General features: G+C 50.0%; 2 protein-coding genes across 2 annotated transcripts in view; one reads left to right on the top strand and one right to left on the bottom strand.

The window, feature by feature from the left end:
• GDI2 (GDP dissociation inhibitor 2) overlaps positions 1-8,873 on the top strand; it is a 17,295-nt gene extending 8,422 nt beyond the window's left edge. The window contains exons 2-11 of the mRNA XM_054293667.1: positions 665-772; positions 1,305-1,404; positions 2,521-2,655; positions 4,406-4,604; positions 4,867-4,998; positions 5,406-5,505; positions 6,073-6,244; positions 7,163-7,307; positions 7,723-7,777; positions 7,870-8,873. Coding sequence (XP_054149642.1) covers positions 665-772; positions 1,305-1,404; positions 2,521-2,655; positions 4,406-4,604; positions 4,867-4,998; positions 5,406-5,505; positions 6,073-6,244; positions 7,163-7,307; positions 7,723-7,777; positions 7,870-8,025 — 1,302 coding nt within the window. The 3' untranslated portion in view covers positions 8,026-8,873. The remainder of the gene's footprint in view (positions 1-664; positions 773-1,304; positions 1,405-2,520; positions 2,656-4,405; positions 4,605-4,866; positions 4,999-5,405; positions 5,506-6,072; positions 6,245-7,162; positions 7,308-7,722; positions 7,778-7,869) is intronic.
• Positions 8,874-12,025: 3,152 nt separating this feature from the next.
• On the bottom strand, positions 12,026-52,247 carry TASOR2 (transcription activation suppressor family member 2). Its single transcript, XM_054293653.1, has 21 exons — positions 52,201-52,247; positions 50,096-50,188; positions 48,644-48,768; positions 47,099-47,118; positions 45,778-45,895; positions 43,686-43,786; positions 42,135-42,238; positions 38,327-38,399; positions 35,691-35,765; positions 32,737-32,824; positions 32,007-32,659; positions 30,788-31,033; positions 28,095-28,920; positions 23,934-24,471; positions 19,734-21,574; positions 17,936-19,238; positions 16,624-16,749; positions 14,888-15,041; positions 14,076-14,181; positions 12,413-12,588; positions 12,026-12,147 (listed from the first exon to the last, which is right to left on the bottom strand). The coding sequence occupies exons 3-21, from the start codon at positions 48,667-48,669 to the stop codon at positions 12,026-12,028; spliced, it is 6,696 nt and encodes a 2,231-aa protein (XP_054149628.1). The 5' UTR covers positions 48,670-48,768; positions 50,096-50,188; positions 52,201-52,247.
• Between the last annotated feature and the right edge of the window lie 5,253 nt (positions 52,248-57,500).

Here is a 57,500-nt window from a genome sequence, read left to right as displayed (position 1 = left end):
GGCCGGGGAGTGCCAGCGCCGGTGCAGAGCCGTGTTTTAATGGGGATTTAGCTGTGCAAGGGCTGAGCTGGTCCTGCAGCCTGTGTGTGCTCTGTGTGCTCTGCAGTCACACACAGCAGCTGATCTGCTGCTCCTCGGGGGGCACAGAGCCAGGAGAGCAAAGCTGAGCTGGTAAAGCACCCAGATGCCTTCATTTATTCTTTATGCTGCTCTCTGAGAGAAGCTGGTGATTATCCTGAGTGTCCCAGTGTGGCAAATATTAATAATTGAAGTTCTGAGGAGAGTGATTGAAGTCCAGGTAAGATTTCATTCTCCTGCTGCCTCTCTGTGCACACCCTTAAACTGACACCTGGTGCCTTAGAGGACAGATTATCCTTTGGCTCCAGTGCATGGAATTCCCAAAAATTCCTCAGGGAAGCCCTGATAGGTGGTGGTTGTGCAGGGACCCAGCCTACACACAGTCTCTGACCCCTTGCTTGGCTTGCCCAGAGCAGACAATAACTTTACTAAGAGGTTAATCTGCCTCCAGGAGGTGCCTGAGTTCTGGAATGAGGCGGCTGCTGTGCAGCTGCAATGGAGCTGTCTGAACGTGCTCTCAGGGAAAATGGGAAGGAGGAGGCTCCATTGCAGCTGACCTGTCCCTTGCATCCTTTCCTTCCTGCAGGAATGCATCCTCTCCGGGATTATGTCAGTGAATGGAAAGAAAGTCCTTCACATGGATCGGAACTCGTACTATGGAGGGGAAAGTGCTTCCATTACACCCCTGGAAGATGTAAGTGTGACAGACCCATCCTTGTGTCCTTCCTGGCACACAAAGGGATTTCATCCCAGTTACCCTTGGGGTGGCTGCAGATTAATGACGCTGAGGGTGTCCTTTGGGTAAGGAAGGTTTATGGCTCTTCCTCTGGGGGAGATGCCAGTGTGGGGTGTTTGGAGTTGGAGGGTTGTGCTTGTTTCCTGTAATTCCCACTTGGAATCCCAGCAAATCCGAGCACAGAGCATTCCAGAGCTGTTACAGCTGGCTGTTAAAACCCTTCAGCTAAATTGTAAATTGGAATAAGAAATGCCATTAAACAGTCCATCATAAATCCCCAAAGCCTGGATGAGCAGAATTACACTGCCTGCTTCTTACTGTGACAACTCACTGGATGTGTTTGTGTGCTCCAAACTCAGATTGGAGCTCAAACTGAAGAGCTTGTGTTCAGCCTGGAGCTGTGGGCGTGGAAAGTGTGTCCATGTGTGGGAGAAACGACACCCAGACAGATTTCCTGGGCTATAATAAGTTCTGTATTCTCTCTCCAAAGCTCTACAAAAGGTTTAATCTCCCGGGAACTCCACCAGAATCTATGGGGCGGGGAAGAGACTGGAACGTGGACCTCATTCCTAAATTCCTTATGGCTAATGGTGAGTGACCCTGAGCTCCCCGATACTCCTGGTGCTGGAATGGGACAGAGCTGCCAATCCTGAAATCCTTATCCTTGGATCTGTGTGCTCCAGTGCTGGACTGGGCTACAGCAAACCCCTTATTGGTGAAGGGTCCCCAGTGCAGCGCCTAAAACCAGCCCTGGCTGCTGGAATCCCATCCTGGAGCACCAGGGATGGAGGGATGAGGGATGGATGGATGAGCGATGGATGATGGATGGATGGATGATGGATGGATGGATGAGCGATGGATGGATGGATGATGGATGGATGGATGGATGGATGGATGGATGGAGGGATGGATGATGGATGGATGGATGGATGATGGATGGATGGATGATGGATGGATGGATGAGCGATGGATGATGGATGGATGGATGATGGATGGATGATGGATGGATGGATGGATGGATGGATGGATGATGGATGGATGATGGATGGATGGATGATGGATGGATGGATGATGGATGGATGGATGATGGATGGATGATGGATGGATGGATGGATGGATGGATGGATGGATGGATGGATGATGGATGGATGATGGATGGATGGATGATGGATGGATGATGGATGGATGATGGATGGATGGATGGATGGACGGATGGATGGATGGATGGATGGATGGATGGATGATGGATGGACGGATGGATGATGGATGGATGATGGATGATGGATGGATGGATGATGGATGGACGGATGGATGATGGATGGATGGATGGATGATGGACGGATGGATGATGGATGGACGGATGGATGATGGATGGATGATGGATGGACGGACGGATGGATGGATGATGGATGGATGGATGGATGGATGATGGATGGACGGATGGATGATGGATGGATGGATGGATGATGGACGGATGGATGATGGATGGATGGATGGATGATGGATGGATGGACGGACGGATGGACAGACAGGGCAGTGCCTGGCTCAGGGCTGCTGCAGTGGAAGAACTGATCGATCCCAGCCAAGGCCTGGGTGCTTTAGTCCCAGCCTGTGCAGCCTGCAGAGGGAATTGAGCACGGGGAGGGGTTGTTGCCGTGGGAGCTGCTGTGTCTGTGTCTGACTGTGCCAAACCCCTTCCCCTGCAGGTCAGTTGGTAAAGATGCTGCTCTACACAGAAGTCACTCGTTACTTGGACTTCAAGGTGATCGAGGGCAGCTTCGTCTACAAGGGAGGAAAGATCTACAAAGTTCCTTCCACTGAGGCAGAAGCTTTGGCCTCCAGTGAGTAGCTGCACCTTTTCTGTTCCCTCTGAATCCCCTAAACAGAGGCAAACCCATCCCTTGGGATATCCTTGATGCTCCTCATGCTTTAAGGAGCATCCTCAGGGCTCTCCTGCACCTCTTTGCCTTCAGACCCCCCTTGCTGTGAGCCTTGGGTTTGCTGAGCGCTGTTTTCTTGGAGCTCCCGAGCTGCCTGTGCAGTGAGATTCTGCTGAGAGCCTGGCAGTGTTTTCCTTCCCCAGGAGTTCCATCTGGGGCTCATCTCCCACCTCTGCCATAAATATTTGCTGTCATGTCCTCGTTGGAATTGTGTGTGTGAAAAACATTGCAGGCAAATTGGAATGACTAATTCTGACCTGTGGCACCTCAAACCTTAATTGGTGCCTACTCAGATTTCACTGCTCACATAAAGCAAATAACAGTGTGGTGGAATCCATTAGGCTCTAGAGGGCATTCCATGAGCTCCAGGCATGGGATGTGTTCAGCAGCACCTCTGAAACATCTTCTGATGAAGTGACCCCTGCAGTTAGGGCCCCAGATCTGCAGGGCTGAGCCTTCCTCGTGGCAGATGTTCCTGAAGGGATCAGGAATTCCTTCTTTTGGCCACGTCTCCTGTGTGGTCTCCAGGACACTCATCCTGGCAGGAGTGGAGGTGCTGCCTCTGCCCTCACGTTTCCAGTCTTGCTTCTGCAGTTTGTGGAGAGCTCAAGTGCAGGAATGGAGCCTTGTCCAGCCTCATGTTTGGGGTTTGAGGGACAGGACAAAGGGAATGGCCTCGGGCTGAAGGAGGGCAGGGTTAGACAGGATCTGGGGAAGGAATTCCTGGCTGGGAGGGTGGGGAGGGGCTGGGCTGGAATTGCCAGAGCAGCTGGGGCTGCCCTGGATGGATCCCAGGCAGTGTCCAAGGCCAGGCTGGACATTGGAGCAGCCTGGGACAGGGGGAGGTGTCCCTGCCATAGGGGTGGAACTGAGGCCCTTTAAGGTCCCTTCCAACCCAAACCATTCCGTGTTTGAACACTCAGGGGTTGCTCCCCACTGCTGTAATGGGAAAGGCACAAAGTGACTGAGGGATCTGAATTCTGCCAAAGCCCTGGTTCTGAATTCTCCCAACCCCTGGTTCTGAATTTTCACAATCCCTGGTTCTGAATTCTACCAAACCCCGATTCTGAATTCTCACAAACCCCGATTCTGAATTCTCACAATCCCTGGTTCTGAATTCTCACAACCCTTGGTTCTGAATTCTCACAATCCCTGGTTCTGAATTCTCACAATCCCTGGTTCTGAATTCTCACAAAGCCCTGGTTCTGAATTCTCACAAAGCACTGGTTCTGAACTCTCACAACCCCCGATTCTGAACTCTCCCAACCCCTGGTTCTGAATTCTCATAAACCCTGGTTCTGAGTTTTCACAAACCTCTGGTTCTGAATTTTCACAAACCCAGGTTCTGAATTCTCACAGCCCCTTGTTCTGAATTCTCACAATCCCTGGTTCTGAATTCTCACAACCCTTGGTTCTGCTGAATTCTCACAAACCCCGATTCTGAATGCTGCCAAACCCCTGGTTCTGAATTCTCACAAACCCTGGTTCTGCTGAATTCTCACAACCCCTGTTTCTGAACGCTCACAATCCTGGTTCTGAATTCTCACAACCCCTGGTTCTGAGCTCTCCCAGCCCCTGGTTCTGAGCTCTCCAAGCCCCTGGTTCTGAGCTCTCCCAGCCCCTGGTTCTGAGCTCTCCCAGCCTGTTTCAGGTTTGATGGGTCTGTTTGAGAAGCGCCGCTTCAGGAAGTTCCTGGTGTACGTGGCCAACTTTGATGAGAACGACCCGCGGACCTTCGAGGGCGTGGACCCCAAGAAAACCACCATGAGGGATGTGTACAAGAAGTTTGACCTGGGCCAGGATGTCATTGACTTCACAGGCCATGCCCTCGCTCTCTACAGGACTGATGAGTAAGTGGGGGGGTCAGCTGCTCCCCACATCCCAGGGTTTGGGGTTATGATGGGATTGATTGGTTATTTTAAACTTGGAGGGTTCCTGGGTAAAACTTGTGCCACCAAGTGCTCCTTAAAGGAACTGCCAGGGAAGCAGTGCCAGGAGCAGCTGCAGGGTGGGGAAGGAAGCGTCATGGGAAGGCAGAGTTTGCTCTCTGGGTGTGTTCTGCTGGAAGTGCTGCTTTGGGAACGTCCCAAACGGTGTCACTGTCCTTGCCAGCTATCTAGATCAACCCTGCCAAGAAACAATCAACAGGATCAAGCTGTACAGCGAGTCCCTGGCTCGGTATGGGAAGAGCCCCTACCTGTACCCCCTGTATGGCCTTGGAGAGCTGCCCCAGGGATTTGCAAGGTGAGCTTCACTAGGCTTGCACTTGGGTTTCACTTGGCTTGCACTTGGCTTGCACTTGGCTTGCACTCTGGGTTTCACTCTGGGTTTCCTCCAGTGGGCTGTGCAGTGGAGTTGGATGTGTGGAGTCACTGAGCTTGCAGAATGTGCTGCTGCACAAAATGCTGCGCTCCTTAATGGTTCCTTCACTTAATTAAGAGATGGTTCCTCCACGTGAGATCCTTTCTTTGGGGGCTTGTTCACCTCTGGATTTGCTGAGGGATGCTGTTGGCAGAGTGTTTATCCCTTGTGTTTGTTTAAGCAGAGGGTTTTGAGGAGGTTTAAGTCTGAGGAGGGGTTTGTCCAAGAGGAGCAGCCCCTGGGGGTTCAGGTGCAGCCCTGGAGGTGCTGAAGGGATTTTCCTGTTGCAGGCTCAGTGCAATCTATGGAGGCACCTACATGCTCAACAAGCCCATCGAGGAGATCGTCATCGAGAACGGCAAAGTGGTCGGGGTCAAGTCTGAGGGGGAGGTACGGACCCTTCCCTGCTCCCCTTGTGCCCCTCAAACTCACATCTTCTGGGTTTGATCACAGAGACAAAACCCTTTCTAAGGCCAAGGGCCAAACGTTGGGCTGGGGCTGTTGTCCCTGTGCCAGCTCGCTGAGCACACAATGTCCTGATGGGCAGAGCCCTCGGCATCTCTGCTCCGGGAGTTGGGGTGAAGTCTCCATGGGCTGGCAGGGAATAACTGAGGGAGGGAGCTGCTCCTCGTGTCCAGCTCTGCCCTTGGCACTCTCAGCTGCTCTGACAGCTGGCACGTGGCCTTCCTGCAGCTTCTGCACCACCTGGCTGGATGGAGCTGGGAATGCTGCCAGCTTGGGAGCTGAGTGGGCACTGCTGGGACAGCTGAGCACTTGCTGCTGGGATAACGTGTCCCTTGGGGTGGGAATGACCTGTCCTGGCCGGGAACAGAGGTGACAATCCATGCCAGAGACCAGAGTGTGCGCAGCCTGGAGGGTTCAGATGGGTAAATGGTAAATTATTATGGAGGAACCATTTCTGGTGTGAGCTGGGTGATTCTCCCCGTTGGCTCTCAGGTGGCTCGCTGCAAACAGCTCATCTGCGACCCCAGCTACGTGTCGGACCGCGTGACCAAGGTGGGCCAGGTGATCCGGGTCATCTGCATCCTCAGCCACCCCATCAAGAACACAAACGATGCCAACTCGTGCCAGATCATCATTCCACAGAACCAGGTCAACCGGAAATCAGGTGTGTGCAGGGGGGTGAGGGGACAGGGACAGGGACAGCTCCTGCCAGCCCCAGGGGCTGCTGGGGCCCAGCAGGGCTGAGCTGCACTTAGGGGACGTGGGAGGAGCTGTGGTTGGAAAACCTCGTGAGGAACCTGCGGCAGGAAATGGCCCAGACTGGGAGAGGTGGGGGAGGGGCTGCTGGCCTGGAACAGGGCACTGGGGATCCCACCAGATTTTGGGAGCCATCATGGGAAACTGAGTTTTGGACATCTCCCATGTCCAGGCTGCTCAGGCAGAAGATGAGAGCATGTAGGGCGAGGATGGGACTCACTGCAGGTTCTCCAAATGATCCAGGGGGTGCCAAGTGTCAGGGCAGTGTTTTGGGATGGGGCTGGAGGTTTTGGGATGAGGCTGAGGGTGTTTTGGGATGAGGCTGAGGGTGTTTTGGGATGGGGCTGGAGGAGGTTTTGGGATGAGGCTGAGGGTGTTTTGGGATGAGGCTGAGGGTGTTTTGGGATGGGGCTGGAGGAGGTTTTGGGATGAGGCTGAGGGTGTTTTGGGATGAGGCTGAGGGTGTTTTGGGATGGGGCTGGAGGAGGTTTTGGGATGAGGCTGAGGGTGTTTTGGGATGGGGCTGGAGGAGGTTTTGGGATGGGGCTGGAGGAGGTTTTGGGATGAGGCTGAGGGTGTTTTGGGATGAAGCTGGAGGAGGTTTTGGGATGGGGCTGGAGAAGGTTTTGGGATGAGGCTGGAGAAGGTTTTGGGCTGTAGCTGGAGGAGCTGGAGGAGGTTTTGGGATGGGGCTGGAGGAGGTTTTGGGACGGGGCTGGAGGAGGTTTTGGGATGAAGCTGGAGAAGGTTTTTGGGATGGGGCTGAGGAGGTTTTGGGATAAAGCTGGAGGAGGTTTTGGGCTGCAGCTGTGCCCTGTCCCCCCAGATATCTACGTGTGCATGATCTCCTCTGCCCACAACGTGGCGGCGCAGGGCAAGTACATCGCCATCGCCAGCACCACCGTGGAGACCGCGGACCCCGAGAAGGAGATCAAGCCAGCCCTGGACCTCCTGGAGCCCATTGAGCAGAAGTGAGTCCTCAGCCTGCCCCTGTCCCCATTCTGGGGGACACTGAGCCCTCAGCCAGCCCCTGTCCCCATGCTGGGGGACACTGAGTCCTCAGCCAGCCCCTGTCCCTCTGTTGGGGGACACTGAGTCCCCAGCCAGCCCCTGTCCCCATTCTGGGGGACACTGAGTCCCCAGCCAGCCCCTGTCCCCCTGCTGGGACATCTGGAGCCTGCCCAGAGCTGGTTGAGCTGAGTGTGCTCAGCACCTTGAGCGCTGCCCTTGCACTGAACCGCTCCTGCTCTGAACCCATCCTTCCAAACCAAACCAAACCAAACCAAACCCAACCAAACCAAACTAAACTAAACCAAACCAAACCAAACCAAACCAAACCAAACCAAACCAAACCAACTAAACCAAGGCTGTTTCTCCCTTGTCCAGGTTTGTGAGCATCAGTGACCTGTTTGCACCGACCGACCCGGGAACCGAGAGCCAGGTGAGTGAGGGCCGGGCTGGGCAGGGATGGGCTCCGGCTCCAGCTCCAGCTCGGGGCTCCAACGCCGCCTCTGCCTCTGCCTCTGCTTGCAGATCTTCATCTCGCGCACCTACGACGCCACCACCCACTTCGAGACGACGTGTGATGACATCAAAGATATTTATAAGAGGATGATGGGATCAGAGTTCGACTTCGAGGAGATGAAACGCAAGAAGAACGACATCTACGGGGAGGAGGAGCAGCAGTAATGAGAGTCTCTAATTAGGAGAAGTTTAAATCGGCTAATATGAATATATAAGGAACTTAATGAACACTGTACGAAATTCAATATTGTAAGGCCTGCTTTTGTAATCCCATCTCTGAGAGATTGAAGAGTACTGCACTGGTAATGTTCCCTTTTTGGATATCATGTGTTAATTATTTCATTCTAGTAGGGCTGCTGTCCAGAATCTGGCAAATTCCTGACTGATATTCCTGACTAACCTCGTAAGCAGAAAGGCAGACTGAACTTACTCTTATTATTATTATTTTTGCAGACGTAGACGTGGGTGCAGATTTGAAATAACTCATTGACAGCTGTGTCTTACCTTGTCTTTTTAATCATTTGTAAAACATCCTTCACAATCCTGTGCTTCTGGTGAGCTCGTAGATGTGACGCTGATGTCACTCAAACCTGATATCAAGGAAAATAGAAACTGAGCACTCCATTATTGTGGACAGCATCCCTAAAAGTCTTTCCCATCAATCTTAACTCTGTGGCAAAGTTGTATCATGGACAAAGCCCACACCTATTGTAGCAGCAAATGTTGGCTTCGTTCTGGGCACAGAACTTAACCTCCACTTAAGCTTCTAAACCCGTTTACATCGGTTGGGACACAGCTGTGCCTCAGGCTCCTTTGTGTTTTAATCTTAATAAAATTGAGAGAACAAATTACAGAGCAGGCAAGATGTGGAAGTATTTTCTGTCCCCCGGTGGCTTCTCGGATGGACCAAACGGCGCTGCGGTATCGGCATGACAGAGCCTGTGCTTCTCGTGTCTCCTGAAGGCTCCAAATGATTTCTGTACTGCGAAGTAAAGCCAAATTCTGGAAACCAGTCCTGGCCTCTGGTCTGATTCACTTCAGTTCCGGGAGCAGCAGCTCCAGGCTGAGACCCTGCAGCATCTCTGCCTGCCAGGGCTGAGACGGGAGCGTTTCCTGCAGGAAGGCATTCCCTGGTTCTGTGGGAGCATTTCCTGCAGGAAGGCATTCCCTCCTGGTTCTGTGGGAGCATTTCCTGCAGGAAGGCATTCCCTGGTTCATTGGAGCATTTCCTGGTTCCACAGGAGTGTTTCCTGCAGGAAGGCATTCCCTCCTGGTTCTGTGGGAGTGTTTCCTGCAGGAAGGCATTCCCTGGTTCATGGGAGCATTGCCTAGTTCATGGGAGCATTTCCTGCAGGAAGGCATTCCCTGGTTCATGGGAGCATTGCCTAGTTCATGGGAGCATTTCCTGCAGGAAGGCATTCCCTGGTTCTGTGGGAGCATTTCCTGCAGGAAGGCATTCCCTGGTTCATTGGAACATTTCCTGCAGGAAGGCATTCCCTGGTTCTGTGGGAGCATTTCCTGCAGGAAGGCATTGCCTGGTTCATGGGAGCATTCCGTGGTTCTGTGGGAGCGTTTCCTGCAGGAAGGCATTCCCTGGTTCTGTGGGAGCATTTCCTGCAGGAAGGCATTGCCTGGTTCATGGGAGCATTCCCTGGTTCTGTGGGAGCGTTTCCTGCAGGAAGGCATTGCCTGGTTCATGGGAGCATTCCCTGGTTCTGTGGGAGCGTTTCCTGCAGGAAGGCATTCCCTGGGTCCGTGGTTCTTTCCAGCCTGTGCTGCTCTGGCTGTGTTTGGCGGGGCAGGGGTGGCTCAGGCTGTGCTGGCACAGTCCCTGTTCCTGCAGCCACCCAGTGCCACAGCTGGAAATGGCAGCAATAAATAATCCCTGTTGGGCTGCTCTCCATCCCCAACAGGAGCTGTTCAATCCCGAGCCATCCTTCCCCATTCCCTGGCTGGCACAGCCGTGCCAAGTGCCAGGAGAACCGAGGGAAAGCCTCGGGGCAGCTCCCCAGGGTGGCACGGGCTTCCCCTGGCACTGCTCCCACACCAGAACTGGGGTTTGATCCTATCGCGGTCCCAAAGCTGAGCCGAGCCCGCCTGGGGCTTCCCCTCCCCTTCCTCCCAGACCGGGCTTCTGGCACTTCCTCCTCCCCAGGTGCCACTGGCAGGAACAATTCCTGAGGTGCCCCTGGCAGGAACAATTCCCCAGGTGCCACTGGCAGGAACAATCCCCAGGTGCCACTGGCAGGAACAATTCCCCAGGTGCCACTGGCAGGAACAATCCCCAGGTGCCACTGGCAGGAACAATTCCCCAGGTGCCACTGGCAGGAACAATCCCCAGGTGCCACTGGCAGGAACAATCCTAAGGTGCCACTGGCAGAACAATCCCCAGGTGCCAATGGTAGGAACAATCCTGAGGTGCCACTTCCAGCACCACCTCCTGAGGTGCCACTTGCAGGAACCCTTCCCACCCTCGTTGCTGGGAGTGGGGCTGGGAAGCTCCCTCTGTGCCATGCCCATAAACCAGGTGGAAAAGAAATAATCCCATTATCCCTACCTGCTGTAACCTGCTCATTCCTCTGGTCATTCATCCTTCCTGCAGGGAAGCGCGATGGGATCCATCATCCAGGAGCCCACCGTGGTCTTGCTCACTCCTGGCTGCTTCCCCACCTCTGTCCCAGCTGGAAAACCCCCTGTCCTCCCTGTCCCTGCTGGAAAAGGCTGGATGCTGAGCAGGATCCCCTCTCCAGAAAGCAGAGCTTTGTGCCATTCGTGATTTTGGAGGTTTTATTAATCAAACTCTTTACAAAGTCATCCTGTACAGAGTGACCTCGCAGTCCTGGTTTAAAAACGAGCTGAGGGACGCCCCTGCCCCGTGGAGCCGGGTGGGAACGGGGCTGGGCTGCTCCTTTCCCCCATAAATAAAAGAGCTTATTCTGTTCCTGCTTCCCGCTATTTACAGGGGTTCCTGTGCTGGGATTCCACGAGTCCCAGCAGGGAACCGGTACCAGGAGGCAGCAGGGCTGAGCTGAAATGTAGTGTGTGCCTGAACAGCAACGACCGCGTGGAAAAGAGATTTGTTCTCCTTCCTCATCTTCAAGTAGACTTCGGGAAATTCATTTGCCTGCTCCAACGGCAGCTGCACGAAAAGACTTCAAACCACTCCAATAATTTACCTGTACCGTTTGAAAAGAACTTTCCTATGTGAGACTGGATGGCAGGGAATGAATCCCCTGAGGGTTTGCATTTCCCACCTTTAAATAAGATTTATGTACAGAGCTAAACCCAACTTTCCCCCACCCCCAGCAGTGACTGGGATGGATGGTGGGGATCCACTGGGATTCATGGGATGAGTGGTGGGGATCCACTGGGATCACTGAGCTCCACTGGGATTGATGGGATTGACAGGGATGGGTGGGGATACAGTGGGATCACTGGGATTGATGGTGGGGATCTACTGAGATCCACTGGGATTGACTGGGATGGATGGTGGAGATCCAGTGGGATCATTGGGATCCACTGGGTTGGATCCTGGGGATCCACTGGGATCATTGAGATGCACCGGGATGGACTGGGTTGGATGGTGGGGATCCACTGGGATGGTTGGGATCCACTGGGATGGTTGGGATCCATTGGGATGGTGGGGATCCATTGGGATGGTGGGGATCCACTGGGATGGTTGGGATCCACTGGGATGGTTGGGATCCATTGGGATGGTGGGGATCCACTGGGTTGGTTGGGATCCATTGGGATGGCTGGGAACGACTGGGATGGTGGGGATCCACTGGGTTGGATGGTGGGGATGTCCCCCACAGGACCGGGGTGCCCAAACTGGTGCCACAGGGCCTGGGGAGGAGCCGTGTCCTGGTGGCTTCACTTTGTCACCTGCAACACAGAGACGTGGCCCAGGTCAGTGCCTGGCACCCTCTGGGCAGTGCCAGCCTCCTGCAGAGCCTCCCCAGGGCCAGGCCTGGAGCTTTTCCCGTTTTCCAGGCGTGGCTCTCCTGGATCCAGCTGCAGGAATCGGTGCTGACCGGCAGATCCCACACCCAGCACTCTGGGATGGTCCCTGCCCTGCTGTGGGATCCCAGCTCCCTGCTGGCCACCCCACAGCCAGCCCTGAGCTGCTCCCAGCTTTTTGGGATCAATCCCAAGCTTTCCCCTCTTACCAGTAGCTTCTTCTGAAGGGAGCAGCCACTTTCTGCACCGTCCCGAGGAAGGTGGAGATGTCAGCCACCAGAATTCCTTTGCTTTCCAGCATCTCCCTGCAGCTGCTGCTGGGATTTTCTGCAAGGGGAGGAGCAGCAGCTCCGTCAATTCCAACAGAGGAGGCTGTTGCTAAACCTGTGGGAAATATCCCTACACCCCACCGTGGCTGCTCTGCTGCTCTGCCAGCACCCTCAGCCACCCACGGCTCCAAAAACCGCCACAAAACCCCAAATTCCCTTTCAGCACCCACACCTGCAAGAAGCCATTCCCACAGCAGCAGAACAGGGGATTTTTATCCCTCCCACCCCTCTCCAGGCCCTTTCAGAGGGCTGGGCTGCCTCACCTGTGAGGAACACGGCGAAGCGGGCGCGGATGTGCTGCGCCTGCAGCCCCAGCAGGCACTGGGCGCGCCGGGGCTCGGCCGCTGAGTCGCAGCCGTGGAAGGGCAGCAGCTCCAGCAGCTCTGCCCCCTGGCACCACCTCAGCAGCTGCTGCTTCCTCCGGGCACTGCCATCGACCCTGCTGAGAGAGGGGCACGGGCACGGCTCAGGGACTGAGCAGGCAGGGTGGGATTCGCCTTTCCAGGAGGATTTTCCAGCCCTACGGGTGATTTCTGGATCCAAAGTGGAAAAGTTCCCCCCTGCCCCAGGGCTGCCTGTGCTGGTTTGGCCTGGGGTTGGTTCATTTTCGTCTCAGGGGCTGCTCTGGGGGTTGTGCTGGAAGCTGTGGTGGGTCAGGGGGGTTTTGCTGCTGCTGGAGCAGGGTTTGGAAAGCCGAGGCTGCTCTCACTCACCCACAGGCCTGGGGGCACAAGGGCAGGACAGGTGGGTGCCACCGTGAGTGCCACTGTCCCAGGGGCGTTCCAGAGCCTGGAACCAGGCTCAGGATATAAAACTGGGAGGAGAAGGAAGAGGGGATGTGGGAGAGGTGGTGATGATGGAGCCTGGCTCTCCTGGGGCTGAATTCCTTGGTTTTCCCAGCTTTCCCTTTCCCTGCTGAACTGGCTTCATCCCAACCCAGGAGTTTCCTCACTTCACCCATCCATGGATGAACCCAGGCCAGAGCAGCTCCATCTTCAGCCATTCCTGGTGGGACCTGGAGTGGAAATTCCTTCTCTGCACCCCCATCCCTCCCCAGATCCCAGCTGTGACTGATGGGGCAGGGAAAGGAGCAGAGGGGGCAGAGCCCAGGAAGGTGCCCTGACCCCAGGGGGGTGCCAGGAGCTGGGATGGGCTGGGGAAAGGGAGGGAGGGAGGTTTGCTGGGGGAGATTTGGGGATGTGAATGTGCTGTGGGAGATTTGGGGATGTGCTGGGGGAGTTTCGGGGATGTGCTGTGGGAGATTTGGGGATGTGCTGTGGGAGTTTTGGGGATGTGAATGTGCTGTGGGAGTTTCGGGGATGTGCTGTGGGAGATTTGGGGATGTGAATGTGCTGTGGGAGTTTTGGGGATGTGCTGTGGGAGATTTGGGGATGTGCTGTGGCAGTTTTGGGGACGTGCTGTGGGAGTTTTGGGGATGTGCTGTGGGAGATTTGGGGATGTGCTGTGGGAGTTTTGGGGATGTGCTGTGGCAGTTTCGGGGATGTGCTGTGGGAGTTTCGGGGATGTGCTGTGGGAGATTTGGGGATGTGCTGTGGGAGATTTGGGGATGTGCTGTGGGAGTTTCGGGGATGTGCTGTGGGAGATTTGGGGATGTGTTGTGGCAGTTTTGGGGATGTGCTGTGGGAGTTTCGGGGATGTGCTGTGGGAGATTTGGGGATGTGCTGTGGCAGTTTCGGGGATGTGCAGCCCCTCAAGGGACTCTGTGCCTCCCTGCAGCACCCCCTGAGGGCGCCTCTGCCAGGGAGGAGCCTTATGGAAGCCCAGCAGGGAGCCAGGAGAGCAGCCAGAGCTCTGCCTCCTCCAGGATCACATCCAGGAGAACGTTCCAGGCCATCTGACGCTCTCCAGGCCCCAGGCCCTGCTGCTCCACCCCAGAAATCCCCATTTTCCAGGCAGAGCCGTTACCTGAGGTCTCCTCTGAGCTGCTTGCTCTCCCTGTGGTGCAGGAGCCACCTCCACCTCCCGCTCCTGTTGAGCTTCTCCAGCAGCTTCACCACCTCCTTCAGCTGGCCTGAGGGGACACCAGAGCTCAGCGTGGCCGGGATAAAGGGGGGCCTGGGGGTCTCTGGGCCCAGCCCTGCTCCACTGGGGCCACCTGGGGCTGCTCAGGGCTTTGTCCAGGGGAGCTGTGAGTCCCTGCAAGGATGGAGACCCAAACTGCACAGGAGGGGAACTGGGATCATGCCCTGGGGTGAATTTTTCCCTGATATCCTGAAGGACACGTGCAGCTTGTCCCTGTCACCTCACAGAGCCTCTCCCAGAGGAGGTGGCTCTGTTTCCTCTGCCCCTTCCCACTACGGAGCTGAAGGCAGCAGCAAATTCTCCTCCTTTTCCCACTGGATACTGGGAAGGAATTCCTGCCTGGGCAGGGATTCCCAGAGCAGCTGGGGCTGCCCCTGATCCCTGCAATGCCCAAGGCCAGGCTGGAGCAGCCTGGGACAGTGGGAGTGTCCCTGTCACGGAATTGGATGATCCTTAAGGTCTCTTCCAACCTAAAGCATTCCATGAGTGTCCAGACCAAACAAACACCCTGGGACAGCCAGGGACCTGTCCTGGGACCAGAAACCCACGGGACAGCCCTGGCCTGGCCTGGGATGTCCTGGGGACCCTGAGCTGGGCACTCCATCCCAGAGAGAGGGAGGAGTCAGAGGGAGGGCGGGAATCCCCCCTGGAGCCAGAGACAAGGGGAAGGTTTGGGATGTGTCCGTGGGACTCACCCAGGGTCACCCTTTCCAGCAGCTCCTCGTCGGACACCACGAACCCTCCGGCCTGGAAGAGCTCCTGGAATGTGTCCCCTGTCACCTCCTCGGGCTCGTCCACGCCGGCAAACACCACGCTGGGACAGCGCTTCAGCTCCAGCAGGCACGGCACCTGCTCCAGGGACGGGGATTTGGGAACAGGCCCAGCCCAGGGAGCCTGGAGAACCCAGTGCAGCCCAGCCCAGCCCAGCCCAGCTCAGGGAGCCCATCCCATCCCATCCCATCCCATTCCAACCCATCCCATCCCATCCCATCCCATCCCATCCCATCCCATCCCATGGATCCCATCCCATCCCATCCCATCCCATCCCAACCCATCCCATCCCATCCCAACCCATCCCATCCCATCCCATCCCATCCCATCCCATGGATCCCATCCCATCCCATCCCATCCCATCCCATCCCAACCCATCCCATCCCATCCCATCCCATCCCATTCCAACCCATCCCATCCCAACCCATCCCATCCCATCCCATCCCATCCCATTCCAACCCATCCCATCCCATCCCATCCCATCCCATCCCAACCCATCCCATCCCATCCCATCCCATCCCATCCCATCCCATCCCATCCCATGGATCCCATCCCATCCCATCCCATCCCATCCCATCCCATCCCATCCCATGGATCCCATCCCATCCCATCCCATCCCATCCCATCCCATCCCATCCCATCCCATCCCATCCCATGGATCCCATCCCATCCCATGGATCCCATCCCATCCCATCCCAACCCATCCCATCCCATCCCATCCCATCCCATCCCATCCCACCATTCCTGTCCCCACACCCCAACCCAGCTGGATGCAGATCAAACATTCCCTGAGCCAGGGTGAGGCTGGACCAGGGAAGCCCAGCTCCACTGCCCTGAGCTGGGCTGCTCCCAGTTTTCACTGGATGCTGGGATGGAATCCAGTGCTGAGGAGGGGCAGGGCTCCAGGAGGGGCAGAGCCCCAGGAGGGGCAGGGCCCCAGGCGGGGCAGGGCTCCAGGAGGGGCAGGGCTCCAGGAGGGGCAGAGCCCCAGGAGGGGCAGAGCCCCAGGAGGGGCAGAGCCCCAGGCGGGGCAGGGCCCCAGGCGGGGCAGGGCCCCAGGCGGGGCAGGGCCCCAGGAGGGGCAGGGCTCCAGGAGGGGCAGGGCTCCAGGAGGGGCAGGGCTCCAGGAGGGGCAGAGCTCCAGGCGGGGCAGGGCCCCAGGCGGGGCAGGGCTCCAGGAGGGGCAGGGCCCCAGGCGGGGCAGGGCCCCAGGAGGGGCAGGGCTCCAGGAGGGGCAGGGCTCCAGGCGGGGCAGGGCTCCAGGCAGGGCAGGGCCCCAGGAGGGGCAGGGCTCCAGGAGGGGCAGGGCCCCAGGAGGGGCAGGGCCCCAGGCGGGGCAGGGCTCCAGGCGGGGCAGGGCCCCAGGCGGGGCAGGGCTCCAGGAGGGGCAGGGCCCCAGGCGGGGCAGGGCCCCAGGAGGGGCAGGGCCCCAGGAGGGGCAGGGCTCCAGGCGGGGCAGGGCCCCAGGAGGGGCAGGGCCCCAGGAGGGGCAGGGCCCCAGGCGGGGCAGGGCCCCAGGAGGGGCAGGGCCCCAGGAGGGGCAGAGCTCCAGGAGGGGCAGGGCCCCAGGAGGGGCAGGGCCCCAGGAGGGGCAGGGCTCCAGGAGGGGCAGGGCCCCAGGAGGGGCAGGGCCCCAGGAGGGGCAGGGCTCCAGGCTCACCGTGTGGATGTGCGAGGCGATGTCCTGGTTCCTGACGATGACCAGCAGCCGCTCGCCGTGCCCGCGCCGGGCGCTGCAGAAGCTCAGGGGCTCCGTGCCCACAAAGCCCTGGGCCTCCAGCAGGGCCTGCAACACACACAGGGCAGCTCGGATGGGGAGCGTTCCCCTGGGGACACGGGGCAATGGGAGCCCCCAGCCCTGCAGGGATGGGGCACTCGGGGGCCTTGGCAGTGCTGGGGGGTGGTGGGACTTCAAATTAACCAGAGATTTAGGTGCGATACTGGGAAGGAATTCCTGCCTGGGCTGGCATTGCCAGAGCAGCTGGGGCTGCCCCTGGTCCCTGCAATGGCCAAGGACAGGCAGAGCACCCCGGGACAGTGGGAGGTGTCCCTGCCATGGGGTTGGAACTGGATGATCTTTAAGGTCCCTCCCACCCAAAGCATTCCATGATTCTGCAGTGACTCAATCCCAAGGCTCCTGTGCCTGTGATTCCAACTCCTGGCACTGGGAGCCAAGGTGGCTCCTGGCTCCCAAACCATCCCTGTCAGGCTGCCCAGGCTTCCCTGCTCCTGCCACCCTCAGCTCTGCCCTGGAGCTGTCCATCCCGATCCATCCCCATCCATCCTGATCCATCCCAGCCATCCTGATCCATCCCAATCCATTCCATTCATCCCCATCCATCCTGATCCATTCCAGTCCATCCCAACCCGCCCCAATCCACCTTGATCCATTCTGATCCATCTCCATCCATCCCAGTCCATCCCCATCCATCCTGATTGATTCCAATCCATCCCAACCCACCCCAATCCATCCCCATCCATCTTGATCCATCTCCATCCATCCTGATCCACCCCAATCCATCTCCATCCATTCATCCATCCCCATCCATCCTGATCCATTCCATCCATCCCCATCCACCCCAATCCATCCTGATCCACCCCAATCCATCCTGATCCATCACCATCCATCCTGATCCATTCCCATCCATCCTGATCCATCTCAATCCATCCCACTCCAACCCATCCATCCCAACCCACCTGATCCATCCCCATCCACCCTGATCCATCCCAATCCATTCCATCCATCCCAATCCATCCAGATCCATCACCATCCACCCCAGTCCATCCCGATCCACCCCAATCCCTCCTCATTCATCCCAATCCATCCAGATCCATCCCCATCTACCCCAACCCATCCGCATCCATCCCAATCCATTCAATTCATCCCAATCCACCCAGATCCATCACCATCCTCCCCACTGCACCCCCATCCATCCCCTGCACCCCCAGCCCGCTCCCGGAGCAGCTCCCACCTTGGCCCTGGTGAAGAAGGGCTCCTGGCCGGTCTCCAGCAGGTAGAACATGCCGGGCTGCCGGCCGGCGGCCACGCGGCGCAGGTGGCAGCGCAGGGCCCCGCACAGCTCCGCCACCATTGCCCGCAGCTCCGCCGGCCCGCGGGGCCGGGCCGGCCCCGGCCGGGCGCCCCCGGGCTCCCCCTGCCCCGGGGCGGCGCTCCCGGCCAGCAGCAGCCTCTGGAACTCGGAGAACTCGCGCAGGACGCCGGCCACGTCCCCGGCCCCGTCCCCGCGGGGCTCCGGCTCCGGGCCGCGCCGGTGCCGCAGCCGGGCCAGGCGCAGCGCGGCCCCGCGCTCCCGGCTCCGCGCCCGGGCCCTCCTGGCGGCCCCAGGGTCCCTGCGGGAGCGCGGCCGCCCGTCCGAGGGCGGGATCGTCACCCGCAGGGGGCTCCTGCTGCGCGGGGACAGCGGCGCGCGGGGAGGGAAGGCCGTCGGGAAGAGGCTCCTGGAGGTAGAAAAGGGCGGTTTGCCGTTCCTTAGGATTTCCCTTAGCTTATAGTGGAAGCGGAGGCACTCCATGTCCAAGGTGTGCTGGGTGATTTCCTGCAGGCCCCGCCACGTCCCCAGCAGGGACCGGGCCAGGTGGGACTCGCGGGCGCGGCGGCTGCGCCTCCGGGGCAGCTGGAAATGTGCCACCCTCTCCTGGCGCTGCCTGGTCACCACGAGGCCCCCGGAATCCCTGGGAATGCCCCAGTGCCAGCGCTCCCCGGGCTCCTCCGCCTGCTCGGAGCTCCTGGAGGAGCTGTCCCAGGTAGTCCTCGCTCCTGCAGCATCCACGGGTCTCACGATGCAGGAGCTCCTGCTTGGAAGAGGGGAGCGAGAATTCCCCTCCAAATATTCCTGGTCTGAGTCACCAAAGGAATTCTCCAATGGATCCTCGAAGGCCAAGCCCTCGTGGGTGTCTTGGCTTGGCAGCTGCTCTTCCCCTGGGAGCACATCCAAAATATCCTCGGCGTCACTGAACTCTGGGGGTTCTCCAAAGGGATCCCTGGGCTCGTCCCACGGGATGGGAGAAGCGGGAATTTCCCCCTGTCCCACCTCAGTGCCAGCACAGTCGGGATCAGGGAACCCCTGGGATCCCTCGGGGTGGTGCTCACACTCATCCCAGGGCTGGCACAGGGGACACTCCCGGGCTGGGAAAGGGGCAGGGCTGGCAACGCTGCCCCCTTCCAGCTCCTCGGGCACGAAGGGCTCCTCCTCCCCGGGGCTCCCTCCGGCATCCCCTGCCGGGCTCCGGGGGCCACCAGGGCTGCCACAGCTCCTGGGGCTGCCACGGCTCCTGGGGCTGCCACAACTTCTGGGGCTCCCAGGGCTGCCACAGCTCCTGGGGCTGCCAGGGCTCCTGGGGCTGCCACAACTTCTGGGGCTCCCAGGGCTCCTGGGGCTGACACAGCTCCTGGGGCTACCAAAGCTGCCGGGGCTACCATGGCCTCTGGGGCTACCAGGGCTACGACAGCTTCTGGGGCTGCCACCGCTCATGGGGCTCCCAATGCTCCTGGGGCTACCATGGTTCCTGGGGCTACCAGGGCTGCCACAGCTCCCGGGGCTCCCACAGCTCCTGGGGCTACTATGGCTTCTGGGGATACCGTAGCTCCTGGGGCTGCCATGGTTCCCAAGGCTGCCACAGCTCCTGGGGCTCCTCCTGGGGCTGCTCCCGGGGCTGCCATGGATGCTGGGGCTGCTCCTGGGGCTGCCATAGTTCCTGGGACTCCCATGGCTCCTGGGGCTTCCATGGCTGCCGTGTCTCCCAGCCCACCGTGCACTGTCTGGAGTGGGAGGGAGCATCCCAGGCAGCGCCTCAGGCAGGGGTGAGCCCGGCTCCGGATCATCCCATGGGTCACAGGGAGAAGGAGGAGCAGATCCTGGTTCTGCTGACGCTGCCACAGGTGAGCAGGGAGCTGGGGACTCCAGCAGCTCTTGGGAACAGCTGGGATGGAAGGAGCCGTGCAGGCTCCAGGCAGCCACGCTCACCTGCACGGCTCCTCCCTCCCGGCCCGGCTTCCAGAGGCGGCACAGCACCGACTCCCGCCGGCTCGGCACCGCGGGAACGCCGGCGGCAGGAGCAGCGGGAGCTGAGTCCCCCTGGATGTTTGGGAAGCTCTGCTGCTGCCTGGGGAGCTCCTGAATGGCTGAGACGCCCTCCCTGATGGAGGAGGAGGGCTCTGGTTCCAGCAGGTGATGGTGGGGAGGGATCTCCTCCATCTCCGTGTTCGTGGTGTCGTTCCCAGGGGAATTCTCCGTGCCAGGGAACACATCCCCGCTCTCCTCAGCTCTGCACTCATCTCCTATGTCTGTGCACCCAAAGGGGGAGTCCCGGCCATCTCCCGCTCCCACGGGATCATCCAGCTCATCCATGCCATTGCCAGAGGGGCTCCCCAGCTGTTCCTCCTCCAAAACCCCGTTCCCGCCCTGGTTTGACTCCTCAGCACCCAGGGAATCGGGGCTGGGATCGGGGTCACCCCCGCCCCGCGGTCCGAGGTCGCTCTGGGACGGTGACTGGAGGCTCCCCACGGGCTGATCCTCTGGGGCACCCCACGGATCCATGGACGCACTGGGAGAGGCCGGGCACACGGAGCTGGTGTCGGGGGACAGGGCCAGGCTCACTCCGGGCCTGCAGGGGGATCCCGGGCTCCGGGCCGGCTCCCAGGGCTCCCCAGAGGGCGCCGGATCCCGGTCTGAGCGCTCGGAGCCGTTCCCAGGCGTGGCTCCGGCAGGCCCCGGGCTGTCCGTGACGCTGTCGGGCTGTGCCCCACGCACGGGGCTGGGCTCGGGGGGCACTGCCAGCTCCCTGCTGCTCTCGCTGGGCGGTGACCCCACCTCGGCCACTCCAGCCCCGTCTGGCTCCGACCCCGGCGTGCCCGGAGCGCCCCAAGGATCCGGGAGCTGCTCCTGGTTTGGTGGCACCTCCTCAGGAAATCCTGCAGGGACAGCCCCGGCCCCACCTGAGGGCGCTGGGGAGGATCTGCCGGGGCAGGGGGGTGCCAGGGAGGTGGGGCTGGGCACGGGGTCCTGCTCAGGAACACCAAACTGCTCCGGAGACGCCGAATTCCCTGGATTGTGCTCACATTCCATCTCGGCATCGCTGCTCTCCGACAGCACCAAACCCACGGGGTCCGTGAAGGAGCCTTCATCCTCCAACTCCTCATTCTCCTTCATCTCCTCCTCCTCCTCCTTCCTCTCCTCCTTTTCTGAGTGCTCCGAGGGCTCCTGGCATTCCTCCCCTTCCTCAGGGGCTCCCCCGGGCTCTGCACTTCCAGGAGCTGCCTCCAAGGGCAGGGAATCACGGGCAGGCTGCGGATCGGCGCCATCCCCACCTTCCAGGGAAGGCCCGGAGCCTCCCGCTCCCTCCTCATCCTCGGGAGGGCCGGGGCCACTCCCCGGGGCTGCCTCCTGCTGCTTCTCCTGCTGCTTCTCCTGCTCCCCGTTCTCCTGAGGGGCACTGGGGGGCTCTGTCCACGGAGCTGTGCTGGAGTTCGGGGTTTGGCTCCCGGGGTTTTCCGTGCCCGGAGCATCCGGGGATCTGCTGGGACAGCCGAGCTCCTCGGGAGGGCTGGGGGAGATCCTGGCACCCGGCAGCTCCTCCTTGGCTGGCTCCTCCTGGAACACAAGCCACAGGGTAACAAGAAATAAACATTCCTCACAGGAAAAAAAAAAACCACTGGAATATTTTTTCCTTCATGCAAAACAGTTCCAGCCCTATGGAAGCTGCTCCCCTGTTCAAATTTCAAAGTTCGAGAATTGAGGCCTGGAAATACCTCAGCAGATCCCCACATTTAATGTTTGCCCCAAGAACCTCCACTCCTGACCACGTGCAGGCTGGAGAAAGTGTAAAAATGAATTTCAAGCTTTATCCAGAATGGAATTTTCATGGGTCTCACCGGAGGGATGAGGGAAGTGATGCAAAGCTCTGCACTGGCACCTGCGTGGGGGAAAAACCCCTGAGCCAACAAATCCCAGCTTTCCAAATCCACGCGGGAATGGCTGTGCTGGATCTGGAATTCTGCTCTGGGATGCTGGGGCTGCCCTGATCCCTCAGCTGAGGACACAAACTCGGAATTTAAATCAGGAACAGGTGCTGAGCTCGACACTTTAATTACTTTAATCTGGGATTCCTCCCCTTTGGAGGGCACCCCTGCTTCCCTGGGTACCCCACAAGCACAGCTGCTCCACTCCTCTGGAAAATCCTAATCCTCTAAGAGGAAAATCCTGCTCCTTGAAGAGGAAACTTCTGCTCCTCTAGGAAGAAATTGCTGCTCTTAAAGAGGAAACTCCTGCTCTTTTAAGAGATGGAAATCCTCCTCCCCTAAGAAGAAAATCCTTCTCACCGAAGAGGAAAATTCTGCTTCCCTAAGAGGAAACTCCTGCTCTTCTAAGAGGAAAAGCCCACTCCTTTAAGGGGAAAATCCTGCTCATCTAAGAGGAAACTCCTGCTCTTTTAAGAGATGGAAATCCTCCTTCCCTGAGAGGAAAATCCTTCTCACCTAAGAGGAAAATTCTCCTTCAAAAGAGGAAACTCCTGCTCCTTTAAGGGGAAAATCCTGCTCCTCTAAAAGGAATATCTTGCTATTTTGGGAGGAAAATCCTGTTCTTTTTAAAGAGGAAATTCTGCTCCTTTAAGGAAAAAATCCTGCTCTTCTGAGAGGAAAATCCTGCTCCTCTAAAAGGAACATCCGGTCTTTTAGGAGGAATATCCTGTTCTTTTAGGAGAAGAATCCTGCTCTTTCAGGAGAAACATTCTGTTCTTTTAGGAGGAAAATCCTGCTCTTCTAAAGAGGAAAATCTGCTCCTCTAAGAGGAAAATCCTGCTCTTTTAGGAAGAACATTCTGTTCTTTTAAAGAGGAAATTCTGCTCCTTTAAGAGGAAAATCCTGCTCTTCTAAGAGCAAAATCCTGCTACTCTAAGAGGAATATCCTGCTCTTTTAAAGAGGAAATTCTGCTCCTTTAAAGGGAAAATCCTGCTCTTCTAAGAGGAACATCCTGCTCTTTTAAGAGGAAACTCCTGCTCTTTAAAAGAGGACATTCTGCTCCTTTAAGAGGAAACTCCTGCTCCTCTAAAAGGAACATCCTGTTCTTTTAGGAGGAAACTCCTGCTCCTCTAAAAGGAACATCTTGCTCTTTTAGGTGGAATACCCTGTTCTTTTAGGAGGAAAATCCTGCTCTTTTAAGAGGAAACTCCTGCTCTTCAGGAGGAAAATCTGCTCCTCTAAGAGGAACATCCTGCTCTTTTAAAGAGGAAATTCTGCTCCTTTAATAGGAAACTCCTGCTCTTCCAAGAGGCAAATCCTGTTCTTTTAGGATGAAAATCCTGCTCTTTTAAAGAGGAAATTCTGCTCCTTTAAGGAGAAAATCCTGCTCTTCTAAAAGGAACATCCTGCTCCTTTAAGAGGAAACTCCTGCTCCTCTAAGAGGAACATCCTGTTCTTTCAGGAGGAAAATCCTGCTCCTCTAAAAGGAACATCTTGCTCTTCTAAGAGGAAACTCCTGCTCTTTTAAAGAGGAAATTCTGCTCCTTTAAGAGGAAAATCCTGCTTTTCTAAGAGAAAACTCCTGCTCCTCTAAAAGGAACATCCTGACTTTTAGGAAGAGAATCCTGCTGTTTTAGGAGAAACATTCTGTTCTTTTAGGAGGAAAATTCTGCTCTTTTAAAGAGGAAATTCTGCTCCTTTAAGAGGAAAATTCTGCTCTTTTGAAGAGGAAACTCTGCTCCTTTAAAGGGAAAATCCTGCTCTTCTAAGAGGAACATCCTGCTCTTTTAAGAGGAAACTCCTGCTCTTCCAAGAGGCAAATCCTGTTCTTTTAGGATGAAAATCCTGCTCTTTTAAAGAGGAAATTCTGCTCCTTTAAGGAGAAAATCCTGCTCTTCTAAAAGGACAATCCTGCTGTTAACATCTTCCAAGAGGAAACTCCTGCTCTTTTAAGAGCCAACACTCCCTGGAGCCCGCAGGCCGCACTCACCGCGCTGGTGACACTCGCGGTGACACCGGAGACATCCCGCGTGCCCTCCCCGGGCTCCACACCCAGCGTTTCCCCGGAATGCTCCTCCTGCAGGGAAAGGCTCTCGGGGCAGCTGGTGGAGGAAGGCTCCTGCTCCTCCTCCTCCTCGTCCCCGCAGGGCAGCTCCCCCGAGGAGGAGGACACGGTGCTGTCCACGGCTCCGGCCGCGTCCGGCCGCGAGCCCGCGGGGCTGCGCTGGGGCTGGGGGGCGCCCTGGCAAGGGGGGCTGGGGTCCAGGGAGCTGCTGGGGGTCTGGTCGGGGTCCCAGCCCGAGTCTGCGGGGCACGTCTCGAAGCCAAAGCAGTCCTGGCTGTCGTCGCTGAGCTCCAGGAAGCCGCCGGAGCTGCTGATGGAGACGAATTTGCTGGGGTTGCTGTGCTCCACCACCTTCCTGGAGCTGCTCAGGAGCTTGCTGGGCTTCCTGTAGAACAGGGCCACCCACATGTGCAGGATCAGCTTCATCCCCTCCACGTCGTCGGGGAGATCGGGATCCCAGGGCCTGGCGAGGGAAGCAGAGAGAGTCTGAACCATCCTCATCCTCCTCGGTTCTGCTCTGCTCCAGGGGATTCATCCACGGAGCTCATCCCTGGAGCTCAGCCCTGGGAATGCATCCCTGAGAATCCATCCCTGAGATTTCATCCCTGAGAATCCATCCCTGAAATTCATCCCTAAAATTCATCCCTGGAGTTCATCCCTGAAATTCATCCCTGGAGTTCATCCTTGGGAATCCATCCCTGAGAATTCATCCCTGAGAATCCATCCCTGAGAATTCATCCCTGAAATTCATCCCTGGAGTTCATCCTTGGGAATCCATCCCTGAGAATTCATCCCTGAGATTTCATCCCTGAAATTCATCCCTGGAGTTCATCCTTGGGAATTTATCCCTGAGAATCCATCCCTGAAATTTATCCCTAAAATTCATCCCTGAAGTTCATCCCTGGGAATTCATCCCTGAAATTTATCCCTGGAAATCCATCCCTGAGAATTCATCCCTAAAATTAATTTCTGGAGTTTATCCCTGAAATTTATCCCTGGAGTTCATCCTTGGGAATCCATCCCTGAGAATCCATCCCTGAGAATCCATCCCTGAGAATTCATCCCTGGAGTTCATCCTGGGAAATTCATCCCTGAAATTCATCCCTAAAATTCATTCCTGGAGTTCATCCCTGAGAATTCATCCCTGGGAATTCATCCCTGGGAATTCATCCCTGAAATTTATCCCTGGGAATTCATCCCTAAAATTCATCCCTGGAGTTCATCCCTGAGAATCCATCCCTGAAAGTCAGCCCTGGGAACTCATCCCTGAGAATTCACCCCTAAAATTCATTCTTGGAGTTCATCCCTGAAATTCATCCCTGGAGTTCATCCCTCAAATTCATCCCTGAAATTCATCCCTAAAATTCATCCCTGACAATTCATCCCTGGAGTTCATCCCTGAGAATCCATCCCTGAAAATTCATCCCTAAAATTCATTCCTGGAGTTTATCCCTGAAATTTATCCCTGGAGTTCATCCTTGGGAATCCATCCCTGAGAGTCCATCCCTGAAAATTCATCCCAGACAATTCATCCCTGGAGTTCATCCTTGGGAATCCATCCCTGAGAATTCATCCCTGAGATTTCATCCCTGAAATTCATCCCTGGAGTTCATCCCTGGGAATTCATCCCTGAAATTTATCCCTGGAAATCCATCCCTGAGAATTCATCCCTAAAATTAATTTCTGGAGTTTATCCCTGAAATTTATCCCTGGAGTTCATCCTTGGGAATCCATCCCTGAGAATCCATCCCTGAGAATCCATCCCTGAGAATTCATCCCTGGAGTTCATCCTGGGAAATTCATCCCTGAAATTCATCCCTAAAATTCATTCCTGGAGTTCATCCCTGAGAATTCATCCCTGGGAATTCATCCCTGAGAATTCATCCCTGGGAATTCATCCCTGAAATTTATCCCTGGGAATTCATCCCTAAAATTCATCCCTGGAGTTCATCCCTGAGAATCCATCCCTGAAAGTCAGCCCTGGGAACTCATCCCTGAGAATTCACCCCTAAAATTCATTCTTGGAGTTCATCCCTGAAATTCATCCCTGGAGTTCATCCCTCAAATTCATCCCTGAAATTCATCCCTAAAATTCATCCCTGACAATTCATCCCTGGAGTTCATCCCTGAGAATCCATCCCTGAAAATTCATCCCTAAAATTCATTCCTGGAGTTTATCCCTGAAATTTATCCCTGGAGTTCATCCTTGGGAATCCATCCCTGAGAGTCCATCCCTGAAAATTCATCCCTGACAATTCATCCCTAAAATTCATTCCTGGAGTTCGTCCTTGGGAATTCATCCCTGAGGATCCATCCCTAAAATTCATCCCGAAAATTCATCCGTGGAGTTCATCCCTGGGAATCCATCCCTGGGAATCCATCCCTAAAATTCATCCCTGAAATTCATCCATGGAGTCCATCCCTGAAATTCACCCCTGGAGTTCATCCCTGGGAATCCATCCCTCGAATTCATCCCTGGAGTTCACCCTGAGAATCTGTCCCTGAGATTTCATCCCTGAAATTCATCCCTAAAATTAATTCCTGGAGTTCACCCCTGGGAACTCATCCCTGAAATTCATCCCTAAAATCCATCCCGGAAATTCACCCCTGGAGTCCATCCCTGGCTCCCTGCAGGGCTCACCCCAAGGCAGGGGGGCACACACTGCTTGAAGCAGATTCCAGCTTTTTGTAGGAAAAAATAAAAAGAGAGGAAATCTGAGCTCCAAAGGAGGGATGGGCTCGTGGCTTTAGGGACGGATTCCGGCTGCAGAGCCACGGGAATTGCAGAATCCCAGAATGGTTTGGGTGGGAAGGGACCTCAAAGCCCACCCAGTGCCACCCCATCCATGGCAGGGACAGCTCCCCCTGTCCCAGGCTGCTCCAGCCCCAGTGCCCAACCTTGGCCATTGCAGGGGTCAGGGGCAGCCCCAGCTGCTCTGGGAATCCCTTCCCAAAATCCCACCCCAGGCTCCCTCTCCAGGGAATTCCCTCCATTCCCAGCTCTCCCAGCCTGCCATTGGATCCATCCCCACCCCGACTCCTCTCCAGGAAGGAATTTTGGGATCTGGGGGCTTCACTGGGAACCTCAGCACTCCAGGAAGGGTCTCCCTTCCCTTTGCCATCCCCAGCTTCCATAAAAATCCCTGGGGATGGATTCTGAGTGTCCCAAATCCCAGAATGGTTTGGGTGGGAAGGGCCCTTCAAGCCCATCCCATTCCAGTCCCACCATCCCAGGCTGCTCCAGCCTGGCCTTGGGCACTGCAGGGATCAGGGGCAGCCCCAGCTGCTCTGGCAATGCCAGCCCAGGCAGGAATTGCTCATTGCCAAGATGCCACCCATGGCTGCCCTCTGGCAGTGGGAGCCATTCCCTGGGTGCTGTCCCTGCAGGCCTTGTCCCCAGTCCCTCTGCAGCTCTGCTGGAGCCCCTGCAGGCCCTGCCATGTGCTGGGAGCTCTCCCTGGATCCCTCCCTGCTCCAGGGGAACATTCCCAGCTCTGCCTGGATCCCTCCCTGCTCCAGGGAACATTCCCAGCTCTGCCTGGATCCCTCCCTGCTCCAGGGAACATTCCCAGCTCTGCCTGGATCCCTCCCTGCTCCAGGGAACATTCCCAGCTCTCCCTGGATCCCTCCCTGCTCCAGGGGAACATTCCCAGCTCTCCCTGGATCCCTCCCTGCTCCAGGGAACATTCCCAGCTCTCCCAGCCTGGCTCCAGCCCTGCAGCAGCTCCATGGGTTCCTCTGGGTTCTCTCCAGGTGCTGCTGCTGTGTCCCCAGGGCTGGGGCTGCTCTGCAGATGGGGTCCCACCTGAGAGGGCCAGAATTCCCCAATTCCCCCTTTTCCTGCTGCCCACACCATGGGATCACCCCAGGACAGGGAGGAATTCTGGGTCCAGCACACCAGGCTGGGTCACACCCACTTTCCCCCTCACCACCATCCCCAAACCCTCTTTCCCAAGAAAACCACGGCAACACAGGGAACAAACCCCTCAAATATGGCACACAGAGGGCTGAAAGCACAGAAACCCCATCCCCAAACTCCCCCACCCCATCCCCAAACTCCCCCACCCCATTCCCAAGCTGACTTACCCATGCAGGGCCCGGATGACAGTTTTCTCCAGGGAATCGTTGGTGTACCTGCTGTCCAGGTGGAACAGATATTCCTGCTCCCAGCGGCAGGTGACCTTCATGGAGCTCCCACAGAGGGTCACCGTGTGGCTCCTGGAGAACTCCTCCTTCCTCCTGGGACAGCTCTGGCCGCGGGCGGGCTCGGCGGCGCCGCTCTGCTGGTGCCGGAACGGCAGCACCTTCCCGACCAGGGGAGCGGCCGGAGAACTCCTGGGGTGATTCCCTTTGGGATCCGGGGGTGCTCTGGGGTCCTCGGGCATGGGGGAGGCGTAGGAGTGCTCGGCGGAGATGATGGAGTGCGAGTTCGGCTCGCAGGCCGGCGGGGCCGGCCGGGGAGGGAGCGCCTGGAACCCGGCGCTGCTCCTGCCGACAATCCCAGAGGGTTTCTCCCCGGGAGGAGAGGCCAGCGGGCCGGGATCTGCTGGCTCGGGGAGAGCCTGGCTCTGGCACACCCTGCTGCAGGCGGGCTTCCTGCCCTGCCTGTCTGCCCTGTGGTATTTGTGGTCGGAGGCCGCGCGCAGGGATTTGGGGTCGGGCGGGCTCTGCCGCTCCGAGGAATCCCCGCGTTCCGCCGGGGCCCCCCCGGAATCCTTGGGAATCAAGGCGGGAATGCAGGAGCCCAGGGCCAGGTCAGCCAGCAGGTTCAGGGCGTGGGAGTCGCTGCTGTCCCCTGGCAGGGCAAAGGCAGCGCTGGGAATCGCCATGGGATGGACATTCCCTGGGATTTCTGCTCCGGGCGCTTGGGATGCGGCTTCGCCGGGGAGCTCCGAGGGCTGCTCCTTCCGCTCTGGGGGGAACAGGGAAAAAAATCCATTTAAAAAGAGGAAAAAATCAATTTTAAAAGGGAAATGATCCATTTTTGGATTGGGTGTTTTGCACAGACAAATTGGCTTTTTTTGGGATTTTTTGGGGTTTTTCAGGAGCCATTCCATGGCAGAGATGCTGGATGCGCTCTGGGACGGAATGTTGGGTCATGGAATGCTGGAAGGGAATTTAAGGATGATCCCATTCCAATCCCATGGCTCATCTCATTATTGAGACACAAAATTGGGGTTTTTTACAGCCAAATTGGCTTTTTTGGGGATTTTTTTGGGTTTAGCAGGAGCCATGCCATGGAGAGATGCTGGATGCGGTCTGGGAGCTCCAAAGGCAATGAGGGAATGTTGGATCATGGAATGCTGGAAGGGAATTTAAGGATCATCCCATTCCAACCCCATGCTCATCTCATTATTGAGTGAGACACAAAACTGGGTTTTTTACAGCCAAATTGGCTGTTTTTGGGGTTTTTTTGGGTTTCTCAGGAGCCACCCATGGCAGAGATGCTGGAGGCACTCTGGGTGCTCCAAAGGAAATGGGGGAATGCTGGCTCATGGAATGCTGGAAGGGAATTGAAGGGTCATCCCATCCCAACCTCATGGCTTGTCCCATTATCGAGTGAGACACAAAACTGGGTTTTTTTTACAGCCAAACTCGGAGGATTTGGGGATATTTTTTTGGAATTTAGAAGGATTCATCCCATGGGAGAGATGTTGGATGCACTCTGGGATGGCTCCAAAGGAGGGAATGTTGGATCATGGAATGCTAGAAGGGAATTTAAGAATCATCCCATTTCAACCCCATGGCTCATCCCATTATCAAGTGAGACACAAAATTGGGGTTTTTTACAGCCAAACTGGCTTTTTTTGGGGATTTTTTTGGGTTTAGCAGGAGCCATCCCATGGAGAGATGCTGGATGCACCCTAAAGGCAACGAGCAATGTTGGATCATGGAATGTTGGATCATGGAATGCTGGAAGGGAATTTAAGGATCATCCTATTCCAACACTATGGCTCATCTCATTACTGAGTGAGACAAAAAATTGGGTTTTTTTACAGCCAAATTGGCTGTTTTTGGGGTTTTTTTGGGTTTCTCAGGAGCCACCCATGGCAGAGATGCTGGAGGCACTCTGGGTGCTCCAAAGGAAATGGGGGAATGCTGGCTCATGGAATGCTGGAAGGGAATTGAAGGGTCATCCCATCCCAACCTCATGGCTTGTCCCATTATCGAGTGAGACACAAAACTGGGTTTTTTTTACAGCCAAACTCAGAGGATTTGGGGATTTTTTTGGAATTTAGCAGGATTCATCCCATGGGAAAGATGTTGGATGCACTCTGGGATGGCTCCAAAGGAGGGAATGTTGGATCATGGAATGCTGGATCATGGAATATTGGAAGGGAATTTAAGGATCATCCCATTCCAATCCCATGGCTCATCTCATTATTGAGACACAAAATTAGAGGTTTTTTAACAGCCAAACTGGCTTTTTTGGGGATTTTTGGGATTTTTTTGGGGTTTGGCAGCCATCCCATGGGAGAGCCATCCCATGGGAGAGATGCTGGCTGCACCCTAAAAGGCAACAACCAATATTGGATCATGGAATATTGGATCATGGAATGCTGGAAGGGAATTTAAGGATCATCCCATTCCAGCCCCACTCTCCCAGTGGCCTTGGACACTCCCAGGGATCCAGGAGGATTCTCTGGGAATTCCACCCCAGAATTTCTCCCCAGTATTTGACATTTTCCCAGTTTCAATCCAAAGCCATTTGTTTCCTCCCTGCCACTGGACAGCTCATCTTTTAAAGGAATTTTTTTCCCAAGGGGATTTTTTCTCACCACTCCCTTCCTGCTGCTTCTCCTGAGGTTTTGCTGCTCTGTTTTCCACGTTTTTCTGCGTTTTGCTTTTCCCTGGCTTTGTGGTGCCGCTCTCAGTGCCAGGAACCTTCTTTGTGTCCAGGTTTTCCAGGGTTTTGGGCCTCTTTGCCTCCACGGCAGGACCATTGGGAGCTGAGCTTTCCTTCTCCTCCTCAGCACTTTCACACTGGGGTTTGTGGACAATTTCTGCAGCCAGGACCTCTGCACCTGGGACAGGGAGAAGGAGGGGTTGGTTTTAATTTGGGAATTAAAAATTCATTGGGCAGAGGGAGGGATGGGGGGGAAGGGGTTTTGGTGATTTTACTTCTCATGATCCTGATTTAATTGGGGATATAATGAATTTATTCTCAATCAAATCAGGATAATGAGAAGTAGGATCTGACCTGGAAGGACCCAATCTCAGGTGGGTTCCCTGGGATAATTCCTGAGATTGATTTGGATGCTCCAGGCAAAGCTCCTGGATGGTTCCCAGTGAACCCTGAGCATCCCAGCTGGATGGAAGGAGGAAACCAATCCCATTTTTCCATTGTTCCGTTTTCCCATTTGAGAAACCAGGTTTAGTTTGAGAAACCAGGCTTAGACTGAGAAACCAGATTTGGGTTAAGAAAGCAAGTTTCAAATAAGAAACCAGGATTTGGTTAAGAAACCACGTTCAGTCTGAGAAACCAGGATTTGGTTAAGGAACCAGGTTTAGTTTGAAAAATCAGGTTTAGGTTAAAAAACCAGGTTTGGGTTAAGAAATCAAGTTTAGTTTGAGAAACCACATTTAGCTTAAAAAAACAGGTTTAGTCTGAGAAACCAGGTTTGGGTCCAGAAACCAGGTTTAGTCTGAGAAACCAGGTTTAGTTTAAGAAACCAGGTTTAGCTTGAGAAACCAGGTTTGGATTCAGAAACCAGGTTTAGTGTGAGAAACCAGGTTTAGTTTAAGAAACCAGGTTTAGCTTGAGAAATCAGGTTTGGGTTAAGAAAGCAGGTTTTAAATAAGAAATCAGGATTTGGTTAAGAAACCACGTTCAGTTTGAGAAACCAAGTACTGGTTAAGGAACCAGGTTTAGTTTGAAAAATCAGGTTTGGGTTAAGAAACCAGGTTTGGGTTCAGAAATCAAGTTCAGTTTGAGAAACCAGGTCTGGGTTAAAAAAACAGGTTTAATTCAAGAAACCAAGTTTTCCCAGCACCCACCTCTTTTCCTTCCATGTGGCAACTGCAGGTTGGCCAATTTCAGCATGGGCTCCTTGGGATTTCCCGGGGATCCCGATTTTTTGGGACCAGGGGAAGCGCCGCTGGGTTTTTTCTTGGCTGCCTCCCTAGGAGGTGTCTGTGCCTCGGGGGCCGGAATGTTCTTCCCCAGGATCCTGCTGGATTTCCTCCTGAGCTCCCGGCCCCAGGGCTTGGTGGGAGAGGTGACGCTTTTAGGGGATCTCTCCGGGGCGGGAGTGGGAAGCTCTCTCTGATCCCGCGTGGCTCCCGCTGATCTGGTGCAAGGAGCAGCACCTGGGGGCTCCGAGGAAGAGGAGGAGGAGGAATTGCCAGGATCATCTCCCACGTTCCTGGCAGCCCCACGCAGGCACTGCAGGGCTGCCGAGATCCCCAGGGTGAAGCTGCCGGGGTCGGACAGGTAACGGCGCAGCTGGGCCAGGGACCGCTCCGAAAATTCCTGGGAAGGGCCGGCGTCCCCATCCTGGCACGGAGAGGGGACAGGGACACCGGGAATGTCCTGGGAGCTCTCCTGGAGCTCTGCATACTCCTGGAGGTGCTCCTGGAGGCGGGCGCTGCAGGAGGAGCCGGCGGCCTTGCGCAGGGCGTAGCGCAGCCCCGGCAGCACCGAGGCGATCCTGAGCGAGAGGGAGCTCCTGGGAGCGCCCTCCCTCCTGGGCCTGGCGTCCTGCTGCTCCCCTGCAAGGGAAATAACATGGATTTAATCCTGTTAGCAAAGATCCTGAGCGAGAGGGAGCTCCTGGAGCTGCCCTCCCTCCTGGGCCTGGCGTCCTGCTGCTCCACTGGGAGGGAAACAAAAGGGATTTAATCCAGGTAGAAAGGGAGGGGATTCACTGGATCATTGCCTGGGGCAGGGAAACACTGGGGGGAAGGGGGAGAAGGGAAAGGGAAGGGGGAAGAGGAAGGGGAAGGGAGAAAGGAAAGGGAGAAAAGGAAAAGGAAAAGGAAAAGGAAAAGGAAAAGGAGAAAGGAGAAAGGAAAGGGAGAAAGGAAAAGGAAAGGGGAGGGGAGGCAAAAGGAGGGGAGGGGAGGAGAGGAAAGGAAAAGGAAAGGGAAAAGGAAAAGGAGAAAGGGGAAAAGGGAAAAGGGAAAGGGAAGGAGAAGGAGAAGGAGAAGGAGAAGGAGAAGGAGAAGGAGAAGGAGAAGGGGAGGGGAGGGAAGGGAATGGGAAAAGGGAATAAAGGCAACATTGAAGCAAAAAGCTCCAAAAATCAGCAAGCAAAAAGCTCAGCCCTGGAGAAATGTCCAAATTCTTTGAATGGATCCCACCAAACATCCCAAACCTGCTCCACATGGATCCCACCAAACATCCCAAACCTGCTCCAGGTGGATCCCACCAAACATCCCAAACCTGCTCCACATGGATCCCACCAAACATCCCAAACCTGCTCCACATGGATCCCACCAAACATCCCAAACCTGCTCCAGGTGGATCCCACCAAACATCCCAAACCTGCTCCTGATGGATCCCACCAAACATCCCAAACCTGCTCCTGAGGGATCCCACCAAACATCCCAAACCTGCTCCAGGTGGATCCCACCAAACATCCCAAACCTGCTCCACATGGATCCCACCAAACATCCCAAACCTGCTCCTGAGGGATCCCACCAAACACCCCAAACCTGCTCCACATGGATCCCACCAAACATCCCAAACCTGCTCCTGAGGGATCCCACCAAACATCCCAAACCTGCTCCACATGGATCCCACCAAACATCCCAAACCTGCTCCTGAGGGATCCCACCAAACATCCCAAACCTGCTCCAGGTGGATCCCACCAAACATCCCAAACCTGCTCCAGGTGGATCCCACCAAACATCCCAAACCTGCTCCACATGGATCCCACCAAACATCCCAAACCTGCTCCACATGGATCCCACCAAACATCCCAAACCTGCTCCACGTGGATCCCACCAAACATCCCAAACCTGCTCCTGAGGGATCCCACCAAACATCCCAAACCTGCTCCTGAGGGATCCCACCAAACATCCCAAACCTGCTCCACATGGATCCCACCAAACATCCCAAACCTGCTCCACATGGATCCCACCAAACATCCCAAACCTGCTCCACGTGGATCCCACCAAACATCCCAAACCTGCTCCTGAGGGATCCCACCAAACACCCCAAACCTGCTCCACATGGATCCCACCAAACATCCCAAACCTGCTCCTGAGGGATCCCACCAAACATCCCAAACCTGCTCCACATGGATCCCACCAAACATCCCAAACCTGCTCCTGAGGGATCCCACCAAACATCCCAAACCTGCTCCAGGTGGATCCCACCAAACATCCCAAACCTGCTCCACATGGATCCCACCAAACATCCCAAACCTGCTCCAGGTGGATCCCACCAAACATCCCAAACCTGCTCCACATGGATCCCACCAAACATCCCAAACCTGCTCCAGGTGGATCCCACCAAACATCCCAAACCTGCTCCACATGGATCCCACCAAACATCCCAAACCTGCTCCTGATGGATCCCACCAAACATCCCAAACCTGCTCCTGAGGGATCCCACCAAACATCCCAAACCTGCTCCTGAGGAATCCCACCAAACATCCCAAACCTGCTCCAGGTGGATCCCACCAAACATCCCAAACCTGCTCCAGGTGGATCCCACCAAACATCCCAAACCTGCTCCTGAGGGATCCCACCAAACATCCCAAACCTGCTCCACATGGATCCCACCAAACATCCCAAACCTGCTCCAGGTGGATCCCACCAAACATCCCAAACCTGCTCCAGGTGGATCCCACCAAACATCCCAAACCTGCTCCACATGGATCCCACCAAACATCCCAAACCTGCTCCACATGGATCCCACCAAACATCCCAAACCTGCTCCAGGTGGATCCCACCAAACATCCCAAACCTGCTCCTGAGGGATCCCACCAAACATCCCAAACCTGCTCCACATGGATCCCACCAAACATCCCAAACCTGCTCCACATGGATCCCACCAAACACCCCAAACCTGCTCCTGAGGGATCCCACCAAACATCCCAAACCTGCTCCACATGGATCCCACCAAACATCCCAAACCTGCTCCTGAGGGATCCCACCAAACACCCCAAACCTGCTCCACATGGATCCCACCAAACATCCCAAACCTGCTCCAGGTGGATCCCACCAAACATCCCAAACCTGCTCCAGGTGGATCCCACCAAACATCCCAAACCTGCTCCACATGGATCCCACCAAACATCCCAAACCTGCTCCTGAGGGATCCCACCAAACATCCCAAACCTGCTCCACATGGATCCCACCAAACATCCCAAACCTGCTCCTGAGGGATCCCACCAAACATCCCAAACCTGCTCCACATGGATCCCACCAAACATCCCAAACCTGCTCCAGGTGGATCCCACCAAACATCCCAAACCTGCTCTGGATGGATCCCACCAAACATCCCAAACCTGCTCCTGAGGGATCCCACCAAACATCCCAAACCTGCTCCTGAGGGATCCCACCAAACATCCCAAACCTGCTCCAGGTGGATCCCACCAAACATCCCAAACCTGCTCCAGGTGGATCCCACCCAACCTTGGACAGAAAATTCCGCTTTTGAAGAGCATTGGGCCCTTCAGGCCAGGCCTGCAGCCTAAAGCTGAGCTTAGGGGGGCTCAGGGGATGCTTTACCTCGGGGGCTCAGCGCCCGGGGGGAGCTGAACAGGAACAGGGCCAGCAGGCTGACGGGCTCCTTGGGCTCCAGGCCTGCAAAACACAGCTGGGGTCACACGCCTGGCTCAGGCTGAGAAACCAGGATTAGGCTGAGAAAATAAGGTTTAGTTTAAAAGAACAGGTTTAGTTTGAGAAACCAGATTCAGTTTGAGAAACCAGGTTTAGTTAACGAAACCATGTTTGGATTAAGAAACCAGGTTTGGTTTGAGAAACCAGGTTTGGTTTGAGAAATCAGGTTTTTTTTCAGAAACCAGGTTTAGTTTGAGAAACCAGATTTGGGTTAAGAAACCACGTTCAGTTTGAGAAACCAAGTTCTGGTTAAGGAACCTGGTTTAGTTTGAAAAACCAGGTTTGGGTTAAGAAATCAGGTTTGGATTGAGAAGCCAGGTTTGGGTTAAGAAACCAGGTTTAGTTTAAAAAAACAGGTTTAGATTGAGAAACCAAGTTTAAGAAAGCAGGTTTTAAATAAGAAACCAGGATTTGGTTAAGAAACCACGTTCAGTTTGAAAAACGAAGTTATGGTTAAGCAACCAGGTTTAGTTTGAAAAATCAGGTTTGGGCTAAGAAACCATGTTTGGGTTAAGAAATCAAGTTTAGTTTGAGAAACCAGGTTTAGTTTAAAAGAATAGGTTCAGTTTGAGAAACCAGGTTTGGGTTAAGAAACCAGGGTTTGGTTAAGAAACCACATTCAGTTTGAGAAACCAAGTTCTGGTTAAGGAACCTGGTTTAGTTTGAAAAATCAGGTTTGGGTTAAGAAATAAAGTTTAGTTTGAGAAACCAGGTTTAGATTGAGAAGCCAGGTTTAGTTTAAAAGAATAGGTTTAGTCTGAGAAACCAGGTTTGGATTCAGAAACCAGGTTTAGTCTGAGAAACCAGGTTTAGTTTGAGAAACCAGGTTTGGCTTGAGAAACCAGGTTTGGGTTAAGAAACCAGGTTTTAAATAAGAAATCAGGATTTGGTTAAGAAACCACGTTCAGTCTGAGAAACCAGAATTTGGTTAAGGAACCAGGTTTAGTTTGAAAAATCAGGTTTGGGTTAAGAAACCAGGTTTGGGTTAAGGAACATGGTTTCAAATAAGAAACCAGGATTGGTTAAGAAACCAGGTTTAGTTTGAGAAACCAGGTTTGGGTTAAAAAAACAGGTTTAATTCAAGAAATCAAGTTTAGTTTAAGAAACCAGGTTTAGCTTGAGAAACCAAGTTTAAAAAACCAGGTTTTAAATAAGAAACCAAGTTTGGGTTAAGAAAACAGGTTTCAGTTAAATCAGGTTTGGGTTAAGAAACAAGGTTTGGTTTGAGAAACCAGATTTGGGTTAAGAAAGCAGGTTGAAATAATAAACCAGGATTTGGTTAGGAAACCACGTTCAGTTTGAGAAGTCAAGTTTTGGATTCAGAAACCAGGTTTGGGTTAAAGAAACATGGCTTCAAATAAGAAACCAGGATTTGGTTAAGAAACCAGGTTTAGTTTGAAAAATCAGGTTTGGGTTAAGAAGCCAGGTTTGGGTTAAGAAATCAAGTTTAGTTTGAGAAACCAGGTTCAGTTTAAAAAAACAGGTTTAGTTTAAGAAACCAGGTTCAGTTTCAGAAACCAGGCTTTGATTAAGGAACTAGGTTTAGTTTGAAAAATCAGATTTAGTTTAAGAAACCAGAGCTGGGTTCAGAAACCAGGTTTAGTTTGAGAAATCAGGTTTAATTCAAGAAACCAGGTTTAGTTTGAGAAACCAGGTTTAATTCAAGAAACCAGGTTTAGTTTGAGAAACCAGGTTTAATTCAAGAAACCAGGTTTAGTTTGAGAAATCAGGTTTAATTCAAGAAACCAGGTTTAGTTTGAGAAATCAGGTTTAATTCAAGAAACCAGGTTTAGTTTGAGAAACCAGGTTTAATTCAAGAAACCAGGTTTAGTTTGAGAAACCAGGTTTAATTCAAGAAACCAGGTTTAGTTTGAGAAATCAGGTTTAATTCAAGAAACCAGGTTTAGTTTGAGAAATCAGGTTTAATTCAAGAAACCAGGTTCAATTTGAGCAACCAGGTTCAGTTTCAGAAACCAGGTTTGGGTTAAGACACCAGATTTAATTTAAGAAGCCAGGTTCAATTTAAGAAACCAGGTTTGGTTTGAGAAACCAGGTTTAGGTTAAGAAACCAGGTTCAGTTTCAGAAACCAGGCTTTGATTAAGGAACTAGGTTAGTTTGAAAAATCAGATTTAGTTTAAGAAACCAGAGCTGGGTTCAGAAACCAGGTTAGTTTGAGAAATGAGGTTTAATTCAAGAAACCAGGTTCAATTTGAGCAACCAGGTTCAGTTTGAGAAACCAGGTTTAGGTTAAGAAACCAGGTTCAGTTTCAGAAACCAGGTTTTGATTAAGGAACTAGGTTGAGTTTGAAAAATCAGGTTTAATTCAAGAAACCAGGTTCAGTTTGAGAAACCAGGTTTGGTTAAGGAACTAAGGCTTAGTTTGAGAACCCAGGTTTAATTCAAGAACCCAGGTTTAATTTAAGAACCCAGGTTTAATTCAAGAACCCAGGCTCGGTTTAGGCTCAGTTTAGGTTCCCAAACCCCAAAGGCAGCAGAATTAAGCCCAGCCCCAGCCCGGCCTCACCATCCTCCCGTGCCAAGGCCGAGGACGTGAGCAGGATGAGAACTCCCTGGTCCTGCAGATATTTGATGATTGCCTGCAACAAACAGAGAGAAAAAATCAAATTCTGCTCCTTCCCTGCTCCTGTGCCAGCTGGGATCAAAATATTCCTTGTCCAGGCAAAAATTCCTTAAAATGAGGAAATATCCTGATCAAGCTGGCTGGAATTAATGAGGATTAATCATTAACAATCCAGGAATTGCAGCCCAAAGGGGAAAATCGTGGAAAACACAAAATTCCAGCATCCTGGGAAAACACAACATATATATATATATATATATATATATATATATACACACACATATATATACACACTATTATTATATTTTATATATATTTATATATATATAAAATGCTTATAATGGTTCTATTTTCTGTTATAAGGTTTTTTAAGGTTAAATTATTTAATTACGAAGTGATACTTCAACTATTTTCATTTTTAACTTAATGATTAATTTCTTCAAGCTTGCACTGCAGACTTTTCTGTTTAATTCTAAAAGGAATTAAACTTATGAAAAGGAAGGTAAAGAAAAACAATTTGGTTTTGTCTTAAAATCTTTATTTTGGTTTTTATATATTGTTATATTTTAAACTCTGAAGTTTTTTACTTTTTGGTATTTTACTTTGTGATAGTTTTTACTTTGTGTTATCATACACTTTTAACTAGCTACACTTTTCTGTTTAATTCTAAAATATTACTTTAAAATCTTTATTTTATTTTTTACATATTACTGCATTTAAAAACTCTAAATTTTAAGTTTTTTACTTTGTGATATCATACACTCTTAACTAGCTTCACTGATTCTAAAATATTACTTAAACTTATGAAGAGGAAGGTAAAGAACAATTTGGTTTTGTCTTATCATCTTTATTTTGTTTTTTATATATGACTATAATATATACTCTATATTCCTATATATTATTATATCACTATTTTTATGTATTACTATGTTACTTCATAAACTCTCAAGTTTTTCACTTTGTGATATCATGCACTTTAGCTACTTGTCATTTTAGCGTTATTAATTAATTCTGGAAGGTTTTTTTATGGCTTTAGGTTAAATGTAGTGTTCTCTTGGGAGTCAGAGTTTGTTTGTAGAGGCAGTTGAAAATTTGCAGTATTTAAAACTACAGCAGAATAAAATAGAATAAAATGTAATAAAAGGGAATAATATGGAATTAAAGGGAATAAAAGGGAATAAAAGGGAATAAAAGAACAGAAAATGGAATAAAATGGAATAAAATGGAAAATGAAATAGAATGGAATAAAATAGAATAAAATGGAATAAAATGGAATAAAATGGAATAAAATAGAATAAAATGGAATAAAAGGGAATAATATGGAATTAAAGGGAATAAAATGGAATAAAATGGAATAATATGGAATTAAAGGGAATAAAATGTAATAAAAGGGAATAAAAGGGAATAAAAGAACAGAAAATTGAATAAAATGGAATAAAATGGAAAATGGAATAGAATGGAATAAAATAGAATAAAATGGAATAAAATCGAATAAAATGGAATAAAAGGGAATAATATGGAATTAAAGGGAATAAAATGGAATAAAATGGAATAAAAGGGAATAAAAGAGCAGAAAATTGAATAAAATGGAATAAAATGGAATAGAATGAATAAAATGGAATAAAATGGAATAAAAGGGAATAATATGGAATTAAAGGGAATAAAATGTAATAAAAGGGAATAAAAGGGAAGAAAAGAACAGAAAATTGAATAAAATGGAATAAAATGGAAAATGGAATAGAATGGAATAAAATGGAATAAAATGGAAAATGGAATAGAATGGAATAAAATGGAATAGAATGGAATAAAATGGAAAATGGAATAGAATGGAATAGAATGGAATAAAATGGAATAAAATGGAAAATGGAATAGAATGGAATAAAATGGAATAAAACGGAAAATGGAATAGAATGGAATAAAATGGAAAATGGAATAGAATGGAATAAAATGGAATAGAATGGAATAAAATGGAATAAAATGGAATAAAATGGAATAAAATGGAAGTGCGGCTCCTGCCTCAGCCAAAAGCGCTGCAATTCCCAAATTTATTCCTCCCCTGAACGTTCCTCCTTGTTTTTGTGGCTGTGCCATCCTGACACTGATGGCTGGGATTTCTCTGAGTGGAAATGAAGATTCCAGCCCAGATCCCAGCTCTGGATTTGCAGGAAAAGCAAAGCCCAGCCCCAATCCAGCGGGAAGGGACGAGCTGAGGGTTTATGCTGGGACATCAGGCTCAAGAGTTATTTCTGAGGGTTTTTCCTTGGGATTTATATTTTTATAAATATTCTGGTTTTTTCCAGCACAAAAAAAAATCTGGCTTCGTGCTGGAAAAAAACCAGAATACAAAAATATATATCCCAATTAAAAACCTCCAGAAATAATTCCCAGCTTCAGGTGATGAACACAAAAAAGAAATATTTGAGAGCAGCAAAGCAGGAAAACGACATTTAAAGCAGGGAAATTTGTTCCGTTCTGTGTTAGCTGTGGATAACGACTGCCCCAGGGGGGGAAGCACAGCCCCACCATCGGCCATGGACTGACCCAGGCTGCACTGGAAAGGGGAGAGGCTCCAGAACATCTGCAGTATATTGATGACATCATTGTGTGGGGGAACGCAGCTGCGGAAGTGTTGGAGAAAGGGAAGGAAATCATCCAGATCCTCCTGGGAGCTGGTTTCGCCATTAAAAAGAGCAAAGTAAAGGGACCAGCTCGTGAGATTCAGTTCCTGGCAGTGAAGTGGCAAGATGGACCGCGTCAGATTCCTACAGATGTCATCAACAAGATCACAGCAATGTCTCCACTCACCAATAAGAAGGAGACACAAGCTTTCTTGGGTGCAATAGGTTTTTGGAGGATGCGTATTCCTGAGTACAGTCAGGTCGTGAGCCTCTTTACCTGGTCACCCGCAAGAAGAACAATTTCCAGCGGGGCCCTGAGCAGCAACAAGCCTTTGTCCAGATCAAGCAGGAGATTGCTCATGCAGTAGCCCTTGGCCCAGAGGTAAAGAACACGCTCTACTCTGCAGCCGGGAACCATGGCTTGTCCTGGAGCCTTTGGCAGAAGGTGCCTGAGGAGACTCGGGGTCGACCACTGGGATGTTGGAGTCGAAGCTACAGAGGGTCTGAAGCCAACTACACTCCAACAGAGAAAGAAATCTTGGCTGCCTATGAAGGAGTCCAGGCTGCCTTGGAGGTAATGGGCACTGAAGCACAACTCCTCCTGGCACCCCGACTACCGGTGCTGGGGTGGATGTCCAAAGGCAAGGTTCCTTCCACTCACCATGCCACCAGTGCTACATGGAGCAAGTGGATTGCTCTCATCACTCAGCGCGCCGTATAGGTAAACTGAATCGCCCTGGGATTTTGGAGGTCATTACAAATTGGCCCAAAGGTGAGAATTTTGGTGTCACAGATGAAGAGGAACAAGAACCAGTGACACGTGCTGAAGAGGCTCCTCCCTATAACCAACTGCCCCCAGAGGAAACACGCTACGCTCTTTTCACTGACGGTTCCTGTCGCATCGTAGGGATGAACCGGAAGTGGAGAGCAGCCGTATGGAGCCCCACATGACAGGTTGCACAAGCTACCGAAGGAGAAGGTGGATCAAGCCAACTTGCAGAACTCAAAGCTGTTCAACTGGCCCTAGACATTGCTGAGAGAGGGAAGCGGCCAAAGCTCTGCCTCTGCACTGACTCATGGATGGACACCAGAAATGTCATTAAAGGCCACTTCACCCCCAGACAAACACTCACCAAGTCCTTCTCCTTCAGCTTCTCCAGCAGCAGATCCATTTTGGGCTGATCCCTGTGGGAGATTTCCACCTCGTAGAGACTGGAGTGAACGCCCTGGAAGCAGACTGGGACAGGAGGGGTTGGGGTGGGGATGGGGATCGCCATGGCTCCGTCCCAGGACGGAGATGGAATTGCTGGGGGCACTCCAGGAGCAATTCCTCTGGTTCCTTTCATCTCCCACACCCAAATGCTCTTTTTCTTTCCTCTTTTCCCATCTCTGAATATTCCTTTTCTTCCTTTTTCCATCTCTAAATATTCCTTTTTATTCCTTTTCCCATTTCTAAATATTCCCTTTTATTCCTTTTCCCATTTCTAAATTATCCCTTTTATTTCTTCTCCCATCTCTAATATTCCTTTTCTCCTTTTTTCATATCTAAAACTTCTTTTTATCCTTTTCCCATCTCTAAAGTTCCTTTTATTTCTTTTCCCATCTCAAATGTTCCTTTTCTTCCCTCTTTTCACATCTCTAGAATTCCTTTTACTCCTTTTTCCGTCTCTGATTTTTTTCCTTTTATTCCTTTCCCATCACTAATATTCCTTTTATCCTTTTCCCATATCTCAAAATTCCCTTTTATGCTTTTCCCATCTCTAAAATTCCTTTTATTCCCTGTTTTCCATCTCTGAATATTCGTTTTATTCCTTTTCCCATCCCTAATACTCCTTTTTATTCTTTTCCCATCTCTAAAATCCCTCTTGTTCCTTTTATCTCCCACACCCAAATGCTCTTTTTCTTCCTCTTTTCCCATCTCTGAATATTCCTTTTATTCCTTTTTCCATCCCTAATATTCCTTTTTATTCTTTTTCCATCTCTAAAATTCCTTTTGCTCCTTTTCCCATGTCTGAATATTCCTTTTCTTCCCTTTTTTCCCATTTCTAAAATTCCTTTTCTTCCTTTTTCCATCTCTAAATATTCCTTTTTATTCCTTTTCCCATTTCTAAATATTCCCTTTTATTTCTTTTCCCATCTCTGAATATTCCTTTTCTTCCTTTTTCCATCTCTAAATATTCCTTTCTATTCCTTTTCCCATTTCTAAATATTCCCTTTGATTTCTTTTCCCATCTCTGAATATTCCTTTTCTTCCCCCTTTTCCCATTCCTAAAATTCCTTTTCTTCCTTTTCCCATCTCTAAATATTCCTTTTTATTCCTTTTCCCATTTCTAATATTCCCTTTTATTTCTTTTCCCATCTCTAATATTCCTTTTATTCCTTTTTCCATCTCTAATATTCCTTTTCTCCTTTTTTCATATCTTAAAATTCCTTTTATGCTTTTTCCATCTCTAAATATCCCATTTTATTCCTTTCCCATCTCTAATATTCCATTTTATTCCTTTTCCCATCTCTAATATTCCATTTTATTCCTTTTCCCATCTCTAAATATCCCATTTTATTCCTTTTCCCATCTCTAATATTCCATTTTATTCCTTTTCCCATCTCTAAATATCCCATTTTATTTCTTTTCCCATCTCTAATATTCCATTTTATTCCTGGAAATCGGGGTGTTTCACACCCACCTTCGTTCTCAGTGTAGTTTTTTTTCCCAAATGCGGCTTCTGGCAGCTTTTTCCTCAAGTCAGACAAGCCCATGACGTGTCTGATGTCCAGGCTGGGAGGCCTGGGGGGATAAAGCACAAAAAATTCAGGATTAGGGAGAGCTGGGGGTTCTGTGTGACAGTGGAACCCTGGCAAAAGTTAAAGCTAGAATCTAAAATGTTCGGCTTTGTGCTTTCCCAGATCAACCGCACCTGCGTAAGCAGCGTGATAAATTATATAATCGTTAGATGTGATGATTGTTTAGTAATTAAATGTAATTATTATATAACCATAAGAAGAATAGTGAGAAACTATGTTGGAAATTCAGAGAGGGGCTAAATTTGTGTATACAATAGAACAATATAAGTTTAATAATTAACATGAAAGTTCTGTAACGATAGAGTATAAAACATGATCATTTGGGATGTGTGGTCAGAGTCAGATTTGGGTTGAATATCCCCCGATTCCCAGAGCTCTTAATGAAAAGCACAGCATATAATCCCTGTGATTATGTGTTTTGGAACGTTAACATGTGGAGCCAAAAAAAGCTCTGGAAAAGGAGCAGCTCGCTCAGGATCCTGCGTGCAAACCCTGGGAATCACAAATCCGGGGAGTTCAAAGCCAGGGTTGGAGCGATCTGATTCAGTGGGAGGTGTCAGAACCGGATTATTCCGAAGCATTTTTAATTCCTCATCCAACAGCAAATTCCTGACTGCCCCAACGTGAAGGGAGCTCCAGCAGCGAAGGGAGCAGGCAGGAAGAGACAAAAATGGGTTTGAGAAACCAGGTCTGGGTTCTGGAACCAGGTTTGGGTTTGAGGAACCAGGTTTGGGTTAAGGAACCAGGTTTGGGTTCTGGAACCAGGTTTGGGTTAAGGAACCAGGTTTGGTTCTGGAACCAGGTTTGGGTTCTGGAACCAGGTTTGGGTTAAGGAACCAGGTTTGGGTTAAGGAACCAGGTTTGGGTTAAGGAACCAGGTTTGGGTTCTGGAACCAGGTTTGGGTTAAGGAACCAGGTTTGGGTTGAGGAACCAGGTTTGGGTTAAGGAACCAGGTTTGGGTTCTGGAACCAGGTTTGGGTTCTAGAACCGGGTTTGGGTTCTGGAACCGGGTTTGGGTTAAGGAACCAGGTTTGGGTTCTAGAACCGGGTTTGGGTTCTGGAACCGGGTTTGGGTTATGGAACGAGGTTTGGGTTCTGGAACCAGGTTTGGGTTCTGGAATCAGGTTTGGGTTCTGGAACCAGGTTTGGGTTGAGGAACCAGGTTTGGGTTAAGGAACCAGGTTTGGGTTCTGGAACCAGGTTTGGGTTAAGGAACCAGGCTCAGCTTGAGAAATCAGGTTTGGGTTAAGAAATGAGGTGGAGTTTAAAAAACCATGATTTGGTTAAGAAACCAAGTTTGGGTTAAGAAGCCAGGATTTGGTAAAGAACCAGGCTCAGTGTGTGAGCCCAGCTCAGTGTGCTAAGCTAGGCTCAGGTACATAAACCCAGCTCAGTGTGCTAAGCTAGGCTCAGGTACATAAACCCAGCTCAGTGTTCTAAACCCAGCTCAGATAATTAAACTCAGCTCAGTGTGCTAAGCCCAGCCCAGCCCAGCCCCACTCCCAGCTGTGTGGGCACGGTGCCCGCGCAGTGCTGAGCCTGGCTCAGGGTTCTAAGCCCAGCTCAGGGAGTTAAGCCCAGCTCAGGGGTGGCACTCACAGCTGTGCGGGCACGGTGCCCGCGCTGTGCTAAGCCTGGCTCAGGGAGTTAAGCCCAGCCCAGCCCCACTCACAGCTGTGCGGGCACGGTGCCCGCGCTGTGCTAAGCCCGGCTCAGGGAGTTAAGCCCAGCTCAGGGGTGGCACTCACAGCTGTGCGGGCACGGTGCCCGCGCTGTGCTAAGCCCAGCTCAGGGAGTTAAGCCCAGCCCAGCCCCACTCACAGCTGTGCGGGCACGGTGCCCGCGCTGTGCTAAGCCTGGCTCAGGGAGTTAAGCCCAGCTCAGGGGTGGCACTCACAGCTGTGCGGGCACGGTGCCCGCGCTGTGCTAAGCCCGGCTCAGGGAGTTAAGCCCAGCTCAGGGGTGGCACTCACAGCTGTGCGGGCACGGTGCCCGCGCTGTGCTGGCTCCTCAGGCCGATGGTGCACAGGCGCCGCCCCCCGATGCACAGCTGGCCCCGCCACGGGCACGGCGCCGGCGCCGACTGCGGCTCTGCACGGGGAACGGGACAGAACGGCCCATGGGGAACACAGAAACACAAACCAAACCCACAGCCTCAAACCCAAAAACCCCAAACGCCAAAAATCCCAAACCCCACCCGAAAAACCACGATCCCAACCCCAAAAACCACAATCACAACCCCAGACCCAAAAACCACAACCCCAAACCCAAAAACCCCAAACCCTACCCGAAAAACCACAATCACAACCCCAAAAACCACAACCACAACCCCAAAAACCCAAAAACCACAGCCTCAAGCCCAACAAGCCCAAAAAACCCCAAACCCGAAATCCCCAAATCCCAACCCCAAAAGCCCAAATCCAAAAACCACAAGCCCAAAGCCAAAATCTAAACTCAAAACCCACCACCTCAAACCCAAAAACCCCAAGCCCAAAACCTCCAAATCCAAAAACCTCAAATCCACAAACCCAGCTCAAAAAACCACAACCCCAAGCTCCTAAACCCAAAACCCACAACCCCCAACCCAAAAACCTCAAACCCAACCCAAAAAATCACAACCCCAACCACAAACTCCAAAACCACAACCACAACCCCAAAAATCCCACACCTAAACCCACAACCACAATCCCAAAAACCACAGCCTCAAACCCAAAAAACCCCAAACCCAAAACCCCAAAACCCAACCCCAAAAGCCAAATCCAAAACCGACAAACCCAAAAACCGCAAGCCCAAAGCCAAAATCCAAACTCAAAACCCACAACCTCAAACCCAAAAACCCCAAGCCCAAAAGCTACAACCCCAAAAACTCCAAACCCAAAAACCTCAAATCCACAAGCCCAGCTCAAAAAACCACAACCCCAAGCCCCTAAACCCAAAACCCACAACCACAAACTCAAAAACTACGGCCTCAAACCCAAAAAACCCCAACCCTAAAACCCAGATTCAAAAAACCACAACCCCAAGCCCCTAAACCCAAAACCCACAACCCCCCAACCCCTAAAACCCAAACTCAAAAACCGCAACCACAACCCCGAAAAGCCCAAACCCAAAAAACCACAACCTCAAACCCAAAAACCTCAAACCCAACCCAAAAAATCACAACCCCAACCACAAACTCAAAAACCACAACCCAAAAAATCCCACACCTAAACCCGCAACCACAATCCCAAAAACCCCAAACCCAAAAACCCAAACCCCAAAACCCCAAACACCCCAAACCCCAGCAGCTCTTACCTTGGTGGTTCTGCTCCGCTCTGGAGAGAGAGATCAATAAAAAAAGAAAATATTCAGAGATGGGAAAAGGAATAAAAGGAATTTTAGAGATGGAAAAAGAATAAAAAGGAGTATTAGGGATGGGAAAAAAATAAAAAAGAATTTCAGAGATGGGAAAATAAGGAAGGAATATTTAGATATGGGAAAAGATGAAAGAAAAAAAAACATCTGGGTATGGGAAAAGAGGAAAGAAAAAAAAAAACATTTGGGTATGGGAAAAGGATCAAAAGGAATTTTAGAGATAGAAAAAGAATAAAAAGAATAAAAAGGAATATTAGGGATGGAAAAAGGAATAAAAGGAATATTCAGAGATGGGAAAAGAAATAAAAGGGAATATTTAGAAATGGGAAAAGGAATAAAAAGGAATATTTAGAGATGGAAAAAGGAAGAAAAGGAATTTTAGAAATGGGAAAAAGGGAAGAAAAGGAATATTCAGACATGGGAAAAGGAGCAAAAGGAATTTTAGAGATGGAAAAAGAATAAAAAGAATAAAAAGGAATATTAGGGATGGAAAAAGGAATAAAAGGAATATTCAGAGATGGGAAAAGAGGAAAGAAGAAGAGCATTTAGGTATGGGAGATAAAAGGAACAAGAGAAATTTTACAGATGGGAAAAGAATAAAAAAGGAATATTAGGGATGGGAAAAGGAATAAAAGCAATTTTAGAGATGTGAAAAGAGGGAAGAAAATGAACATTAGAGATGGGAAAAGGATAAAAGAAATTTTAGATACGAAAAAAGGAGAAAAGGAATATTAGAGATGGGAGAAGAAATAAAAGGGAATATTTAGAAATGGGAAAAGGAATAAAAGGGAATATTTAGAAATGGGAAAAGGAATAAAATGGAATATTTAGAGATGGAAAAAGGAAGAAAAGGAATTTTAGAAATGGGAAAAGAAGGAAGAAAAGGAATATTCAGAGATGGGAAAAGAAATAAAAGGGAATATTTACAAATGGGAAAAGGAATAGAAAGGAATATTTAGAGATGAGAAAAGGAATAAAATGGAATATTTAGAGATGGGAAAAGGATAAAAGGAATTTTAAGATATGAAAAAAGGATAAAAGGAATATTACGGATGGGAAAAGGAATAAAAGGAATATTGGAGATGAGGAAAGAAATAAAAGGGAATATTTAGAAATGGGAAAAGGAATAAAAAGGAATATTTAGAGATGGAAAAAGGAAGAAAAGGAATTTTAGAAATGGGAAAAGAGGGAAGAAAAGGAATATTCAGACATGGGAAACGAAACAAAAGGGAATATTTACAAATGGGAAAAGGAATAGAAAGGAACATTTAGAGATGGGAAAAGGATAAAAGGGAAAATTGGAGATGGGAAAAGGATAAAAAGGAATATTAGTGATGGAAAAAGGATAAAAAGGATTTTAGGATGGAAGAAGGAACAAAAGGAATATTAGAGATGGGAAAGGAATAAAAGGAACATCAGTGATGGGAAAAGGAAAAAAGGAATTCCAGGGCAGGGAGGGGAGCAGAGGGCTCTGGGTGTCCTTACGGGCGTGGCGGGGCCGGCGCGGGCATCTCCCGGGGCGGGCGGTACTGGCAGGACAGCAGCACGTACGGGCACACCTGGCGGGGCCGCTCGGCCGCCCCCGCCCCGCTCACCTCGTACACGTAGTACTGGGGAGAGAGAGAAACAGCTGTGGGATATTGGGGAATAATCTACAGGAATGGGAATTCACCCCGCTCACCTCATACGTGTAGTACTGGGGAGAGACAGGGAAATATCCATGGGATATTGGGGATAATCCATGGGGAACGGGGAATTCACCCCGCTCACCTCGTACACGTAGTACTGGGGAGAGACAGGGAAATATCCATGGGATATTGGGGATAATCCATGGGGAATGGGAATTCACCCCGCTCACCTCGTACACGTAGTACTGGGGAGAGACAGGGAAATATCCATGGGATATTGGGGATAATCCATGGTGAACGGGGAATTCACCCCGCTCACCTCGTACATGTAGTACTGGGGAGAGAGAGAAACAGCTGTGGGATACTGGGGATAACCCATGGGATAATGGGAAATTATCCCGCTCACCTCGTACACGTAGTACTGGGGAGAGAGAGAAACAGCTGTGGGATATTGGGGATAACCCATGGGGAACAGGGAATTCACCCCGCTCACCTCGTACACGTAGTACTGGGGAGAGACAGGGAAATATCCATGGGATATTGGGGAATAATCTACAGGGAATGGGAATTCACCCCGCTCACCTCATACGTGTAGTATTGGGGAGAGACAGGGAAATATCCATGGGATATTGGGGATAATCCATGGGGAACGGGGAATTCACCCCGCTCACCTCGTACACGTAGTACTGGGGAGAGACAGGGAAATATCCATGGGATATTGGGGATAATCCATGGTGAACGGGGAATTCACCCCGCTCACCTCGTACACGTAGTACTGGGGAGAGACAGGGAAATATCCATGGGATATTGGGGATAATCCATGGGGAATGGGAATTCACCCCGCTCACCTCGTACACGTAGTACTGGGGAGAGACAGGGAAATATCCATGGGATATTGGGGATAATCCATGGGGAATGGGAATTCACCCTGCTCACCTCGTACATGTAGTACTGGGGAGAGACAGGGAAACAGCTGTGGGATATTGGGGATAACCCATGGGGAACGGGAAATTCACCCCGCTCACCTCATACATGTAGTACTGGGGAGAGAGAGAAACAGCTGTGGGATATTGGGGATAATCCATTGGATAATGGGAAATTACCCCGCTCACCTTGTACACATAGTATTGGGGAGAGACAGGGAAATATCCATGGGATATTGGGTATAATCCATGGGATAATGGGAATCATCCATAGGGAACAGGGAATTCATCCATGGGGAACAGGGAAATCATCCATGGGATACTGGGAATCTCATGGGAAAAGGGCAATCCCTGGACTCCCTGGCCAAGGGCCCCCCCCGGCGTACCTGGCTGCTCCCGCTGGACACGTGGCAGTCGTAGCCGGGGGAGGGGCAGGTGGAGCTGCTGGGGGAGCTCTCAGGGATGGCTCTGACCTTGCCCTGCACCAAAAACACATCCCAAGCGTGAAATCCATCCCAAAAATCCATCCCAAACATGAAATCCATCCCAAGCATGAAATCCATCCCAAAAATCCATCCCAAACATGAAATCCATCCCAAGCGTGAAATCCATCCCAAAAATCCATCCCAAACATGAAATCCATCCCAAGCATGAAATCCATCCCAAAAATCCATCCCAAGCGTGAAATCCATCCCAAAAATCCATCCCAAACATGAAATCCATCCCAAACATGGAAATCCATCCCAAAAATCCACCCCAAGCATGGAAATCCATCCCAAACGTGGAAATCCATCCCAAAAATCCATCCCAAACATGAAATCCATCCCAAAAATCCATCCCGAGCATGGAAATCAATCCCAAGCATGAAATCCATCCCAAAAATCCATCCCAAACATGGAAATCCATCCCAAACGCGGAAATCCATCCCAAAAATCCATCCCAAGCATGAAAATCCATCCCAAAAATCCACCCCAAGCTTGGAAATCTATCCCAAAAACACATCCCAAGCATGGAAATCCATCCCAAAACTCCATCCCAAGCATGAAACCCATCCAAAAATCCACCCCAAGCATGGAAATCCATCCAAAAATCCATCCAAGCATGGAAATCCATCCAAAAATCCATCCCAAGCATGAAATCCATCCCAAACATGGAAATCCATCCCAAAAATCCATCCCAAACACGGAAATCCATGGAATCCATTCCAAAAATCCACCCCAAGCATGGAAATCCATCCCAAAAATCCACCCCAAACGCGGAAATCCATCCCAAAAATCCATCCCAAGCATGGAAATCCATCCCAATACCACATCCCAAACATGGAAATCCATCACAAAAATCCACTCCAAGCATGGAAATCCATCCCAAAAACACATCCCGAGCATGGAAATCCATCCCAAACGCGGAAATCCATCCCAAACGCGGAAATCCATCCCAAAAATCCATCCCAAACATGAAATCCATCCCAAAAATCCATCCCAAACATGAAATCCATCCCAAAAATCCATCCCGAGCATGGAAATCAATCCCAAGCATGAAATCCATCCCAAAAATCCATCCCAAGCATGAAATCCATCCCAAACATGGAAATCCATCCCAAAAATCCATCCCAAACACGGAAATCCATGGAATCCATTCCAAAAATCCACCCCAAGCATGGAAATCCATCCCAAAAATCCACCCCAAACATGGAAATCCATCCCAAACATGGAAATCCATCCCAAAAATCCATCCCAAGCATGGAAATCCATCCCAATACCACATCCCAAACATGGAAATCCATCACAAAAATGCACTCCAAGCACGGAAATCCATCCAAAAACACATCCCGAGCATGGAAATCCATCCCAAACGCGGAAATCCATCCCAAACGCGGAAATCCATCCCAAACGCGGAAATCCATCCCAAAAATCCATCCCAAACATGAAATCCATCCCAAAAATCCATCCCAAGCATGGAAATCCACTCCAAATCACCTCCAGACAGAAGGAATGGGAAAAAAAATAAAATTAAACATCCCAAAATTCCTGAAATTCCAAGGAAAAATGGGAATTTGAGTTTCCATCCCACCAGAACTGCGGGCAGCAAAATCTCAAATTCAAAGAGAAATTTCCAATCTCAGGAGTTTGGGGTTGGAATCAGCTCCAGAGAGAAGGAAGGGAAAAAAATCCTTAAAACTTCCCAAAATTCCTAAAAATCCAAGGAAAAACTGGAGTTTGAGTTTCCATCCCACCAGAATTATGGGATGGAAACTCAAACTCCAATTTTTATTTCAATAAAAATAAAGAGGAAAATAAAAATAAAAATATAAAAATAAAATAAAAATCAAGAAGAAAAGAGAAATAAAAAGAGAAAAATCCAACGTGAAGAGTTTGGGGTTGGAATCAGCTCCAGAGAGAAGGGGAAAAAAATCCTTAAAATTCCCAAAATTCCAAGGAAAAATTGGATTTTGGAGTTTGATTTCTAGAGAATAAAAACATTTGGGTTTTACCTTGATGAGTTTACAGATGACAATAAATCCTGATTTTCCCTGGTGCCAAGGGCAGTCGGAATATTTGGAAATATAAACCCCTGAAAACAATGAAAAAATGAATTATTTGTTAGCAGGGAAAGATATTCCCAAAAAATCCCAGAAAAAGGTGGAATTCGGGCTCTTTCCATTGATTTTTTTTTGGATTTTCATTAGGAGAAAATGAGAAATATTCCAAGAAAATGAGAAATATTCCCAAAAAAATGAGAAATATTCCAAGAAAATGGGAAATACTCCATGAAAATTAGAATTATTCCCAGAAAATGGAAAAAAAATCGAAGAAAATGGGAATATTCCAAGAAAAATGAGAAATATTCCAAGAAAATCAGTTCTTGGGTAACAAAGGTTGGGAATATTCCAAGAAAAATAAGAAATATTTCAAGAAAATGAGAAATAGTCCCAGAAAATACAAAATATTCCCAGAAAATTAAAAATATTCCCAAAAGAGGAGAAATAATATCAGAAAATAAAAACATTCCCAGAAAATGAGAAAATATTCCCAAAAAAATGAGAAATATTCCAAGAAAATGAGAAATATTCCATGAAAATTAGAATTATTCCCAGAAAATGGAAAAAATGTGAAGAAAATGGGAAATATTCCAAGAAAATGAGAAAATATTCCCAAAAAAATGAGAAATGTTCCAAGAAAATGGGAAATATTCCATGAAAATTAGAATTATTCCCAGAAAATGAGAAATAGTCCCAAAAAAATGAGAAATATTCCAAGAAAATGAGAAATATTCCCAAAAAAATGAGAACTATTCCAAGAAAATGGGAAATATTCCATGAAAATTAGAATTATTCCCAGAAAAAGGAAAAATGTGAAGAAAATGGGAAATATTCCAAGAAAATCAGTTTTGGGAATTTGAAGAGAATTTGAAGGACTTTTATTCCCAAAATGGGAATTTTGAAGGAATTTTGAAGGACTTTTTATTCCCAAAATGGGAATTTTGAAGGAATTTTGAAGGAGTTTTATTTCCAGATTGGAAATTTTGAAAGTATTTGAAGGAATTGCATTCCCAGAGTGGGAATTTGGAAAGAATTTTGAAGGAGTTTTATTCCCAAAAATGGGAATTTGGAAGGAATTGCATTCCCAGAATGGGAGTTTGGAAAGAATTTGAAGGAGTTTTTGAAGGAGTTTTATTCTCAGATTGGAAATTTAGATGGAATTTCATTCCCAAAATGGGAATTTTGAAGGAATTTTGAAGGAGTTTTATTCCCAAAATGGGAATTTAAAGGAATTGCATTCCCAGAGTGGGAATTTGGAAAGAATTTGTATGAAATTCCTTCAAATTCCTTCCAAATTCCCAGACTTTTATTCCCAAAATGGGAATCTGGAAGGAATTTGAAGGAGTTTTATTCCCAAAATAGGAATTTTGAAGGAATTTGGAAAAGGAATTTGAAGGAGTTTTACTCCCAGAATGGGAATTTGGAAAGAATTTGGAAGGAGTTTCATTCTCAGAATGGAAATTTGATGGAGTTTTGAAGGAATTGCATTCCCAGAGTGGGAATTTGGAAAGAATTTGGGAATGGGAAAAATGGGAAATTAGAAGGAAATTTATTCCCAGAATGGAATTTGGAAGGAATTTCTGAAGGAGTTTTATTCCCAAAATGGGAATTTGAAGGAGTTTCATTCCCAGAATGGGAATCTGGAAGGAATTTGGAAGGAATTTGGCAGGAATTGAAGGAGTTCCATTCCCAGAGTTTTGGGAATTTGGAAGAAATTCTGAAGGAATTGAAGGAGTTTATTCCCACAATTTTGGGAATTTGAAAGACTTTTATTCCCAAAAGAAAGAATTTGAAGGACTTTTATTCCCAAAATGGAAATTTGAAGGAATTTTGAAGGAGTTTTGCATTCCCAAAATGGAAATTTGATGGAGTTTTGAAGCTGTTTTATTCTCAGAGCGGGAATTTGACAGGAATTTCTGAAGGAGTTTCATTCCCAGAATGGAAATTAGGAAAGAATTTGAAAGAGTTTTACTTCCAGAGTGGGAATTTGAAGGAGTTTTATTCCCAGAATGGGAATTTGGAAAGAATTTGAAGGAGTTTTATTCTCAAAATGGGAATTTGAAGGAATTTTGAGGGAATTTCATTCTCAGAATGGGAATTTGGAAGGAATTTGAATGAAATTCCTTCAAATTCCTTCCAAATTCCCAGACTTTTATTCCCAAAATGGGAATTTGGAAGGAATTTGAAGGAGTTTTACTCCCAGAATGGAAATTTGGAAGGAATTTCTGAATGAGTTTCATTCCCAAAAATGGGAATTTGGAAGGAGTTTTGAAGGAATTTCATCCCCAGAGTGGGAATTTGAAGGAGTTTTGCATTCCCAGAATGGGAATTTGACAGGAATTTCTGAAGGAGTTTCATTCCCAGAATGGAAATTCGGAAAGAATTTGAAGGGGTTTTATTCTCAGAGGGGGAATTTGAAGGAATTTGAAGGAGTTCCATTCCCAAAATTGGAATTTGAAGGAATTGCATTCCCAGCATGGGAATTTAGATGGAATTTCACTCCAAGAGTGGGAATTTGGAAGGAATTTTGAAGGAGTTTTGCATTCCCAGAATGGGAATTTGAAGGAGTTTCAAAGGAGTTTATTCACAGAGTGGAAATTTAGAAAGAATTCGAAAGAGTTCATTCCCAGAATGGGAATTTGGAAGGAATTTGAAGGAGTTTTATTCTCAAAATGTGAATATGAAGGAATTGCATTCCCAGAATGGGAGTTTGGAAAGAATTTGAAGGAGTTTTTGAAGGAGTTTTATTCTCAGATTGGGAATTTAGATGGAATTTCATTCCCAAAATGGAAATTTGATGGAGTTTTGAAGCTGTTTTATTCTCAGAGTGGGAATTTGACAGGAAATATCTGAAGGAGTTTCATTCCCAGAATGGAAATTAGGAAAGAATTTGAAAGAGTTTTAGTTCCAGAGTGGGAATTTGGAAGGAATTGAAGGAGATCCATTCCCAGAGTTTTGGGAATTTGGAGGGAATTTGGAAGGAATTGGAGGAGTTTATTACCAGAATTTGGAAGGAATTCTGAAGGAATTCTGAAGGAATTCTGAAGGAGTTCCATTCCCAGAGTTTTGGGAATTTGGATGGAATTCTGAAGGAATTGGAGGAGTTTATTCCCAGAGTTTTGGGAATTCTGAAGGAATTGAAGGAGCTCCATCCCCAGAGTTTTGGGAATTTGGGAGGAATTTGGAAGGAATTCTGAAGGAATTGGAGGAGTTTTGAAGGAGTTCCATCCCCAGAGTTCTGGGAATTCTGAAGGAATTGGAGGAGTTCCATCCCAGAGTTTTGGGAATTTGGATGGAATTTGGCAGGAATTGGAGGATCTCCATTCCCAGAGTTCTGGGAATTCTGAAAGAACTGAAGGAATTCCATTCCCACAGTTTTGGGAATTCGGAAGGAATTTGGATGGAATTTGGCAGGAATTGGAGGAGTTTTGAAGGAATTCCCTTCCCAGGGTTCTGGGAATCCCCCCCAGCCGGGATTTACCTTGGGCAGGGTCCCCCAGGGCGCCGCTGTCGCTGCTGTTGACTCGGAGCCCGCTCTGGCAGACCCGCTGTGCCTGCAGCAACAGGGAAAGCTCATTTTCCACCTTTGATCCAGGAAACATTCCCAGGAAATGGGAAACATTCCCAGGAAATGGGAAACATTGCCAGGAAATGGGAAACATTCCCAGGAAATGGGAAACATTCCCAGGAAATGGGAAATATTGCCAGGAAATGGGAAACATTCCCAGGAAATGGGAAATATTGCCAGGAAATGGGAAATACTGCCAGGAAATGGGAAACATTCCCAGGAAATGGGAAACATTCCCAGGAAATGGGAAACATTGCCAGGAAATGGCAAATATTGCCAGGAAATATTCCCAGGAAATGGGAAATATTGCCAGGAAATGGGAAACATTCCCAGGAAATGGCAAATATTGCCAGGAAATATTGCCAGGAAATGGGAAACATTGCCAGGAAATATTGCCAGGAAATGGGAAATATTGCCAGGAAATGGGAAATATTGCCAGGAAATATTCCCAGGAAATGGGAAACATTCCCAGGAAATATTCCCAGCAAATCGGTTATTGGGTGATAAGGGTGCTAATATTCCCAGGAAATCAGAAATATTCCCAGGAAATCAGAAATATTCCCAGGAAATCCGAAATATTCCAAAGAAATGAGGAATTCCAAGTAATTCCAAGTAATTCTGAATAATTCCACTGGCACCAAGGAAAATTCCTTTTTCTCCAATCAGATCTGCCCTTAAAACCCCCAGGAGCCAAAGAAATAATTCCAAATAATCCCAAATAATTCCAAATATTTCCAAAGAATCTCAAAGAATTCCAAAGACCCACGAATAATTATCCCAAAGAATCCCAAAAAATTCTATTTCATTTCAGTGGCACCAAAGAAAATTCCTTTTTCTCCAATCAGAGCCATCCCTAAAACCCCCAGGAGCCAAATAATCCCAAAATTCCAAATAATCCCAAATAATTCCAAAAAAATTTCTGATCATTCCAGTGGCACAAAGGAAAATTCCTTTTTTTCCAATCCGATCCAGATCTAAAGACCATCAGGAGCCAAAAAATCCCAAATAAACCCAATAATTCCAAAGAATTCCAAATAATCCCAAATAATTCCATTTAATTCCACTGGCACCAAGGGAAATTCCCTTTTTTCCCATCAGATCCATCCCTAAAACCCCCAGGAGCCAAAGAATCCCAAAGAACCCCAAATAATTTAAAATAATTTAAAATAATTCCAATAAGAATTCCAATAAGAATTCCAATAAGAATTCCCAATAATCCCAAATATTTCCAAAGAATTCCCAAGAATCCTAAGGAATCCCAGCTAATCCCACTGGCACCAAGGAAAATTCCTTTTTCTCCAATCAGAGCCATCCCTAAAACCCCACAGGAGCCAAATGAATAATGCCAAATAATTGCAAATAATTTCAAATAATTCCAATAAGAATTCCAATAAATCCCAAAGAATTCCAAATATTCCCAAGGAATCCCAATGCAAAAAGGAAAATTCCCTTTTTTCCCATCAGATTCATCCCTAAAACCCCACAGGAGCCAAATAAATAATGCCAAAAAATTGCAAATAATCCCAAATAATCCCAAATATTTCCAATAAAAATTCCAAATAATCCCAAAGAATTCCAAAGAATTGAAGGAATCCCAGCCAATCCCACTGACACCAAGGAAAATTCCCTTTTTTCCCATCACAGCCACCGCAAATCCCCCAGGAGCCAAAGACTCCCAAGGAAC

This window comes from Melozone crissalis, unplaced genomic scaffold, assembly GCF_028551555.1.
Source record: "Melozone crissalis strain CALT ecotype California unplaced genomic scaffold, PUWL_Pcris_2 ptg000176l_1, whole genome shotgun sequence".
Taxonomy (NCBI): domain Eukaryota; kingdom Metazoa; phylum Chordata; class Aves; order Passeriformes; family Passerellidae; genus Melozone; species Melozone crissalis.
Note: the sequence above shows the minus strand (reverse complement) of the source record. Positions and strands in the feature narration are given on the sequence as shown.

What these genes read in the sequence shown, in the direction of transcription:
- TASOR2 (XM_054293653.1), bottom strand. Translation starts at nt 48,669, where the DNA reads ATGCCCGCGCCGGCCCCGCCACGCCC. An exon ending in GAAGCAGCAGGAAGGGAGTG is followed by an intron (nt 28,921 to 30,787) that starts GTGAGAAAAAAT and finishes TGTTCCCCCCAG; the next exon opens with AGCGGAAGGAGCAGCCCTCG. An exon ending in TCGCCTCGCACATCCACACG is followed by an intron (nt 15,042 to 16,623) that starts GTGAGCCTGGAG and finishes TCCCTGGAGCAG; the next exon opens with GTGCCGTGCCTGCTGGAGCT.